The sequence below is a fragment of the Dunckerocampus dactyliophorus genome, chromosome 2 (genome assembly GCF_027744805.1).
Source record: "Dunckerocampus dactyliophorus isolate RoL2022-P2 chromosome 2, RoL_Ddac_1.1, whole genome shotgun sequence".
Classification (NCBI taxonomy): Eukaryota; Metazoa; Chordata; class Actinopteri; order Syngnathiformes; family Syngnathidae; genus Dunckerocampus; species Dunckerocampus dactyliophorus.
This window is the reverse complement of record NC_072820.1, coordinates 38,073,693-38,144,368: the sequence shown is the minus strand read 5'-3', so window position 1 is coordinate 38,144,368 and position 70,676 is coordinate 38,073,693. Positions and strand designations below refer to the sequence as shown.

Below are 70,676 nucleotides of genomic sequence, written 5' to 3'. Positions count from 1 at the left end.
AAGTCATAAAACAAACAAACAATCATAAAATCATTCCCACGTGACTGTGTTTTCTTCCGGCTGCGTGTGGGGGAAGCCCCCATTCCCATACCCCTCCTTTCCTAACGACCCCCCCTCCACCCCCACCACCCCCAAGACATCCTCCGGCCTTATCTGGGTGTGTCTCAGCATGTGTGACTGGGGCCCCCAATACCGCCCCCGCCGGCCTGTCTGTGTGTCAGGTTGTGTCTCAAACATGTAGTTTTCTCATTGAAACAATACAAGTAATACTGCTAAAACAGTCAAAACATTGCATCCTGAGCTCACACGTCCCCATTCAAACCATTTCAATCAGCCAATTGCAAAGACAGTCAAAACACTGAAAAGACTTTTTTTCCACATTCTCATTGAAACAATAGAAATAATACTGCTAAAACAGTCAAAACATTACAACCTTAGCTCACACGTCCCCATTCAAACCATTTAAATCCGCCATTTGCAAAGACAGTCAAAACACTGATCAAAACAACAGTCAAAACACTGAAAACACTTTTTTTTACCATAGTCTCATTGAAACAATAGAAATAATACTACTAAAACATTCAACACATTGCATCCTTAGCTCACACGTCCCCATTCAAACCATTTCAATCAGCCAATTGCAAAGACAGTCAAAACACTGATCAAAACAACAGTCAAAACACTGAAAACACTTTTTACCATAGTCTCATTGAAACAATAGAAATAATACTGCTAAAACATTCAACACATTGCATCCTTAGATACCAGTCTTTCTACTACAGCTATTTTGTTAAAAATTATATTTTCTTAAAAAATATCATGATTACCTGTCAGCCGTCCATCCACCAGCCTTGTTTCTTCAATAGCAAAGTACAAATGACCCATCTAGGCCACTCCCTCCTACATCTAGAACACTCCCCCCAACCGGCCGATAAAGGTCATGGGCTGAGGAGGTGGGGGTAAAGGAAGGAGGCGTGACTTTGTTATTTACTTTAGAACGTGAGTAATATCTTAAAGGGCGTTGATGGGCGTGGCGAACGTGTTGGGGGTGTGGAAATGTGTGAGATGTCTTATATAACGAGGGGTGTTTGAGTCAAACTATGAGTGATTGTTCGAAAAAAAATGGCGGTGTTCAGGAAAAAGAGTCTGCATCTTGACGGGGGACGCCTGGTGGTTTGTGAGTTTAGAGGCATGGGAGTAGTCCCCTTTGTGGATATATACAGTCATGAATATATGGAACCAGAGGTTACGCAGCTGAGAATCTATTCTACTGAATTTGAAAAACTGAAGAGCTCCATTCAAGATTTCATCGTTTACATGCAACATGTGCACGACCAAGGGGATGTAGGACTTACGAGAATGTTGCCAAGTGTAGCGGTGAGAACGGATTCGCTACTGCGTGAAGAGGGTGGATCTTTTCTCGTCGATTGTTCGAGATCACACATCTGGCTGCTGGTCAGATATGCCACCTCTGCTGCTAATACTGCCAGACCAAGGACAGTTCTGGAGAAAGAGCGGGATTTCCCAATTCACCTGGCGTTCAAGGCGGTAGACTTCCCAAAGCTGGCTGATCTCTTGAAAGAAATTAGTTTGTTTTTCACTCAAGACAGTGTGAAGCGGAGGCATGCCCTGCTGGGGAAGAGGTTAACCACTCGAGCTGAAGACAGTGTTGGAAGACAGAAGATGACTAGTGATAAGAGGCGAATAAATCCGATCACCGTTTTTGACAGAGAACTGGAGGTTGATGGTTTGGTCGGAAGAGGGCCTGTTTGTGAATTAGAGACTGATTCCGTGTGATTCTATCACACATGCTGGGCTCCACCTTCTACAAAGACCTACCAGAGCCCAGCCTACCAGTACCGCCTCCCACAACCATCGTCTCTTTGGGCGAGAGGCCTACAATATCCTGCAGACTGTGTACGGATTTTATCAAGCCTAGAATTAACATCCCTGCGTGCTTTTCTCGATGTAAATGTTGATCATTCAGTTTTATATCAAGGTTTAATGCTTATTAAGTAAATAAAATATACATTTGAATGTGGTGTTGTGTATTTTTTTTTTTTGCCTCTCCCACCCCCCTGATCGTGTGTGCGTGCGTGCGTGCGTGCGTGCGTGTGTGTGTTAAAGTGTTACTTTTATTTATTTATTTCCAAACACAGTACCGGTATACTGCAAGTACCCAAATACAAGAATGTACTATATTTTATTTATTTATTTATTTCAAACGCAGTACCAGTATACTGCAAGTACCCAAATACAAGAATGTACTATATTTTATTTATTTATTTATTTCAAACGCAGTACCAGTATACTGCAAGTACCCAAATACAAGAATGTACTATATTTTATTTATTTATTTATTTCAAACGCAGTACCAGTATACTGCAAGTACCCAAATACAAGAATGTACTATATTTTATTTATTTATTTATTTCAAACGCAGTACCAGTATACTGCAAGTACCCAAATACAAGAATGTACTATATTTTATTTATTTATTTATTTCAAACGCAGTACCAGTATACTGCAAGTACCCAAATACAAGAATGTACTATATTCTATTGATTTATTTATTTCAAACGCAGTACCAGTATACAGCAAGTACCCAAATACAAGAATGTACTATATTTTATTTATTTATTTTGAAACGCATCAGTCTTTGCCCCCCTTACCTAGTCTTTGTGAAGCTTTGATCAACAGGGCTCCTCTTGGAACTTCTTCTCCTGGCTTGTTTGTCATGAATGAACACCCTGACTCGGGTCCATTTGGTGTGACTTCTCTCGGGAGTCCATCCTGGCCGCATCTCCATTTGGTCTGCTTTCTTATGTTAAAATGTTTTGCATCTCAGCATGATGTATTGGACTTGTAGAGCTTTCCTCACACAGCCATGCTATCCCCGCAGTGTCTTATCTTTTAATCAGCACGCTAGTGTTATGAAGGACTAAAGGAAGGTAGACTTGCAACCCTTTGGGCTCTTTTAATAAAAATAAAAAGTCTAGAACATACTGTATAAAGGTGATCTAAAACAATAGATAGTGACTTTGTTAGGTATGTGTCCTTCTGAAAGCCTTTCCTACAAAGGAGTGTCTTGATTGAAAAGTGTGAATGTTGGTCATTAGCAAACCTGATTGTCCTGATGCGTACATTTGACATTACAGGGCCAATTCCTCCCCCTACAGTGGATGCAAATACTGTACATACTGTATGTTGGCTAACAGAAAGACACGCATATACTGTTTACATATGACCAATATTATATTTATTATCACTATGTATATATTGTTAGAGGTTGTTATTATTGTTATTCATTGTCTAGTTGTCCAGATATGATGTTTTGTTTGAGTTCTATTTATTATTTTCATTGTGTCCTTTTTAATCACAGTTAATTAGTACATATGTGTACTATTCATTTTGACTTCTCTTTTACTTCTTTCTTCATTTTTTCTTTTTATTACAGTTACAACACGGCGTTCAAGGGGTTGGTAATGACACAATATATGCATGCTACCCGTGCATTCTGTATGAAATCCTACAGAAGTACTGATATGATGCTACTTCAGTTACACATTTGACGAATACATCACTAGCAGCAACTTTAAAGGTTCTTTCAGTTAGATATGCGTATGTGCCTGATAGGACAGGATGCTCCATTTGTTGTATAATGTATAATCATGTCATTCTCTCAGCAGGGGTCGTAAGCACAATACGCTTTTTTATTTATTTAATTTCCAAACACATCGCCAGTATACTGTAAGCATTCAAATACTAAAGCAGAGACATTATTTGATTAAAAAAACAAACCAACAAACATGCCCTGACTTGTCTCCAGGACATGGGGGGCCTCAGGAGGCAGGCTATGCTTCCTCAATCTCCACCCCCTTTCGACAGATACCCGAAAAACCATCCGCTGTACTCACAACATTCTACTGTCATCTGGAACTTGATTGAGAGAAGGAGACTCTTTTTCCCCCAACCCTTATTTAATTCAACATGGCGCAGCAGAGGTCTTCAGGTAATATTCACCCTTTACTGATGACCACAAACCCATCATCCATCATTGGAGAACATTCCTATCATAAGAAAGTCCTATGTAAAACACTATTGTCTAAACATTGACTAATATTTGTTTTTAAAGGGTGTTCATTAGATATAGAATATCATGTGTAGATATATATGTACTGTATGATATAGATTTCCTTTTCATCTCTGACATTATCTTCAAATATGCTTGATACTACTGTGTTGCCGGGCAAATTCGTAAGACTACTGGTAAACAACAGATGCATTACCCATAGCAAAACATACTTTCTCATCAATACAGTTAATCTTGTTGTTTGTTTTATTTCTAATGTCATTATTTTCTTTATAATCATACAGGAATCATCAAGGATCCACACAATAAGACGGCTGAATGCACCAACCTCGACAATGTCCCTACAACTTGGGGTTATGCCGACAATGAATCGACCTACGTGCCCGTTTATCGGCACGACGACGTAACCCCGTCTGAAGACGTTGGAAGGGCGACAAGATTCACTGCAAACATCATCACCCTCTTCCAAACCTTACTGAAAAAATGTTTGAATCAGGTAGCGTGGGAAATAGCACGATCTGAATGCAACGGCTGCATCATAGAACATCCAAGCCAGTTGCAGCATTCCTGTCTCAATGAACGAGGAAGAGTCATTTACATCAACCACTACAGCAGGGTAGTTGACAGCGTTTTCCGTCCTACCCTGACAACCGCACTTCAGCAGCTGTCATGTGTAGAACCAGGATACGTTGTTATAAGTACAGAGAGACTTCTTGGTGCTGCCGAAGTAATACTACACGACCTGATGGAGAAAGCATGCTTTGGTCGCACTCAGGACGACGATGAGGAGCAAGGAAACGAGCCCTCACCTAGAAAAATATCCATGGCTTTCTTGACATGGTTACACTAAAAACCATGTGTCTTCTTTTGTTTTTATTAACTTTTATATCTCTTTTATACAAAAATGTACATTTTTATATGTAGGATTTACCTCACTTATGTACTTCAAATGACAAATTTATTCCTTTGTTTTATCCTGTCACGGTTAGGTACTGCAATGGGGGGCGCTACTGCTCCAACAGCCTGTTTCCCGCCCCCACTTCCTGCTCAGCCATGGCTGCTAATTGTCCATTGTTTTTCCGAGACTGCGTACACGCGTGCGTTCCTGTGCTTTCCCCTTTTGTTTCTTTTTTTCCTGGCTCAAACAACAATTGTTAAGTATATAGATTTTTTCTGCGTGTTTGCGTGTGTACAGTTTTCGCTGGTTGGTGTTCTTATATTTTTGGGTGAAAAAGCATCATTTACATCCAAGGATGGAGACCACCTTTAATCGTCAATAAAAGAGTTCTTTAAAAACTATGCCTCTATTTCCTCATTCGCTTTTCAATAAGCACAATCTTCCAACAACACGTCTTCATTGCATTATGAACACGAACATTTGTAGAGTGACGACGAGCGTCGGACAGTACAGTGACATAAAAGGCTTTGCAGAAGTATGAAAGAAAGTGTGAAACTAACGTTTGCCTTCCTTACTGTGTTACCAGTGCTAACCAGGCTACATAGAAAATCAATACAAATAAGTAATTACATGTCTCAATCAAAAACTATGACATACAACTGCAGAATGAACTTGATCGGTACGTGAAATCATTTGCTGCTCAAATCTGAACGTAAAGAATGAGAAGTGCTGTGTGTCACCTTATCCACAGAGATGAATACATCAACTGTTGGCAACTTGGATTGCATAAAAAAAGAAAAGTTTAAAAACCTTGTCACTGTTTTCTGACCCATTATTAAAATGTAATGTGCACTTTTTTATTATGTACTGCTTTTTAGGATGTGTGAGTCCTGCTTTCAGTGCATCACAATTATTGAAATTCACTGACCTGCTACAACTACTATCCAAACTACCCTCTACTACTACAATATTTTTTTCTCAATGGCGAAATAAGAGGGAACAATTGTACTTGAAATATTTGCATGCAAAAACAACACAAAACCTTGTGTGACACAATAATACCACTGATGTACCTTTATTTATCATATTTAAATGTTTATAATGTCTTTTCAATAGTTGTAGAGTAATTGCACCTTTTAAGTCTTCATCAAAATTATTCCATAGATCCGTACCTCTCCGTGTGACACATTGACTCTTAAGGGTTGTACGTGTACACTGTACTTTCAGACTTTGTGTTCACCTTAAGCTATATTTCTCATTTCTATTGGCAGACAATTGTTGGATGTTACTGTGGGGCTGGTTCTTTTTAGTTTTGTATATTACTAACAACGTTTTTAATTTCAAGTCCTCAGTTTTAAAGTGTTAAATTTTAAGAACAGTGCGTTGGTACGGTCAGTATAACTGACATTGTGCACAACTTGTCACGGGGTGGCATACAGCACTTCTCATTCTTTACGTTCAGATTTGAGCAGCAAATGATTTCACGTACCGATCAAGTTCATTCTGCAGTTGTATGTCATAGTTTTTGATTGAGACATGTAATTACTTATTTGTATTGATTTTCTATGTAGCCTGGTTAGCACTGGTAACACAGTAAGGAAGGCAAACGTTAGTTTCACACTTTCTTTCATACTTCTGCAAAGCCTTTTATGTCACTGTACTGTCCGACGCTCGTCGTCACTCTACAAATGTTCGTGTTCATAATGCAATGAAGACGTGTTGTTGGAAGATTGTGCTTATTGAAAAGCGAATGAGGAAATAGAGGCATAGTTTTTAAAGAACTCTTTTATTGACGATTAAAGGTGGTCTCCATCCTTGGATGTAAATGATGCTTTTTCACCCAAAAATATAAGAACACCAACCAGCGAAAACTGTACACACGCAAACACGCAGAAAAAATCTATATACTTAACAATTGTTGTTTGAGCCAGGAAAAAAAGAAACAAAAGGGGAAAGCACAGGAACGCACGCGTGTACGCAGTCTCGGAAAAACAATGGACAATTAGCAGCCATGGCTGAGCAGGAAGTGGGGGCGGGAAACAGGCTGTTGGAGCAGTAGCGCCCCCCATTGCAGTACCTAACCGTGACAGGATAAAACAAAGGAATAAATTTGTCATTTGAAGTACATAAGTGAGGTAAATCCTACATATAAAAATGTACATTTTTGTATAAAAGAGATATAAAAGTTAATAAAAACAAAAGAAGACACATGGTTTTTAGTGTAACCATGTCAAGAAAGCCATGGATATTTTTCTAGGTGAGGGCTCGTTTCCTTGCTCCTCATCGTCGTCCTGAGTGCGACCAAAGCATGCTTTCTCCATCAGGTCGTGTAGTATTACTTCGGCAGCACCAAGAAGTCTCTCTGTACTTATAACAACGTATCCTGGTTCTACACATGACAGCTGCTGAAGTGCGGTTGTCAGGGTAGGACGGAAAACGCTGTCAACTACCCTGCTGTAGTGGTTGATGTAAATGACTCTTCCTCGTTCATTGAGACAGGAATGCTGCAACTGGCTTGGATGTTCTATGATGCAGCCGTTGCATTCAGATCGTGCTATTTCCCACGCTACCTGATTCAAACATTTTTTCAGTAAGGTTTGGAAGAGGGTGATGATGTTTGCAGTGAATCTTGTCGCCCTTCCAACGTCTTCAGACGGGGTTACGTCGTCGTGCCGATAAACGGGCACGTAGGTCGATTCATTGTCGGCATAACCCCAAGTTGTAGGGACATTGTCGAGGTTGGTGCATTCAGCCGTCTTATTGTGTGGATCCTTGATGATTCCTGTATGATTATAAAGAAAATAATGACATTAGAAATAAAACAAACAACAAGATTAACTGTATTGATGAGAAAGTATGTTTTGCTATGGGTAATGCATCTGTTGTTTACCAGTAGTCTTACGAATTTGCCCGGCAACACAGTAGTATCAAGCATATTTGAAGATAATGTCAGAGATGAAAAGGAAATCTATATCATACAGTACATATATATCTACACATGATATTCTATATCTAATGAACACCCTTTAAAAACAAATATTAGTCAATGTTTAGACAATAGTGTTTTACATAGGACTTTCTTATGATAGGAATGTTCTCCAATGATGGATGATGGGTTTGTGGTCATCAGTAAAGGGTGAATATTACCTGAAGACCTCTGCTGCGCCATGTTGAATTAAATAAGGGTTGGGGGAAAAAGAGTCTCCTTCTCTCAATCAAGTTCCAGATGACAGTAGAATGTTGTGAGTACAGCGGATGGTTTTTCGGGTATCTGTCGAAAGGGGGTGGAGATTGAGGAAGCATAGCCTGCCTCCTGAGGCCCCCCATGTCCTGGAGACAAGTCAGGGCATGTTTGTTGGTTTGTTTTTTTAATCAAATAATGTCTCTGCTTTAGTATTTGAATGCTTACAGTATACTGGCGATGTGTTTGGAAATTAAATAAATAAAAAAGCGTATTGTGCTTACGACCCCTGCTGAGAGAATGACATGATTATACATTATACAACAAATGGAGCATCCTGTCCTATCAGGCACATACGCATATCTAACTGAAAGAACCTTTAAAGTTGCTGCTAGTGATGTATTCGTCAAATGTGTAACTGAAGTAGCATCATATCAGTACTTCTGTAGGATTTCATACAGAATGCACGGGTAGCATGCATATATTGTGTCATTACCAACCCCTTGAACGCCGTGTTGTAACTGTAATAAAAAGAAAAAATGAAGAAAGAAGTAAAAGAGAAGTCAAAATGAATAGTACACATATGTACTAATTAACTGTGATTAAAAAGGACACAATGAAAATAATAAATAGAACTCAAACAAAACATCATATCTGGACAACTAGACAATGAATAACAATAATAACAACCTCTAACAATATATACATAGTGATAATAAATATAATATTGGTCATATGTAAACAGTATATGCGTGTCTTTCTGTTAGCCAACATACAGTATGTACAGTATTTGCATCCACTGTAGGGGGAGGAATTGGCCCTGTAATGTCAAATGTACGCATCAGGACAATCAGGTTTGCTAATGACCAACATTCACACTTTTCAATCAAGACACTCCTTTGTAGGAAAGGCTTTCAGAAGGACACATACCTAACAAAGTCACTATCTATTGTTTTAGATCACCTTTATACAGTATGTTCTAGACTTTTTATTTTTATTAAAAGAGCCCAAAGGGTTGCAAGTCTACCTTCCTTTAGTCCTTCATAACACTAGCGTGCTGATTAAAAGATAAGACACTGCGGGGATAGCATGGCTGTGTGAGGAAAGCTCTACAAGTCCAATACATCATGCTGAGATGCAAAACATTTTAACATAAGAAAGCAGACCAAATGGAGATGCGGCCAGGATGGACTCCCGAGAGAAGTCACACCAAATGGACCCGAGTCAGGGTGTTCATTCATGACAAACAAGCCAGGAGAAGAAGTTCCAAGAGGAGCCCTGTTGATCAAAGCTTCACAAAGACTAGGTAAGGGGGGCAAAGACTGATGCGTTTCAAAATAAATAAATAAAATATAGTACATTCTTGTATTTGGGTACTTGCTGTATACTGGTACTGCGTTTGAAATAAATAAATCAATAGAATATAGTACATTCTTGTATTTGGGTACTTGCAGTATACTGGTACTGCGTTTGAAATAAATAAATAAATAAAATATAGTACATTCTTGTATTTGGGTACTTGCAGTATACTGGTACTGCGTTTGAAATAAATAAATAAATAAAATATAGTACATTCTTGTATTTGGGTACTTGCAGTATACTGGTACTGCGTTTGAAATAAATAAATAAATAAAATATAGTACATTCTTGTATTTGGGTACTTGCAGTATACTGGTACTGCGTTTGAAATAAATAAATAAATAAAATATAGTACATTCTTGTATTTGGGTACTTGCAGTATACTGGTACTGCGTTTGAAATAAATAAATAAATAAAATATAGTACATTCTTGTATTTGGGTACTTGCAGTATACCGGTACTGTGTTTGGAAATAAATAAATAAAAGTAACACTTTAACACACACACGCACGCACGCACGCACGCACGCACACACGATCAGGGGGGTGGGAGAGGCAAAAAAAAAAAATACACAACACCACATTCAAATGTATATTTTATTTACTTAATAAGCATTAAACCTTGATATAAAACTGAATGATCAACATTTACATCGAGAAAAGCACGCAGGGATGTTAATTCTAGGCTTGATAAAATCCGTACACAGTCTGCAGGATATTGTAGGCCTCTCGCCCAAAGAGACGATGGTTGTGGGAGGCGGTACTGGTAGGCTGGGCTCTGGTAGGTCTTTGTAGAAGGTGGAGCCCAGCATGTGTGATAGAATCACACGGAATCAGTCTCTAATTCACAAACAGGCCCTCTTCCGACCAAACCATCAACCTCCAGTTCTCTGTCAAAAACGGTGATCGGATTTATTCGCCTCTTATCACTAGTCATCTTCTGTCTTCCAACACTGTCTTCAGCTCGAGTGGTTAACCTCTTCCCCAGCAGGGCATGCCTCCGCTTCACACTGTCTTGAGTGAAAAACAAACTAATTTCTTTCAAGAGATCAGCCAGCTTTGGGAAGTCTACCGCCTTGAACGCCAGGTGAATTGGGAAATCCCGCTCTTTCTCCAGAACTGTCCTTGGTCTGGCAGTATTAGCAGCAGAGGTGGCATATCTGACCAGCAGCCAGATGTGTGATCTCGAACAATCGACGAGAAAAGATCCACCCTCTTCACGCAGTAGCGAATCCGTTCTCACCGCTACACTTGGCAACATTCTCGTAAGTCCTACATCCCCTTGGTCGTGCACATGTTGCATGTAAACGATGAAATCTTGAATGGAGCTCTTCAGTTTTTCAAATTCAGTAGAATAGATTCTCAGCTGCGTAACCTCTGGTTCCATATATTCATGACTGTATATATCCACAAAGGGGACTACTCCCATGCCTCTAAACTCACAAACCACCAGGCGTCCCCCGTCAAGATGCAGACTCTTTTTCCTGAACACCGCCATTTTTTTTCGAACAATCACTCATAGTTTGACTCAAACACCCCTCGTTATATAAGACATCTCACACATTTCCACACCCCCAACACGTTCGCCACGCCCATCAACGCCCTTTAAGATATTACTCACGTTCTAAAGTAAATAACAAAGTCACGCCTCCTTCCTTTACCCCCACCTCCTCAGCCCATGACCTTTATCGGCCGGTTGGGGGGAGTGTTCTAGATGTAGGAGGGAGTGGCCTAGATGGGTCATTTGTACTTTGCTATTGAAGAAACAAGGCTGGTGGATGGACGGCTGACAGGTAATCATGATATTTTTTAAGAAAATATAATTTTTAACAAAATAGCTGTAGTAGAAAGACTGGTATCTAAGGATGCAATGTGTTGAATGTTTTAGCAGTATTATTTCTATTGTTTCAATGAGACTATGGTAAAAAGTGTTTTCAGTGTTTTGACTGTTGTTTTGATCAGTGTTTTGACTGTCTTTGCAATTGGCTGATTGAAATGGTTTGAATGGGGACGTGTGAGCTAAGGATGCAATGTGTTGAATGTTTTAGTAGTATTATTTCTATTGTTTCAATGAGACTATGGTAAAAAAAAGTGTTTTCAGTGTTTTGACTGTTGTTTTGATCAGTGTTTTGACTGTCTTTGCAAATGGCGGATTTAAATGGTTTGAATGGGGACGTGTGAGCTAAGGATGCAATGTGTTGAATGTTTTAGTAGTATTATTTCTATTGTTTCAATGAGACTATGGTAAAAAAAAAGTGTTTTCAGTGTTTTGACTGTTGTTTTGATCAGTGTTTTGACTGTCTTTGCAAATGGCGGATTTAAATGGTTTGAATGGGGACGTGTGAGCTAAGGTTGTAATGTTTTGACTGTTTTAGCAGTATTATTTCTATTGTTTCAATGAGAATGTGGAAAAAAAGTCTTTTCAGTGTTTTGACTGTCTTTGCAATTGGCTGATTGAAATGGTTTGAATGGGGACGTGTGAGCTCAGGATGCAATGTTTTGACTGTTTTAGCAGTATTACTTGTATTGTTTCAATGAGAAAACTACATGTTTGAGACACAACCTGACACACAGACAGGCCGGCGGGGGCGGTATTGGGGGCCCCAGTCACACATGCTGAGACACACCCAGATAAGGCCGGAGGATGTCTTGGGGGTGGTGGGGGTGGAGGGGGGGTCGTTAGGAAAGGAGGGGTATGGGAATGGGGGCTTCCCCCACACGCAGCCGGAAGAAAACACAGTCACGTGGGAATGATTTTATGATTGTTTGTTTGTTTTATGACTTCCGCATGTCCGCTTCCTGATGCTTTGACCCCTGACACATAGGTGTGAAAACGCTTTGATGTTTTATGGCTTCCAGATGTCCGTTTATGACTTCCGCATGTCCGCTTCCTGATGCTTTGATGTTTTATTATTTTATTGTTTTATTGCTTTATTGGTATGCCATAAACTTTTATTGTTTTATTGGTCTGCCATAAACTTTTATTGATCCCTGACACATAGGTGTGAAAACACTTTGATGTTTTATTGTTTTATTGCTTTATTGTTTTATTGTTTTATTGCCATATCATAAACTTTTATTGTTTTATTGCCATGTCATAAACTTTTATGACAGGGTGCCATAAATCAATCAAGACATGCCATAAATACCTTTTTGACACAAAGTGGATTTTATTACTCTCTAATATGCAATATACAGTGGTGTGAAAAAGTGTTTACCTCCTTCCTTCATCCTTCAAAATGAAGTTTTTAAATGAAGCTTTTTAATATTAAGGGAGAAAAAGAATCCAAACCTACATGGCACTGTGTGAAAAAGTGATTTTCCCACCAAACCTAATAACTGGTTCGGCCACCCTTAGCACAACTACAATCAAGAGTTTGCGATAACTTGCAATGAGTCTCTTACAGCGCTGTGGAGGAATTTTGGCCCACTCATCTTTGCAGAATTGTTGTAATTCAGCCACATTAGAGGGTTTTCCAACATGAAGCGCCTTTTTAGGGTCAAGCCACAGCATCTCAATAGGATTCAGGTCAGGACTTTGACTAGGCCACTCCAAAGTCTTCATTTGTTTTTCTTCAGCCATTCAGAGGTGGACTTGCTGGTGTGTTTTGGATCATTGTCCTGCTGCAGAAGCCAAGTTGGTTTCAGCTTGAGGTCACGAACAGATGGCCGGACATTCTCCTTCAGGATTTTTTGGCAGACAGCAGAATTCATGGTTCCATTTATCACAGCAAGTCATCCAGGTCCTGAACCAGCAAAACAGCCCCAGACCATCACACTACCAAAACCATATTTCACTGAAATGTGGTGTTACTTTAACACCAGATGTAATGGGACACACACCTTCCAAAAAGTTCAACCACAGAGTATTTTCCCAAAGGTCTTGGGGATCATCAAGATGTTTTGTGGCAAAATTGAGACAAGCCTTAATGTTCTTTTTGTTCAGCAGTGGTTTTCATCTTAGAACTCTGCCATACAGGCCCTTTTTGCCCAGTGTATATAGTCAACTGAAATAGCATGTTCCCCTACTATGAACAAGACAGGTTAGTCTTAATAAATTCATAAATAATAATCCAATTAAATCATAATTTCTATGTGGCCCAAACGTCCATATCCCTGGACTAATACAATCAATAAGCATGAAGGAAACAGATGAGAAGCATTAAAGTAAGACGTCTTATCCTCCCCTTGCATAACTAGTGCTTTCATTGAAAATTGCATATTTACAATCTAAAGGCGAAACGTGGAAATGATTCCACGCCGCAGACATATTGAGCTGGCTATGTGGAGCACGTCCTCACTCGCATGCTGGTATCATTATCGACAGAAAAAACTATACCAATATGAACTGATATGTCATTTTGATATTATCAGACATCCCTAATTTGTAGTGTCATAATCAACAAGCGGAGCTCTGTGGTATACAGTATATTGTTGTCATCTTAAACCGTACATTCATTGTTATACAGTACATGCATTGTTTTGAAACACTGTTGCCTGTTTTGGAATGACACAATGTATAGAACACGTCAAAGGTTTGGATACACCTTCCCATTCAATAGCTTGAGCAAGTGTCTCCAAACTTTTGACTAGTACTGTACAAGTAACCATGACTTTTTCAATCACCAGCCACTTCATGAGGAATACCTGCTCAGTCAGTGGACATGTAAACCCCCTCTAAAATGGCACATTGATAATACAATCAAAAGGTTATATAACATGTCCAGTGACAATATTGACGGCGGTTTGAGTTGGTGTTCTACACATGTGTAGACTTAAAAAAAAAAACAGATTCAAATTGATTTAGAAGACCAACTGACCCTACAGGTTAAGTCAGGGTCACCTAAAGCAGTAGAACACTGTGACCTCAATCAGAGCTTTCCATGTATTCCACTTGATTTAACTGAGCAATGTTCATGAGTTGTATTGTACAAATGACATATTTACACAAGTTACCTGACTACATTTCCAAATATGAGGCTTTTGCGTCAGAGAGACGTCCATAAAATCAACACTAGTGATGTCGTTCTCCGATGATGACATGATGGTGTTGGAATCAAACATCAGCCTGTTGATTGCTTCCTGGTGGATGTTGGGAATGTGACGATAAGAGACCATTGTTTGCTGCTCGCCAGTGTCCTGATGATCACATGGATGAATGCAAGGCTTTCAAGTGACATAATAATGGACTTGTCACTAGGAAATGTACTTTTAAGTACAGCTTACTTTTAGGGAGATCCTCTGGGGGCTCTTATCTTTCTTTTGTGGGGCCCTAAATAGACCTTTAGACGGATCCACAAACCACATCAGGTGCCTTCCTCCGTTTTCATCAACCATTAGCAATAGAGGGGGACACTCTGGGTTCTTGGAGGACAACCACATATGAGTCTTCTACATAAATGGGCCAATTTGAAAAAGCATCATCTCAGGAGGAGAAATACTTGAACATCATGGCTGTAACAAAGTGCACTGAGAGCCCTACAGAACCCTTGGAGGAAAATGCATGATGAATATGTTGTAATGAGTTGTGTTCATTACTTTCGGATTGCAACTTTGCCAAACAGCTGGATCTCCTCAGTATTACAATTTGTAGCAACATTGACAAAGTGTAAGTCCCTGCAGTTGGTTGATATGGCAACCTTGCGGACATTGTTCATGTCGACAGCATCACTAGTCCAACTGTGGCATCTCCAGTAAGCTGAGGATGAAAATGAAAGGTGCTTGTGTTCCACTTTTTCCATGTTTAGCCATGATACCACTCACCTCTGGAGTTTTGAGGATTTGTAGGCTGCTGGATCACTGCGGCACAGCAATGATATGTAAATGGAACATGTTCATTCAACTCTTAAAAAGTCCTTAAAATATTCAACTCTTAAAAAGTCCTTAAAATATCCTTATTAGGCTTCCCCAAAATTGCTGTAAAAAAATTATGTATTAGTATTTTTTTCCACTTGTGAACACAATTGCAACTACTTCAGCCTGCTACTTGATTACTACTAATACCAATACTACTACCTATAAAGGCCAGAATGTTTATACAATGCCAATATTTTGTATTAAAAAACACACACACTTTTTTACACACACATCATTATCCAACATCAATACAGACATGCACATACTGCATATCATTAAGAAAAGAATAAAGGTTGCGTAATTTTGCTGCATGCTATGGGAAACAATAGTGCCATCTGGTGGACAAATATTAAAAATAATCAAAAGCCTGAGTCCAAATTTAAATTGTAACATAAAGGGTTGCATTAGTGTTTTATAAGATAAATGTTGGGTCAAAATGACATTTCCGACGATTTTCCATAAGACATTGTTGCATTCTTTGCAACTTTGCCATTTCATGCTAATTTAAGGAACAGAGATGACAATTCTAATTTGGAATGGATGAATATCATCTGGCAAACTCGACCTATATTCATTCAACACAGCCAAAAATTTGTTAACATTAATTAATAGCATAAAATGTCTCGAGAAAAAAATTACATTGTTATACTGTACAGCACAGGTGTCAAACACAAGGCCCGGGGGCCTTGGCCCGCCACATCATTTTATGTGGGCCGCGAAACCCTTGGAATAATGCATGTCAATCATGCACTTCACCTCTGCCCTTCTAAATGTATTTGACGTGTCATTTTGACTGAAAAATTACACTGCATGCGGTTCTTCTAAATGTCAGTGTTATCTAATCATGCAGCAGGATATTCCAAGCATTTTTCAAAAACAAATACTTGAATGTCTGCCTGTCACTATGACATTCACACTTCACTTCTCATTTCCAAGCAAGTTATCCATCAATTTGTTAGTACAAATATAATAATCTAATGCATGGGCAACTGTGTAATAATATTATGACGTTATATTAATATCTAGATTCATATATACTGACAGTTACAAGTTGCCCTCTGATGTTGCCACTGCGATGTGGCCCTCAATGAAAATGAGTTTGACACCCCTGCTGTACAGTGTAGTTTAATGGAACCAAGAAAGTCGTCTTGCCACCCCCAAGTGTTGAAATACGGCAACACACCCTCATTTTTGTCCTGACATTCCAGCAGGAATGTCTGCAATATGGGATCTTAATGAATGGTGGGAGTTGGTGATAAGTGGTGGCTGGAAGGAGAATAAGTGTTCCTCAGCCCCAGGAATTCATTGTGTGGCCTCGTTGCCCCTGAAGACCATCGCCAGTAACAATTAGTCACAGGTGTGAGCATTGTGTGTCACGCTTCGCAGGACAGGAGCGTGTACTTCCTGTCCTGCGCCATTATTCTGGCAAGCGATGCTTCCGGGGTGGCGGAAGGAACTGCCGCTCCACGCCTGGTGGCAGCACAGCTGCGGTCAATACTAATCAGTGACAGTTAAAAGACCAGCGCCGTCGGATGCGCGGCGCTGGTTCATTGTTATTGTCATTTTCGTCGTTGACTTTCCAGTGCTGTCACCGACCTGTGTATATTTTGTATTATTTTTCCCCACAGAGTTGTTCCTCTGTCACTTTTAGTTTTTTCTTGTCTTGTGCAATAAAATTACTTTTATTTTTGCACTTCGCCGCCTTCTCTCTGCACCCTGGGGGTCAACCTTCCGACAGCGCTGGACTTCAGGACGCATGCCTGTCCTTTTACATTATGCACACTTTTCACACACATGCCAATGGAACCATAACAGGCTCTGAACGTTAAAAGGTTATACTTGACAGTTTAGATACTTACAAGCAAAATGAACTTACCAAGACTTCCTGTGTGGTACCTCTTCCTCATAAAGCACCCATAGATTGTTCTTACATCTCAAGATATTTATGATAATTATATGTTCATTTGCTGGTTGACTCTTAAACCACTCAAAGCATAAACAACTCTTCCTCTATTCCTTTCAAGCACTTCCAAAAGCCTCTTGTCTCCAAGAGTGGGAAAGGATGTCTAACTACGTAGATGGATCAACAAACCATCCATCAAGCGCTCTACTCTACTGAAGGAAGACCAACATTTCATTGTGTAGTTTCCATAATATATGCAAGTTTACTGGGAGTAACAGAGAATCCCTCCAGTGTGTTAATCATTTAAGGAGGCCAACTTACTTGAAGCTGAGATTGGTAATGTTTGCTGGAGCTGCCAACAGTCATTTTGGAATCCAGTGAAAGCTTTTTTCACCTTTATATCCAAAAACATGCATGTTAGGTTAATTGGAGACTCTAAATTGTCCATAGGTATGAATGTGAGTGTGAATGGTTGTTTGTCTATATGTGCCCTGCCATTGGCTGGCGACCAGTCCAGGGTGTACCCCGCCTGTCGCCCGAAGTCAGCTGGGATAGGCCCCAGCATGCCCCCTAAAGAGGAGAAGCGGGATAGAAAATGGATGGATGGATGGATTTTCATTTTTAGAATTACATTACATAACATCACCTGCTGTGGCCTTCTAAGTACTTCATTGTAACAACCATGGGATGTTTTTTGCAATACTGTACTTACAATTTTTCAAATTTTATGAGCTAATGAATTTGTTTTTTTTTTTGCTGTATAGCTCTGATGATGAAAATGATTAAGAAATTAAATACATTCTTGAAATAATCTAATTTATTAAGATGCACTTGTATATACTGTATATAGTATTTCCTGTATATTCAACCAAATTCCAACAGATTTTACAGGATTTTACAACAACAAAAACAGTTTTTGGAATCTTTTTAATGAATGTCTTTATTATACTTGCAGAATTAAATTGCTGCGACCAGAATGGGAGTTATTTTTTTAATTGTTCGTTCAAAACATCTGGAAACAAAATTGGATTAGATGTATACATTTAAATATAATAACAAATTAAGAAATCAATTATCCACGTAGCAGTCGCTTTGCTTCTATCAGTCACGTGACCAGCCAGGTGGCCCCAGGTGCATAATTATTTACCTGCTTGGCGGTAAAACAGCCGTTAACAAGATATTTGGCTTGTCTTGGTACTGACACGACGATGGAAGGTAAAATACAGCTTAAGAAAGTCCATCACGTCCACATTTACAAGAAGCTTTTGATAATCATGCCTAAATAATAAAAGTTTCTCGTCGTGTATGTTCCGTAAAGCCACTGGGTGGCGCTGAAGTAAAACGTTTGACTTCACAGTGAAGGTTTGCTGTTCATCTGTTGTTTGGTGGTGTAGAAAGTAGTCTTCAAAGTTCATTTGAAAGCTTCCTAGCTGTGTATTTTCTGTGTTAAATTGAACCTGGTGTCATCGCCTCGCAGGGTGGCAGCAGCTGCCAACTATGTACTGTAGTTCCCCACTCAGGATAATTACACACCCGTGATCCGCCCTCATTTCCACTTCTCTGCGCTGGCTGGAAATACATTTTTGCCTGTTACTGACGCTTCTCTGAGGATGCCAGCGTTGATTACTTTTCTTTCGGAGTGACATTTTCACTATTCGCTTCATCCAGTTGTGTTTTTTTTTAACTGGATCATCATGTTGCGTGTTGTTGTGGAATCAGCTACTGGTTTGCCGAAAAAGAAGGTTGGAAGTCCTGATCCAATCACCACAGTACTTTTTAGGGGTAAGAGTCGTTGTTTGGCAAAATGTTCCCAAGTTTGGCTATAATTAAAGTGTAATTTGATAGGTCTATCTGCAAAGACATTTTAATACTTAATCTTTTTCTTTTTATCTTTTGTTTTACATTATTTTAAGAAGTAAAAGTTGGAAAGTGATGGATGTCAGTTCAGTCTCGGGACACAAATCCCTGAAGATTGTCCCAACATTTCCCAGATGGATTCCAGATAGGAAAAACAAAGTAATGTTGGAATGACACCCATTATAAATAGCTCAAAGGTCAAATAATGAGACATCAGAGGCAAAATAGCCTCATCTGTCACCTATGGCTTGCAGGTGTGGCAGATTCTCTTGCTTTTCTTTTCTTTTGCCTCCCCTTATAAGGAAACAACTGCAGCTGACTTTTTGCATTCGAAATATTGAGCCAAAAGGCATTAATGCATATAATTACTCCTGGTAACTTGCTTTCTTGTTCTGAAATTAGCATCACGTGTCTATTTCCCTTTCAGATGAAAAGCAGAAAACAAAAGCTATCGACAGTGAAGTCAATCCTGTATGGAATGAGGTACTGTAAATACACAACACATGCACTACATCAATTTCACATTATTGTGTCAACCCAAAAAAATAAAATAGTTGTTTTATAGAATGTAATACAATATAATTAGATCAAATGTATTTTTGATATCAATATCACTTTTGACATGTATTGCAAAGTAATTTAGACTAAATTGATTCTTGCTATTACTCAAGTATAAGGGATGGTCACTACTGTACCACTGCTGCATAGCCCAGCGGTCGTCAATCGTCGATTTGTCTCCTGTTAAAAAATTTTTAAAAAGTCTGGAGCCGCAACACATTACACACCTTATAAACTTTTAAAAGTTGTAATTTTTTTATTTTTACATTTTATATGCTCCAGCAACAAAATTCAACAGAAGTGCATCATGCATATGTAGGCCTACTCCTAATTTAAACACTTAACTATGCCTTTTGAGTGGTTCCTGTATTTTTGTCAAATTAAAACAAAACATAGCCAACTTTTGTCATGATCTGTTTACTTGCGTGACAGTTTATGTTGTCCTTTTTATGCCTTACTTCCTGTTTTCATGCGCTTATTTTGTACTACTTCCTGCTTTTCCCAGTTCTGTGTTCTCCTGCTGTGTGTTCATCACCCACACCTGTTTTCAATCTTAGTTCCACTTCTATTTAGTTCAGGTGCGTGTTTTGTCCTTTGTTGGACCATTGATTGTTAGTTGTTTGTCATTGAACTGCTCCTCTGTTGGATTCCTGCCACTACATAGTAGCCTTAAATTATTAAAAATACTTTTTACCTGCACTTCGGTCCTCATCTCTCGCATACCGGGGTCGTTGCCACAACGCCGCAAGCCAGAACATGACAACTTTAACCAAAAAAAGGCCCATCAGTGTTCACATATTATCTGCATATCGGCGTTTTGCTCAATATCATTTACGCCTGCGCTGAATTAAAGTCATGAATTTGCGTAGTTGTGATGTTTGTTGCCATTCCGTTGGTCCTGTCCTTGACTGTTTTTACAGAGAGAGGCATTCTTTCATTTTCGGAATAATTTCCTATTTGTTTTTTAACCGAGCGAATAGATGCTCTGATATATTTGTGAACAATTTGTTTATGTATTCTTAGTCTGTGAATGGCTTCACCCTCCTTGTTTTTTTCAGAAGCGACTAGAGAAAAATGTAGGAAGTTGGAGACTTTTCTGATATTTGGAGACTTAAATGTGAAACCACGTATTGTTCTGCGGTTGCTGCGGAGAGGTCCGCCCCACACTAAAGCAGTCACAAGCGGTCAGTGCACAGTCAGCTCCCGCGGCACACTACCTGTCTCTCCCGGAGTCACTACCTTGGCGATTAGCATGTCACAGGCTCTTGTTAATTACAGTTTTAAAAGGCTAAATATAGCAATTCTTAATGGATTACATGGAAAAAAAATATTGCAAGAAATAATAAATGTAATGCGTAACATGCCGGATTAAGCAACAAAACAGATGCGTATATGCCTTACATGCCATACTTTGCACACCCATGCTTTAGATTCTGTATTACTTACTTACTGTTTTCTCCTAATTTCTAGGAGACTAGATACAATTAAACAACCCAAACCTAAGAAGATACAAAACAGTGGTTTAAGTACCGGATGCATATGTGCCCTTCATGTTGTCTTGCAGGTGCTTGAGTTTAACTTGAATGGAGCTGCTCTGGAAGCCAACTCCCACCTTGATGTCATTGTGAAAGACTCTGAGACCTTTGGGAAAGATAAGTAAGTGGTGTGAACACCCCACCACAAAGATTTACCTACCTAAGGGTTTTGTGTAAGAGGAGGGACATTGTGACGGAACATTTTTTTTCACGTCACGGAATTCCCTGTCAACTGACTCAAAAGAATACAGCTCAAATGTCAAGCTAAAATAAGCAGAAAATAATGGGTTGTGTATTAATTGTACTGCTGGCTCTGCCCCCTCACACCCGACTTGCCATGCCGAGACTTGCCGGCCTGTGTGGGATGACTGATCCTGATTGGGCAACAATGGATGGATGAATTGCTATCTGTGCTCTCTCAGTCAGTGAGGACAGGGCAGCTTCTCTCTTGTTCAGTCATGCCTCAGCAGTACTCTGCTGGAGCGCTCTTGCAAGATCTACAGTTTTCTGCAAAACACCTCAGGGTTCTAGTTCAAAATGCAGAATCGCATATGGAACTAATTCAGAGCAACCACAAAGAATGTTTCCTCTGCCTCACTAATTACTGCCATCCAAGTTTGGACTTGGATCAGAACTTCTGAACATGTTTCATTCTTCTATACCTTCCATGTGCTTTACCAAACTAAAAATTCCCCCTGTTCCTGCGACTGTCACAACTGAGGGAGGAGCTTTTCCAAATGTCTGTGTCCAACATATGAGTCCACGTTGAGCAAAGTTTTCCACTGGCTTGTCTGACACACTCCCTAAAGATCCACGCTGTCAGAGCACAGGACTTTTCCCCTCTCTTGAGTAGTTTTCCAGACTCTGTTTTTGGGCTTAGTCCGTATTGCTACGACAACCAGAAAATGAGAGGGGAAGGCACCAATCAGTGTCCTCATGACTGATTAGATTATTCAATTGGAAGCATCACCACACTGATCCCATCATAAGATTTATCAGATTCCTACACTGACCTTAACATGACTGATTAGCATTAAACTGCATTAATCTGAACTACATAGATCATCTCTATTAGTTTCCAAGTGTGTTTTGAGTAATTGAAAGAGTACGACCTCAATGACTCATCTATTCTTTTGGCTAAACATGCTCAAAGCAACAATGTTAGCATTTAGCCAGTGATGCTCACTATTGTAGTTGTCTTGAACATACACAGAATTGAAGCATCGTGCATTTTGGACATACTGTATAAAACCAAGGGATAAATGACACAATATGATTATATTAATCACATGATCACATTATGTAGTCATTAATTTGGGGGGTTGGCCTGGGTTTTTCCAAGTGTGAAGACTGAAGACTTCGGGGGAGGTGAAAAATAAAGAAAAACAATCTTTACAAAACAACAACAACAACAAAAAAAACAGTTAAACTAACTTTGGCTTTGTTTATGGGCAAAATTAGTCTGGGGTGAGCAGAAAACCCCACAAAGTATGTTCTAGAAAATGTGTCGGGGGGTAGCCCCCAACCATATTATGTTCTTTGAGGGGAGGCCCTGATTCAGGCGCTTGAGTGAAGTCGTCAGTGTTAATGGTTGGTTGAAGAGAGGAAGGACTTTTGGACTTTCACTACTCCTCTTATTTGCCCATCTGATACACTACACAGACAAAAGTCTTGGTTTACTACATGAATGAATCAACAGTTCAACCTCTTAGTTCCCCCTGAGTTCTTCATCTTTTGGACATTTGTATGCTTCCAACTTTGTGGGAACAGTTTGGGTAAGGCCCTGGTTTGGTGTGGAAGATTTTGACTGCTCTCAAAGCCATAAAACACCTTTTGAGATGAACTACTGGTCTAACATGTTATTTTAATTTCATTCATTTTCAGTCGCTGTAAGTGTATATTGATGTGTTTTAAATGTGTCTATACATCTACATTGTACATACAAAGTCAAACACACACAGTCGAATTGGCTGAGTTTATTATTAGCATTCTTTTGTGTGGTTTACATCTAATCTCAAAATGCTTCCACTCATTGGAGATCATCAGACCAGTGTAATTTCATACTTAGGTTAGCAAAACAGTACTACATTGTGATGTCATTTCTCTAAGAGCAACAGAGAAGTAGAAGATGGGTGTTGAAAGGATAGAGTGAAAGGCTTCTTGTCACATTTCTTCTCTTAAGAATTAGTTTAGCCCTTAGCTTTCTAACAGTTCCATACAGAGGAACCTTTCCCAGTTGATACAGTATCTTGACTTTCTGTGGAAAAGTGGTTCACCTTTGTTGAGAGTCTGTTGGTGCAATGCACGCACATCTTTGGACACTGTCACATCTGCGCAAACATACCAGGCTTGTCGAGTCACCGGAGGACATACAAGTCAGTCTCCCTCTCGATGATGGCCACAGATTCCTGCCAAAACAATAACATTCTATCCTCCCCAGTCGATCTAGTCTTGCTATTTGTTTGGCCACATAAAATGACTGTGCAGGCGTCTAAATTACTCTTGCAGTGTATATTTTGAGGTAAATTAGTGGACATTATCTTCCACTTTGCGTTGTCAGACTTGTCTAGTATTCGCTGTTCATTTTATGTTCTTGTTTTCCATTAATGAGCTGTTAGATGAATTTGTGTTGTCGTTGGCAACCCAGGATGGCAGTCATAACTCTTTTTGTGCAATTTAATGGTCACTGATATGAATCTCTGCTCCAGATAGAATTATTGCTGTAATTGTTATCTTAACCCTTGCACACCCACACACATTCCAGCACTTTTTAAATATCAGTTTAATTCATGAGGTGTCTTAGACTGTTAACAGCTAGATGACATAACACGGATAAATCATTAACAATGTTCTACCAACTCCAATTGAATTTTAAATTTCATGGTTTATCAATTGTCTCCCCTATCTAAGATGAAGTTTGGCTTTATATATATATATATATATATATATACAAGTCATTTTGCTATCCCTATGAAACTAGTAAACTTCTCCTGGGGCTGTTGAAATAGCCAATTAAAAGTAGTAAACGTTGTTTACTCGCTGCTTTTGTAGAGGTTACCTTCTGTAGCAGCAGCTTGTTGGCTTCCGGAGTGCGTGTTGTTTGCCTGAACAGGCAGGGCTTGTTAGTGCTGGGTGGTGACCTTCATTGTGCCCCTTTTTTTGTTAATATGACGTCTTTGAGCACACACAACAGCACTTTATGACTGTGGGGCCCGAACAACTACCAGTAATATGTTGGCTAGCCTCACTGGCAGCCAGCTGGTGTTGACTTTTTAAACAGAAAATCAGCACTGAGGTGTTGCACAGCAGCAAATATGCATTTCTGTTGCTTACTGTTGGTTTTGTTGGTAGATTCCTAGGCTCAACAAGAATCCCTTTGAGAGATCTTGCCTCAGGTCAGCTTAGATCACTGCCATCCAAAAATGTTTCGCTGGTTGATGAGAATGGCCACAATATTGGTGTAAGTACTTTTTGTACGTGTAGGTTTATTTCTAACTACACTTCTAGAACATAAAACATATTGATCATTTCCTTTCAGGCCACCATAAACCTTGTCATTGGCTATGATCCTCCAGCCAGTGCTATCCTAAATTCAAATGAATCACACGATGGGGATTCCACGGTAGAGCCTGGTATGTAGATCTAAATTGTAACCTGTCAGCAGCCAAATGTGTTTAACCTATGGCCATCGTCTCTTCATGTTACTCAGGTGGAGGTGGAGAGCAAGGTGACCAGGTGGCACCTGACGGTGCTCTGAGTGGTTCTGTTAGGAGCCCCTTGTCTCCAGGCCATTCTTCTAGCCTCGGCCAGCGGTTTACGAGGGCACAGAATCGACACCGGCTTGTCAACAAACCTCAGGACTTTCAGGTAAAAACCATAAAAAATTATGTCTACAACTGACCTACAAACTATTGTTGTTTGGTTGTGAATGGAGCTTCTGAAGATACTGGCAGCTTTTTTATCACTGCCTTCCCTGCATGTGTGCACCAGGCCTGTTTGGTTGCTCTATGTGAGAATGCAGTAAGGTTTAATGTCAAGTGTGTTAGTGAAAGATCTGTGTACCGTTGGTCACATGTTCTTACACAGCTTCACACTCTTCAGTCCCATGATCATTCCAACTTACTCATTCACACTGGCTACTCATGTCATGTCTTTCAGATTCGCGTCCGGCTCATAGAGGCCCGTCAGTTGCCTGGCAACAACATTAAGCCAGTGGTGAAGGTCCAAGTGTGTGGCCAGACCCACAGGACACGGATCAAGAGGGGAAACAACGTTTTCTTTGATGAGGTGCTGACAACATTTTTCTCTTTCCTCTTCACGTGATGTCGGCATTATTTAACACTTTTTTTTCTTTTAAACAGATGTTCTTCTACAACGTCCACATGCTTCCATCTGACCTGTTTGAACAGAATATCAGCTTCCGGGTACGTATGGTACGGTTGCCTAGCAACAATGCCAAAAAAAAGCTAATTGATCCGTGTCCACCACTATCAGAAACAGAGCCATACGTGACGTTAAATGAGGATTTGATATTACTGTATATGGCGCATGTAATATAAATCCAGGTCAACAATTAGAAATACCTTGGAGCAGGAGATGAAAATGCAGGAAGCTATAGCTCAAATGAGGGAAGATCTAAGAGGCCTACAGATACAGATACAGATTGGAAATGTACAATCACAGAATAATAGCCTCAAGAAGAGCCTCTCTGGGAATTGGAGCACTGCGCAATGATACCAAGGAACTACAGGATGATATCAAGGTACTGCAAGATGATAATGCTGCCTCGCGCGCTGCTCTTAAGGAGGTTAAAAACCCTATAGAGGAAAATAGAGCACTATGCAATGATATCAAGGTAATACAGGATGATATCAAGCTACTATTAGATGATAATGCTACCTTGCACGCCACTCTTGAAGAGAATGAAGCAAAGGAAAAAAAATCATTGAGCAAATGAAAAATACAGTTGAAGAGATGGATCACAATGCACAAGCAAACAATGTGATCCTCATAGGGCTACGAATTATACCCAGGTCAAATGCCGGGGCAGTACAGAACAGAGGAGAACCAGTTGAAAGGAATGTTGCTTCAACGAAGCAACAAATTGCCAATTTTCTACAATCAAAGGAGGTGGATGTCGATTGATGCTGAGAAAGGCATGAATTCTGTGCTGGAAGAACATGAAGTAAAGTACATCAACAGGAACAATAAGAGTGTAGGGAATGATAAATTATTTCTTGATCTACAAATCTTAACTGTACTGTAACACATCAGACATCCTGATCATTTACTTACTTTTTTTTCGTATTACGTAAATAGTACGTGTTGAATACACGAAGTGAGCAAATGTATTAGCAGTTGATGCGAAACGGAGAGGGGGTAGAATTAAATAAGATGTGCTTCTTCTTACTCCTTTTCGGACATGTGGAATTGTGAATTGTAACATCAAGTATTCCAGTGTAACCTGTATGCATGTTTGAACTAAGTTAAACCATACCATACCTGTCCCCTGTTGTGTCACACCATGCATAACCAAATGAGTTCCAATACAAGGTAATAATCCTCAGTTTGACATATTATCTTTATCAGTGTGGTTCTGCTAAGTAAATTCTAATGTTGGATATTATTAAGAAATGTTAGTCTATCTCATTGTGTGTCAGGTGAGTCTTATTAGTTGTGAACTGTTTATCTGCTCTTTACAGGTGTATAATTCTTACTCGCTCAGAGCCGACAGTCTCATGGGAGAATTTAAGGTACCATTTGTCCATCTATGTCCATGTTTTGTTGCAATGTTAGTATTCAGACTCATCTCTCCTGGTTTTCTCATCATAGCTTGACGTTGGCTATGTGTATGATGAAGCAGGTAAGCTTGTGACACACCACACATTTTTGCCTAGAGATTGCCATTTGCCTAGAGGTTGACACTCTTGTGGAAGTCGAAATGCTATCATATACACTAAGAGGACACTTAAGTACGAAGAGATCCCATTACAAGAGTTGTATTAAAACACATTTGGCTTTACAAAGATTATAATGAAAAGTTTGCATTGTACATGTTAATTTAATAATAGAATTTTGGTCTTTTGCAGTTTTGTTGAACTGAACTCCATTAGAGTACAGATGATACCTTCCTCTCTTATGTCGCTAAACATGGTAACCAAAATGTACTTAATGTTGCCAGAAAGAGAGTGTAGTAATATTGTACATACTGTATGTGGTAAAATGAAACAGAAGGTTCCAACCATGCATTCTTCCAGATGATGCTGTTTAATTTAGAAATTCTGTATGGATCCCCCTGTAGGCCACTGTGTTATGAGGAAGTGGCTGCTCTTAAATGACCCTGATGACTCCAGCTCTGGGGCGAAAGGGTACCTCAAAGTCAGCCTCTTTGTGGTGGGGATCGGGGATGAGCCACCAGTAAGAAATGCAAAGCCCATACAAAGTTTCAAGGCCTCTTGTAAATGTTCCATTTCTCTTGTGTAAATATGTTGTTCTCTGCCCCCATCGTAACACAGGCAGAGAAGAGGGAGTCCAATGACGACCAGGATGACATTGAAAGCAACTTGTTGCTTCCAGCTGGTGTCACGCTGCGATGGGCCACACTATCACTGAAAGTGTTTAGAGCTGAAGACATTCCCCAGAGTAAGACACCTTGCAGAATCCAGAAAGTATCATCATGAATCCCCACTCCTCTCAAAAAGTGGGACTTGTAAATCATCCTCAATTTTAGTGGATGACGCATTCATCCAGTCGCTGAAGGAGGTTTTTGGAGCAGATCAAAACAAGAAGAACCTGGTGGATCCCTTTATCGAGGCTCGTTTTGCCGGCAAAAAGGTTCCCAATCCCTAATCATTCCAATAGCTACATAATTCCCATAAATGCTCAAATTAATGTCTTAATGGTGTGAAAGTCAAGCATGTCGCATTTGCGGTACTGTTGTTCACAATGAACTCATTAGTGGTATTAATGCTGACTGAGCAGTTTGCTCCTCACCCCATTACAACATTTGTCCTGTTGCTACTGCATTATGCAATATACTTTTTCATAAATTACTACCTGGTGAAAGAGAATTGTCGTTCCCTTTGCTTTGAATCATTATTAAAGTTGAAGAATTAAGTTGTTACAGTTCACATTTTTTGAAATAACAGCCTCTCCAATTATAATTTGCCCTTTAGATAAATATAATTAGAGCATTTTTGTTAAACTTTGATTTCTTGTGCGTGTTTGCAGCTATGTACTCAAATCGTCGAGAAGAATGCAAACCCCGAGTGGAACCAAGTGTTGAACCTCCAAGTCAAGGTGATTAATGTTATGACTTCATTGCGGTCACCTTGCACCAAAGTAACAAACGCCTTGACAAAATGTTTGAGGTGTTCATTGTTTTTTCTGTTCTAGTTTCCTTCCATGTGTGAACGTGTTAAACTGACCGTCTTTGATTGGTAAGTCACACTTGATGGTAAATGTAATGGGGGGGGACTTGTTCGTACACTGAAACGTTTATGCAATGTGGTCAGCTTTAGTGTGGGGGTGAGTGCGCTCTCCATCACCAGCCATATGAGAATTATGTGGCCTGTGAGTCAGACTGCGCTGGCCCCTCCCTTCCCCACAATAACAAACACTGGGATCCTGTTGGCACTGGCTTCCTGCTGGTTTTCATCATGATGTACTTCTGCGCGAACAATTCCTCTGATAACGCAGGTCCAGGAAGGCAGGGGCGGGAAGTAGGCACATGACGAAGTGTTGACTTGATTTGATCACTTGATTTGCTTTTAAAACTTCCCGAAAGCCTTTGCTGATAATATTTACACATGAACAAAAAGTGGCTGTTTTTCTGTTCCATGTGCACTCACTGACCACATAATACACCTGCACAATTCAACAGCGGTATCATGAAACAACACTTGCAAGTGCTGTTTTGGCTGCTGAATGTGGACGCATAGGACTGTAATGCATTGTGGGATTTGCACGTGATATCACAGTTGTGATGTGGATGTGTGCAATGAATGTGAATTACTGTATGTGTGACTGCAGGGACCGCGTGACTGGGAATGATGCTGTTGGTACCACATACCTGAACCTGGCTAAAATAGCCTCCTCTGGGGGAGAGATAGAAGGTATATGTATACACCAAAAACTAATACAGGTGGTCCTCGGGTTATGAACCAGTTCCATTCCTAGACTGTGTAAGTCGGCACTAATATTTAAATTATAGCTAAATTAATTCTTAAGTCACTGTGCATAGAACACATGAAGGACAGTAATAAAAATATGAAATACAAGAATTTAATGAAACCATTATAAAAAGGGAACTCATTTTATCCATGTGGTTGTCCTACCTTCTTAAAATATTGTCCTCTGCTAGTCTGGAAGAATAAACACCTCTTCTCCTCCCAGATCTCCTTTTAACAGTGTACAGAATCCATGACCCCTCTAGCATTCATTAGCATTCAATAATCTTTATCCTTTTATGATTGTGACAGTCGAGTGGTTGAGAGCAATAGAGCGGCCAATATTAGTGGGTGTTTATTTTTATTACTATATCTATGGTGATGGCTTTCCTTTTCTTTGGCTACTGCTTGGGAGACATAATGAAGTGCAAAATGTTAACTCCTAAGCAGTATTATCCTTCCTCAGTGTATTTGCGCAGGCACACGCAGCATTCTTCCGCCACGCACGCTCTAAGTAGTTCTTGACGAGTCTCGTACTTTACGGATCAAAGTTGTTTCTCTTTTTATTAATTCACGGGAGTTTGTTAGCACAAAACGTCATAACACGGAACATCGCAAACTGAGAATCACCTGTACTGGAACTTTCATCTCACCTGGATATTGATCACTTTCTGTACTGACTACTAACTGGTGCCTTAAATTGTCATGTGTCTCCTGGTATAGAGGAACATGCAGGAAATGGGGAAATGTCGTCATTTGAAGGTTCACCTGTGCTCTCAGTTGCTGTGTTGCATGTGTGCTATAAAGTATAAATAATATTCTGCATGCTAAGCTGCTAATTCTATGTTGCATCTAAAGTTGTGTGTGCTCCGTTTTGTGTTACTTCTGATTGCAGTGTCAAACATGAACGTTTTAAAATCATTACTGTGTCTTCCACTTGCTTGGAGCGTGTCCTCCAACCACCGCTGCCTGCTCAAGAGCCGCACAACATACTAACAAAGAAGCTTTCAACCACGCTTCATGAATTACAAGTCTAAGTTGTGCTTCCTTCTGCATGTAGCTGAGACCGGACAGTCAGAGGTTGGGTTCCTGCCTGTCTTTGGACCATGTTACATCAACCTCTATGGCAGCCCCCGAGAGTTCACTGGACTGCCAGATCCTTACAGAGACCTCAATTATGGAAAGGTAATGGTGACAAACTGACTGTTTTCATAAGTTATGACACTATTCTGTCCTCACATGACCCTTCATTAACACAAACCCACTGATGTAGCTCAATAAGGTATTAATTTACATGTGTTGTTTGACCAGGGTGAAGGAGTGTCCTACAGGGGTAGGATCCTGGTGGAGATGTCCACTAAGCTGGAGGGCAAAGTTGATAAAGCAGTAGACAGCATCACGAGTGACGACATCCTGGTGACACAGGTAAATGCATTCTTTCTAGCTTGAAGCCATAAAACAAAGTCAACACCGGGTGTAAATTATTTCCTCTTCATTCTGCTGTTTCCTCTCCTATATCAGAAGTACCAGAGGAGAAGGAAATACTGTCTCTGTGCAGTTTTCCACAGTGCCTCCATGATACAGGAACCAGGTGAACCAATCCAGTTTGAGGTTAGCATCGGTAACTATGGCAACAAACTAGACACCACCTGCAAACCACTGGCATCCACCACTCAGTATAGCTGTGCTGTGTTTGATGGTGAGTGGTCCACAATATTTACAGGCTAATACACTGCTGCTGCATATAAATGTGTTATGATTCTAGGTAATCACTATTATTACCTGCCATGGGCGGGAACCAAGCCTGTGGTCGTAGTCACCTCATTCTGGGAGGACATCAGCCACCGTATGGACACCATCAATATTATCCTCTACATCTCTCACCACTTGGTAATGCTGAATTATCTTTAAAAAAAAAAATGTCGGTGTGATGGGAGCTCGCCAACTTTTTTGCATCTTTGTTGCAGCAAACTAACCTGGAGGCCTTTAAAACTGCTGTCTCAGCTAAAGCACCTGACAACCAGCTTGCTGCTGTGTGGGTGAAGTTGCTCAGTCAGCTAATTGAAGACTTAGAAAAGTAAGTGACAGATTAAACCACCTATTTAAATGGATAATTTTGCATACAGGGATCTCTGTGTTGTAGCTAATAAAATATATTGCAAGTCCACTTTATCTCCTTTCTCCAGTTTCCCAACACCTGAGCTGGAGGGCCACTCCAACCTGACATCACTGGACATCCAGCTTAAGAAGCTGCGGGACAGTGGCTTGGACGGCATCAAGGCAGCAGCCGGACGCATGAGAGAGGAGGCCCGAGACATTGCTGACACTTTGGCCGACATTGAGTCGTGGGCGGACAAGCTGAGAATGCTTGCCGAAGAGGTAAAAACTGATGCTGTATGCCTGATGCTTCATTGAAGATTAGAAGCTTCACTACATTGTATTATTTTTCTCCAGCCCCAGAACAGCATGCCTGATGTGATCATCTGGATGCTCCGGGGCGAAAAGAGGGTGGCTTACAGCCGCATACCGGCGCACCAAATCCTTTACTCCACATACAGTGAGCAGGCCTGTGGGCAACACTGTGGCAAAACCCAAACTATCTTTTTAAAGGTAAAGATTGATTAAGTCATATTACTAGACTATTAGAGAAGCATATGTTTCCTGTCCATCCATGTCTAAGCGAGCTGTCGTGTTCCTCTCAGTACCCCATGGACAAGAACAGGGGCTTGAAGGTGCCTGTTGAAATAAGAGTCAACATGTGGCTGGGCCTGTCTGCTCATGAGAAGAAGTTCAATTCCTTCTCTGAGGGAACATTCAGTGTGTTTGCAGAGCTGGCAAGTTGCCCCAAATTAAGTTCGGAACCATGATTATGTTTCCTGTAGATGCACTTTAAACTGAGCACCAGTGTATTTTGTTTTGCAGTATGAGAACCAAGCCAGTGTGTTTGGAAAGTGGGGAACCACAGGATTGGTGGGGCGCCATAAATTCTCCGATGTAACAGGCAAACTGAAACTGAAAAAAGAATACTTCATGCCCCCTCAAGGATGGGAGTGGGAGTCTGACTGGTTTATTGACCCAGAGAAAGCGTGAGTAGAACTCCAGACGACTAAACCAATTGGCATTTGCCCTCCCCAAAAGAGGTTACTGGTATTAAAGTCCTCTTGGTTTGGTTATTTATAACATGCATTTTCTCGGCTGTGCAGCGGATGTGAGGCTGTCGCTTGTGTTTACATTCCTCTCGTGCCACAGAGCATGATTTAATGAGAAAATGCCAGGTCCTAACAGTGAGCTGGAGGGGTTCGTAACCCCTCTCTGGACAACACCCACCCTGACCCTATTTACAGAACATATTTTTGCATATTTACTGCACATTTTACAGCAAATAACCCTCAAGCTGTAACTGAAGACGACGACTACTGCATATTTACATGTTTTATTGCTTTTTGTTGACTTTTCTGATGTGGCAAACTTTCAAAATTTACTCACAAAGGAACTTAATTTGTGTTAAGATTCTGGTTTTAGTTACTCCCACTATGTAGTCTTAAGTACTCGAGTAATGTTTCTTCCTATGGCTGCTTTGTCCTGTTAAGCAGTGTCACACCGCAGTGGTGTTGGTAGCTAATAATGATGCTCCATATTGGCTTTCTGACTGGTTTTTCATATACCGATATAGCTCTTCACTTAAACTAATGTCAGGTCACATCTTGTGTACACATCTCGTACAAACACATTATGCTTCTTTTACTGTGACGCCACTGAATGCATTTCACAAACACTGTTTGTGCAAAATAAGACAAATACTGCAATATGCAATGTAAGTTATAACATGTTCTGTCAACAAGCAAAACAGGTTAGTGGCAACTATACAGTTTGGAATGCTGCACATTTCTATGTGGCACAAACCTCTGTGTTAGCACAAAGTAAAGTGCAAAGTATGAAACTCTGGATTAATATTGATATGATATTGGTCGGTCAATATTATCGGACATCCCCAGTAGCTGACATAACTTTTTGTGTTGAAGTCTCTTAACGGAGGCGGATGCAGGACACACAGAATTCATGGATGAGGTTTTCCAAAATGAGACCCGCTTCCCTGGTGGAGAGTGGAAGGCCGCCTCTGAGCCCTTCACCGACGTGGTAGGAACAACATGCGTGCATGCAAATAGACTGGGAAGCTGTAAAGCGCACACCCAAATATATGCAGCAGGTATTTTGTCTCTCAGAATGGAGAGAAGAGCCGCAATCCAGGAGAATTTGATTGTCCTCCTGGTTGGACCTGGGAGGATGCGTGGACAGTTGACGACAACAGAGCCGTGGATGATCAAGGTACTTGGTACTTGAGAGACAGAGAGAACTTTGGTCTGATGTGCAAAAAAAAAAAAAAAAGCTAAAAATGTGTGTTTTCCACAGGTTGGGAATATGGCGTGACCATTCCTCCAGATGATAAGCCTAGGTCCTGGGTCCCTGCAGAGAAGGTGTACCATGTCCACCGCAGGAGAAGGGTTGTTCGACCTCGCAAAAGAGCCGCACTTCCTGCAGGTGCAACCGTGGAGGTCAGCATCTCATCTGTATCCTTCTGATATCCAGTGTTAAAGACAAATAATACAACAATGTGTCCTGCTGTGCACAGAGACGGGACCAAGGAGATCCAGAGGGATGGGAATTCTCCTCACTGATCGGCTGGAAGTTCCACAGAAAAGAGCGATCATCAGATACGTTTCGCCGGAGGCGGTGGAGGAGAAAGATGGCACCGGAAGACCGCTTAGGAGCATCTGCCATCTTCAAATTGGAGGGTGCACTTGTGGGTAGAAATGTATTTTGTTTTATCCATCATCACACTTTACACATGGTTTACATATCCATCGTTGTTAAAGAAAATAATCTATGACAAATAATAAGCTGGTTGAGAGTATGTATATTTACTTAAGTATTAAAGTTAAACAGTTTCCCTCAGCAGTCTAAACTCAGTTGTATGTTGATTTACTTTTCAGGGTGTTGATACGGAGGAGAAAGAGAGAAGCTCCAAGGGCGATGTCACCAAGATGTTTGGTGCTAACACACCCACTGTGTCCTGCTCTTTTGACAGTGAGTAATGGCTCTATTAGTGTAGGTATAAATATAGATGATGACTACCCACATGTCCATGTTCATTCTTTTTCCTCAGGGTCATATATGTATCACCTGCGTGTTTTCATCTATCAGGCACGAAATCTGACATCTATGGACAAAGACAGTTTTTCTGGTATGAGTGGTAAAAACTTTTCGCAGGGCAAGTATGAGAATACACAAACTTTTTTTTTTTTTTCCCTCCACAGATCCCTATGCCCACATCTCCTTCTTGCATTTAAGTAAGACAACAGAGAAGCTGCAAGCAACTCTGAACCCAACCTGGGACCAAACCTTGATTTTTAACAGTGTGGAGATTTACGGAGACCCACAGGCTCTTTCTCAGCACCCCCCAAATGTTGTCTTTGAGTTCTATGACCATGACCAAGTGGTAAAGCAAGATGGAATACACTTTAAAAATCAAATCTAATAAAATGTTGCCCTGACAAGATCAACCTGTTCAGGGCAAGGACGAGCTGCTGGGTCGCAGTGTTTGCTCTCCACTGGTGAAGTTAAATCCTGGCATGGATCAGACACCTAAACTGCTGTGGCACCCCATCATGCAGAAGGGGCGTGAGGAAGGGGAGGCACTGGTGGCTGCCGAGCTCATCCTCAAAGATAAGGTTTGCATCCAAAGAAATGTTCTCTCTATGGAGGCCTATAGGAAGGACCTTTTTAAATATACCTTTTTAATATTGTACCGTCTTGATTTCTACAGTCAGGAGAGTCAGATCTCCCTCTGGTTCCCCCAAAGAGAGCAGAGAACCTCTACATGGTTCCACAGGGCATCCGGCCTGTTGTGCAGCTCACCGCTGTGGAGGTAATTTTGTCTCTGAAGTTGCCTGCTTCACAACCTGAGCAGAAAGTCTTAAAAAGCCACGTGTGTGTGTGTGTGTGTGTGTGTGTGCAGATTCTAGCATGGGGTCTGAGGAACATGAAGCCTTACCAGCTGGCCACAGTGTCCTCACCCAGCCTGGTGGTGGAGTGCGGGGGACAGAGGGTAGAATCTGCAGTCATCAGGAACATGAGGAAGAGTCCCAACTTCCCCAGCTCTGTCCTCTTCATCAAAGTGGTAATTTTGAGTACACCTTTGCTCGTTTGGACACTGCCACAGAGTGTGCATGATAAAATTTGCCTATCTTGGTTCATTTTGGGTTTCCTCTCAACCTCCTGTCCTTTAGCTTCTGCCAAAGGATGAGATGTACACACCTCCCATTGTGCTGAAGGTGATTGATCACCGTCCGTTTGGCAGGAAACCGGTGGTGGGCCAGTGCACCATCACATCTCTGGAGCAGTTCCGCTGTGACCCATACATTATCACAGCAGAGGGAGCCATGTCTTCCAAAAGTAAGGACACAAAATAACTGGAATTTGACTGACCACTGTGGGAGAATCTCATATTGTCCTCCTGCAGTGGCCCTCATGGCAGCATCTCCTTCCAAACATGTCTCCATCAACATGGAAGAAACTAGACCATTGCTGGAAGCTCAGGTAAGCTTCATTAGAATTTGTCTTATAATGCAACCCACTGGAATCTTTGACTAAGAAGTACATAATTTGACTTGTGAAGTCAAATTTGACAGTTGGTATCACTCTGGCTTGCAGTTCATGTGCAGCATGTCAGCTGCTGTCAACAAAATGACTTCCCCTACATCTTCCTTTGTATGTACAGTATGGTTACCACTTATTGTTGTCGCTCTGTCTCGCAGCTGGGCACTGCCACTGACACAAACCACAGCTGTTTAAGAATGTCACAATTCTATTAATGTATGCATTATTTCAAACTGTTCTTTGAATAATCTGTTCTCTAATGAGCACATGACTTTAATGCTGCTTTTCACAGCAGGGGCGCAACAAAACCCGGATTACATTCTATTCAAATTTGTATCAGACGCACAGCCAATCCAAACAACCAAACTGCCTATGAATAGATGATTTTAGTAACTTATTAAAAGAATATATTAACTTTACAAAATTGGCACATTTAACACCAAGTGGGGCAACCAGGCGTTGTGATACAAATGTGCTGTACTAGGTCCCCCTAGTGGCTGGGGACCCTCAATAAAAAAAAAAAAATTTTAATGTTCCGCCTTCGCTGAACAGAGTTTCGTCTTTCTGATCGCAGCTCATTTGTCTTGCCAATAATTGTTGCGCAAAGCATTTTTAATATTATGATGATGAAATTTATTACTTTTTCCTCTTCTTCTGGTTTCATTTGCGTTTACATTGCGCGGCTCTTGTGCACAGCATGCAGAGAAGGTAAGGGTTAAGTCATTTTAGAATGCACAGAATTACAGTAAGCAGTTGTAGTGATAGGAAGTAAGTGTTCCATTTTACATGACAGGAAACGCAAACTGTGGATTGGTGGAGTAAATTCTACGTTTCAGTGGGAGACCAAGAAAGAAGTGGCCCTTATCTCAAGAAAGGATATGACACCCTCAAAGTAAGACACTCTTCATCACATGTATTGTAATACACTAGTTGTAATAAACGAAATATGGCTGTTTCGAGTATTTTGCTTACATTTTTTAAATATTAAACTATTAGCAACATTTCTGTTTTGGCGCCCTACATACAACAATAATAAAGACTGATTTGTTAACTAATACCTAAACTGTATCAGTATTACAATTCTGGATTGTATTTTCAGGTGTACAACTGCGAACTGGAGGATGTCCCAGAATTCAAAGGGCTGACAGACTTCTGCAGCACCTTCAAACTGCAGCGTGGCAAGAATGACGACGGCGATGACGACCCCAGTGTGGTCGGCGAGTTCAAGGTACTCGGACACAAATTAGACCAGATTAAATAATTGGATGCCACCTGACAATGTACTGTATGTGCCTGCAGGGCTCATTTAAGGTGTACCCCCTGCCAGATGACCCAGGTGTCACCTCTCCTCCTCGTCAATTCCGAGAGCTGCCCGATAGTGGGCCTCAGGAATGTCTGGTCAGGATTTATGTGGTTCAGGCCATTGATCTTCAGCCCAAAGACAATAACGGCAGAGTGAGGATGAATCTTGGTTTGCAGCAATATACAGTATACTGTAATCACACTTTTCTAATGTGGCCCACTCAACAATTTGTGTTAATCTTCTCCCCTTCCCTTAGTGTGACCCATACATGAAGATATCACTGGGAAAGAACACAATTGATGACCGGGATCATTACCTCCCCAATACCACCAACCCTGTGTTTGGAAGGTACCTGATCCAAATGAGTAAACATGTTTCCTTTGATAAAGGCAGAATGTCTGACAACTTTCACTTTTTTGTTTCAGGATGTTCGAGATGACAGGCTTCCTGCCCCAGGACAAGGACCTGAAAATCTCTGTGTACGACCATGACCTTCTGAGTCGTGACGAGAAGGTCGGGGAGACGGTGATTGACCTGGAGAACCGCTTCCTGTCACGATACAACTCCTACTGCGGCCTGCCACAAACCTACTGCACGTAAGGCTAACCTGTTTCTCCCCCCCCCCCCCCCCCCCCCCCCCCCCCCCCCCCCCCCAAAAAATGCCCTGATTTTATATTGGTACTCTGTTTTCTGTGACAGTTCTGGAATTAACCAGTGGCGGGATCAGCTGAAGCCATCTGAGATCTTGGAGAACCTGGCTCGTCTGAAAGGCCTATCCAAACCCAGGACCGAGGACAACGGCAATTCGCTCACCTTTAATGGCAAAGAATACACACTGGCTCAGTTTGGTAAGATCATGGCTTGAATGGAATCAATGTCGCTGCAGGACAACACAACTTCCCTTTTTTTCCTCGTTCCAGAGGACAAGAAAGAGATCCACCAGCACTTGGGTCCAGCCCATGAGCGTCTCTGTCTGCATGTCCTCCGCACACAGGGACTGGTACCTGAGCATGTAGAGACCAGGACACTTTATAGCAGCTTTCAGCCTAACTTGTCCCAGGTTTGAAGTCAAGACTCTCATACACACTCACCTGTCCCCATTGCCTTGACATTGTTCATTGGTTTAACAGGGAAGACTTCAACTGTGGGTTGATGTGTTCCCAAAAAGCATGGGTGTGCCCGGACCCCCCTTTGACATCACACCACGCAAGCCCAAGAAGTAAGTGTCGATGAAACGTCCTCATTTTTGGTTCACCAACAATGTGGACATTATTCTTTTTTTTCTTTCTTCAGACATTTCCTGCGTGCTGTCATCTGGAACACAACGGATGTCACTCTGGATGAGACAAGCATCACCGGAGAGCACATGAGCGACATTTACGTTAAAGGGTACAACTGAAAATTCAACCTACGATACTTTGCTGATGGCAAACGGTTGGCAGAAGGGTCAAAAGTTGTAATGAAATCTAGCGTAATCCAATTAAATTTAACATAACAAATCCCTTTGAATATAATCTTCATGTAATTGGTTGTGCTTAGAATCTTATTACATTTTCTTCCCTTGGGTCCAGAGTGCAAATGGTTTGAGCTTTTTAAATCAAATAATTTTTGATGCTGCAACTTGACTTGTCAGCAGTTTGATGTGATGTTTATGTGTTCCAGATGGATGCCAGGCATGGAGGGGGACAAGCAGAGGACAGACGTCCACTACAGGTCTTTAGATGGCGATGGCAACTTCAACTGGAGGTTTGTCTTTGACTTTGACTACCTGCCCGCTGAACAACTCTGCCTTGTCTCAAAGAAGGTGAGCCCCTCTTGACCATCGTTTACCTGACTACATGAATATATGAATAAATCACATATGGAAAAAAACAGGTATGTGCTAAAGTCATCAATGTTCAATCGTCAAACAGGAACACTTTTGGAGTCTGGACAAAACAGAGTTCAGGATCCCCCCCAAGCTGATTGTCCAGATATGGGACAATGACAAATTCTCCCTCGATGATTATCTTGGTAAGACATGCTTAACTTTCTAAAGTTATACTATTACAATCATTTAGTTACCATAAATTCCGGACTTTTGAGCACACCTGAATGTAAGCCGCACCCACCAAATTTAAAGAGGAAAAAAATGTATTATTTTTATAGGCCGCACTTGTCTGTAAGCCCTAAGAGTCCATGTTTATAAAATTTGATATTTACACAAAGACACACTACAAAACTTGCAATCCTAACTACACTGTAACTCGGAACTGTAAGCATCATGGGAACTGTAGTTGTTTTCGCCATAAATGAGCTAAATCATTGTTTGCAGGGTTCAAAGCGTGTGAGGGGAAAAAAGTAGCGGTTTATACGGTAACTATTTTTCATGTTGTTGCTGTGATTCCAGGAACGCTAGAGTTGGATTTGCACAACTTGGTTCCCCCTGCGAAGACTCCAGAGAAGTGTTCATTGTCCATGATGGACAACATGGAAATGGAAGCTCCACAAAAGATGGAAGCTGCCAAGTCTCTGTTTGCACAGCAGTCAGTGAGGGGCTGGTGGCCCTGTGCTATTGAGCGGGATGGAAAGAAGGCCTTGGGGGTGAAAATATATATTTTTTTCTCTTCATAAATAATAATGTTACTCAAAAGACATGCACATTTAATTTTAGCTTATATTTGTATTGGAACCTGACTGTTTTGTTCCACAACTTTTATAATATGTACAGTATCTTAAAACAATTGAGAATACATTGTGTAATACATTGTGTTCATCTATAAGTGTACATTTCCAGTTTGTGCCTTCAAGAAGGTTCTTGGATTTTGCAATATAGTCAGCGGTCTTGGTTGCTTGTGTTTTATTCGTGTTATACATTCCATAGGGTAAAGTAGAGATGACTTTGGAAATTGTAAGCGAAGTAGATGTGGATGAGAAACCTGCAGGAAAAGGCAGGGATGAACCCAACATGAACCCTAAACTGGACCCTCCCAAGTAGGAGCCCACCAAACAAACACACACCTTATTTGCGAAAATAAACCATTCCAATGGAGTCACACATCTTCTCTATGACCAACAGGCGCCCTGAAACATCATTCTTTTGGTTCACCAACCCTTGTAAGACCATGAAGTTCATCGTTTGGCGACGGTTCAGGTGCCTTTTCATTGGACTCCTCATTCTCGTCATTGTGCTCCTCTTCCTTGCCATCCTGTTGTACTCTCTACCGGTAAGCGTCGTTTGTGCGGAATAGCTCTATACATAAAATTGAACATTTTTCCTTGACAACTTTATGCTTGACGTTCCATGTATATATTTTGTTTTACTTTTTTCAGAACTACATCTCAATGAAGATCGTGAAGCCTCTATGAGTCAATCTGTAAAGAACAAAGGAAATGCTCGTAACTGCCAAACAATCTTACAGTTTTTAATCCTGTGTAGTTTTGTTTTTAGGCTGGGAATGGGAAGCTTGCGTGTTTGCACTAGTTTAGCATATTCTACCACCCACTACCACATGTAAATTTAAAGAATCACTATATGGGCTGTGGTTACCTAAGTGATCATGATTAAAAGCACAGCACTGACAGATTTGGGATGCAGGTAAGAAATAACAAAATGAATGTATAAAAATCTATTTTAATTAAAACTACCATCAAGCTATTTTTTTTACATTAAAAACACAGCACACAAGGGATTGGCTTGTACATATGAGCTAAACAAATTATGTATTTTAAGTGTATTGTTTCCCTTTTTAAAATTAAAAAAAGAATTGAACATTAATTGGATTTATTCTTCCTGTGTGGTCTGATGATTGCAGTGTTGTTGAAGAAGAGCTTCCACCTCCCCTCTTCGTGCTAGGCTGTTAGCTTTGCCTTGGAAACGACCATTTTTTCCTGCTCCTTTCCCTTGCAGAAGCTCTAATAACCTGGAGGGTTTGACCAAATTTGATGTTACGTAGCTCCTGAATATAGAAAGACTATTACTAGCAGGGGTGAGTAACGTACCGTGGTCCCATCTGTGTGACTTGTTCACTGGGTCCAGCCAGCAGAAACAAACCAGGCCCCTTTTCCTCTCCCACAGTCAGAAAAACCAAAACTTCCTGAGAAGAACCACAAAAGTGATTACTAAAAATCATCAAATAGCAGTTATGAAGTTGATAGTCTTACCTGAGTGTTTATTTCATTGGCAATGATATTCATGAAGTCACTGTCCCCTTCTTTTCTGGAAGTCAGGGAGACCATTTAGTTCAACTGTAATGACAATGTAATGCTTTGGTGAATGTGAAGAGGCCTCTTACTTGTGCAAGCTGAAGAAGTTCCCTCTCTGGGGGTCATTCTTAAAGTTGTGAGCGATGAGGCTCGCCATGTCTCGAAGTAGGTTCAAGTTAGTCTAACAAAACATATTTCACAAAGCTCAGCGCAACCCAACTAAAAAAAAACTGCTAAAATGTTGCCTCACTTTATGCAGAAGCTTCACAGATTTCTGCAACTTGTCCACAGCCTCGACATGCTCATCGGGTCCAGTTCTGTTGACCAAAATATTACACTTAGTAAAGGTATCTACTGACACAAATGGTACTTTGCAGCTTACTTCAGAAGAGCTACCAACGCGCGCCCGGTGTTGTAGCTTTTCTCTGCATATTTCAGCACCCTGTTTCCTGCCAGGAAAATTAGGTTGGTTTTGTTTTTCTTTCCTTTCTCTGTCCCCAGCAGCTTGATTACCTTTAAAAAATAATGTGAGAAGTGTTCGAAACATTTGATGTAAGGTTAACAAGGTCTAAAATTTAATGTTGTAGTCGGGGCGTTTGTTTACCGAAAGTGCAACAAGGACGGGCAATTGAGAAAGGCTGTTATTTCTGACATTTTAAAACTTAACTTAAATTTAACTTAATTTTGAGCACATGAGAAAGTGGAAAGGATAGCTCTTTCACCACATTGCCATTTAACAAATACATTACACAACACAGCAGGAACAGAACCAGTGTTGCAATACTGGTAAGATGCACCCTGCTCATCCAGACTTGATACTGCTGAGTTCATTTTTGACAATAGTACAAGTGTAAGATGCATGACTTTCACACCAACAGCTCAGTGGCACAAGCAACCTTTTAAAGCACATGCTGAGGTAGCTAGAACTGCTGAATGCTGACCACTCATAATTCAGATGCAGACACTGCCATCTTGTGGAATTAAAACCTATATCTACGAAAATCAGAATCTAAATGTCAATGTTTGCTAATTAGAGACTCCAGCGGTTATTTGCTTTTTGTAGACTACACACTCAGCCACTACAGGAGACTGGTTAACTGAATAGATGTTAATTGAAGCATGTACACTATTATTGTATTCAACTTTATGTTTGCATTAATGGTTGGCAACACAGTAGTTTTTATGTTGATATAAGCTCAGTGGACACTTCATTAGGTACTACCTGTAAGTGACTGAGGTTTGACACGTGGGTTCCACAACACATGTTTGTGTCCACACCCTCAATATCGATAATCCGAATTGGCCATGTGTGGTCATCTGGCAGCCCTCGACTCCTCACCTGCAGAAATCCAATACAACAGCTGTGTTAAAAATGTGTTATCATGGTTATAGTTTCACTGCATCATAATGAGGTGATTGTACGTACATTACACATTAGATTGTGTACCTAATGTTCTAGCATTATCTACCACTTAGACACACCTTTTCCACCTCAGGGCTGTCCATAGAAAGAAGCTTAACACCGACTGGGATGTGAGCTCTGATCTTCTCATTCACAGCATCCTCCAGGGCTTGTAACTGGGCAGGTTTTACAGACAGGGTGTCCAGTTCAATGGTGCTTCTGTGACGCCCCAGCTCCCTGACAACAAAGATGGGTAAGAACACATTAGAAGTTAACATGAATGCTCATTTACCGTCATCATCATGCAAAACGAATTGAGGTTGACAAAAATTGTAAACAACCATTGAAGTGAAATAGGCTGTTCCTCTGACCAAAGCTTTAAGACCATAGCTAAAAAAAAAAAAACGAAACACCCCCCTAAAACAGATATCAAATGTTCAAAAAAGGACTTAGTAATGAGTAGCTGCGGCATTCTTGTAAATCTCATCAAACATTGGTTTGGGCATGCTTGATGCCAGTGTTTACAGGAGGAATGTGGAAATGTTGCTCCAGGTGGTGAAGATGGCTTCATGGAGGGCATCTACTGTCTGGAACGTCACTTGCCATCCATCCCCAAATGTTCTCAATTGGATTTAGATCAGGGGAACACGCAGGATGGTCCAAAAGAGTGAGTTTATTACTCTGGAAGAAGTCCTTTGTCAGGCGGGCATTGTAAACTGCAGCGTTGTCCTGTACAAAAACCTAATCGTTACCACACAGACGAGGGCCTTCAGTCATAAGGGATGCCCATGCAACATCTCCACGTAGTCAGATACTGTTTCACACCCCTGCACAACCTGAAGCTCCATCGTTTCAGTGGAAAAAAAAGCACCCCAGATCATGATGGCACCCCCTCCACTGTGCTGTGTATAAAATATCTCAGGTGGGATCTCCTTGTCATGCCAGTAAATGTTGGAAACCATAAGGACTGTCAAGATTCAATTTTTTCCCCTCATCAAAGAATAAAACTTTTTCCCACCTATCAAATGTTTCGTCCTCTTGTGCAAATTCCAAATGTGCAATTCTGTGGTGCTAAAGACATCTCTCGCAGGTGCCATCTAATGAGTTACTAAATTGCACTCACAGCACCAGTCACAACCTTCATTTGGGCCGAGGATCGTCCCGTGTCTTGACGGACAGCCAATCAGATTCTCCGGCTCAGGGCCGGTGACATTTTTTTGGGTCTACCACTCGACTTTTTTGTTCTGTAACCCTCAGGATCTTTGAAGAAGTTTAAGTTGACTGTTTTACTGCGTCCAACCTCAGCAATTGTGTGCTGTGACAGGCCTTCCTTATGCAGCTCAACAATCTGACTGCGTTCAAAGAGAGAAAGCCTTTGCCCTCAAGAGACCATAACAGTGTGAATACCTGACAGTGAATTACATTGAATCCACATTTTTGCCAAGATTTTGGCTCGTAACGGCTGTGGTCTTCAACTTTTGATCAGCTAATGAACAGCCTATTTCAGTTTAATACTTGATTGTAATAAATTGCTTCCTCAAAAATGTTTTGTCTCACTCCCATTTCTCTTTGCATTTTGAAGCTTTACTTAGACGTCCTTAAGATCGAACAGTGCAAAATGTAAATTATTGTGATTTTTCAACTGCTCCTAAAATTTTGATCAGGAGTGTATATGTGCATATACCAAGATGTGGTCTTGTATCCAAACATCGTGTCAGCCAAAGCTGTGATCAAATGTTGACCTAAGGGCACAAAACATTAATTCGGTGTAAATATAAGCCATGAAAGACTCACAAAAAACAAAACCACTCACCTGAGTGTTGTTGCATGTGGTCAAACCTCCTATCCCAGTCCACCTTCACTTGTACCTGAAGACCTACCTCCAACGGCGACCCCACAAAGTGAGCCGCATCTTGGCCCTGCCTCGTTACCCTCAAAACAGGGACGTCCCCGATCAACCCGTGGTCATCTGGCTGATGAAGAGTATAGAGTCAGTATAGACTCCCTACATATAATTTGGCATTCGTATCTTCCAAGAGAACCCCTACCTGACCACCTCCCTCAGGAAATAAGATGGTGTCTTGAAGCTTCACAGTGAAGCCCTGGACTGTTTCTTTTTTTCCATTAATGTCTTGTTTGAGCTCCGCAGGACAACAGGAAGCCACTGTTGTGACAAACTAAAGAGAAGGTCATCACACTAAAATGTGTACGTGTTATACATTATGCACTGCCTTAATCATGAGCACTATGACTTAAGACGTTTGTGTTGCTCTTATGCCCCTAGTGTCTATAAACAGCAAAGGAGACATTCACACAATGCTCAAGACGGCAACTTTGATGTTTTTTTTTTGTTTGTTTTAAAAAAAACAATCACTTTAAATTATATGACAGCCGTTAGCAACCATGCTAACCAGTCATGCAGAGGAAACGTTAGCGTTTTCTTGCCCTAAAGCATTTATATATAATCCAAGACGTGTTCATACCTCTTTCATATAGCAGTCTCGCTGACACTGGAAAGTCATATTGCGCTATTTTTTTGTTTTGAAAAACTCAATTGTTCAGACACAAGGCACCGTATAGCTTGCGTTGCTAGTCAGCAGCTGACATTTTAGTACGGATAGCAAGAAAGCCAAACTTAGCAAAAGCGACTTTTTGATATTGTACCATACAACCAAAAAAGTGGAAGGAAATTACGCGTCAATGTAAATTAGATGAAAATAAACCACATATATATAACCTATATAGAAGCAATAAGCGGGCAGGTTGAAGTACTGTACTACAGATGGTGCGTTCCCTGACTTGCACCAGAAGTTGGAAAAACTGCAGCTGATTAGAAGTTATTCTGAGGAAGCTGTAACAAGGTAGAGAACGCTCGTTTTTATTTAATAAATAACCACACAGGGGGAATTAAATCGTATTTATAAAAAACACAAACATCAAAAAACAGTACTGTCTTCTGTATCTCTGAACAACAGAGGAGAGGGGTGGTGGTGATGTTCAGCCTCAGTCAGACTGTGGGACAAAAGAATTGTGGTCAACGTCAGTAATGAAATAAAATGTATTAAAATGCACGATGTACATCTTAGCACCAAACTAGACTTACATCACTAAGATCCCCCATGTCTGGTGTTGCTCCCTTATTACTGCTGGCCATCTCTTGGATCATCTGACAGAAAACAAGAATATGGAGTCTTTTTAACACACAAAACCAGATCTTTTGAGAAACACTGGCCAAGTGACTTTGCTTACGTCCACGTATTTTTCATACTCCTCCCTTCCCTCATCTTCTTCATGCTCCCAATCCCTCCAGTTGTCAAAGTCAACAGCAATCCAACTGGGCTGCACAACGAAGCACATGTTTTGCATGCGAGCTTTACTGCAAATGCAAAAATATATAATACCAGTACATTTAAAATAAAGACCTTTGCTGGATCCTTCTGAAGACGAGGCCACGCATAATCCGGCTTTATCTTCCTGAGCAAAACATTGATGGTGCGGTCATACACTCTTTCTCTGGAATCCTTTACGAGAAACATCAACAGCAGGTTGAAATACCACAAACACTGTTTGAATGCAACATGTGTTACAATATTTTTGTGTATGCTTCATACATGGATTTGGACTTTGTCATAAAAGTGCAGCTCGTTGTAGAATACATCATCTGTGTCGTTCTTGCAGCTGTTAAAAACACAGTATTAACAATATAAACGGTGTTATTTATTGCAAATGTAAGAAGTAAATATTTTTTCCAACTCACCACAAGATCATTTTGTCGGTTTGGATGTCAACTTGGACATTTTTTGGTTTTTGAACCCTGAAGTTAATGGTGACATATTTTTTCCTATCAAACCACACCGCGTGTGCAGGCTGGCTGATGGAGCAAAAATAAAACAAAACTATATTACATATAGAAAATATAAAATATAGATTTGATGTATATAATCAAAACATAATCCTCACTTACCTCTCCTCTGGTCTAACAATGTTGGGCTTGTTCATTGCAAAGTTTAGACTACAACAGAAACAACTGTAGTGTGTGTTGCTCACATGTATGACTGCCTAAATGCAGTGGAAAGGCCTTGTAAGCTATTTATAGTACAGCTGGGAGACGTTGGTATCAGCTGCTGGGGGGTGACCGACACTCCCCTCAACTGCCCTTTATGGTCAGGCAGTGGACCTTTCGAGAAAATGGAAAGCAAAAGGAAAAATACCTCAGTTCCTTGTGCTGTTCTTCCTACATATTTGTGGGTACATACATTTTCTTTTACTTCAGCCAAGGAGGCCAGAAAGTTCACAACATTTGGAGGGTGACTCAAATAAGTACAATTGGTGACTATCGATTATAATATAGATCAACGCTTTTCCCACTTTTTCCACATCAGAGAATGTGAGTGCCATTTTGATATTTTAAAATCTGTAAAATAAGCGAGAAAAAATACAATTTTTTCCCATTTTTGCTATTTTCTTTATGATTTTTAAATTTTATAATGTGCCGTGGGGAGCACTTTGGACACCCTGACACAGATCATTTCTTTAATTTTGTTCAACTGTTTTGGACATCGTAATCTAGCAATACAACCCCCATCCAGTAGGTGATGAGACTGTTATTTTGATATAGTCACCGACAGGGAAGCTAATGCAAACGAGGAAGACGCAAAGCAGTCGGTTGTGGTATATTGCCCCCTCCTGGCCGGGTAATGCTTGCAATGTCCGTATGAGGCGCCACATCCAGCCTACACTATTTGCATGTAACTTCCATCTGGACCAGTTTATTTGATCCGCTTGGTTTAAACATAAGAATATCGAGTATTTTCAGTTTCTGAACGAATCCTCTTATAACTCAAGATGCCTCGCAGACGGCAGGTAAGAATAATTTGTGCTAGCAACAATGCCAATGACGTTAGCTTGCTTAGGTTAGCGTTAGCAACCGTGTTCCACTTGTGGGTACAATGTTCCACGTCATAATTCTGCATTTTCTTTTACAATTGCCTTTATAGACAATCGTTGGACTTTTCAGACTGGATAACATATGCAGTAGTTAATTTTATTAACGACTTAGGCGAGGATGAGACTAGTCGAAACTTGTTGGTGACATGTAAAGCATTCCCTTTTAAAAAGAGCAGTTTTTTGGTTAACAAATACATGTCGAACCAACGGAATGACCCACAATAGTTGATAGTTGGAAAGAATATGTACTCAGGTGGCGGTAGGAAAGCGATTGAGAAGGCGTAACATCTAAACTTACTAATGCAGTTTGGTGCGGTTGTAAAGCTAACTTGCTAAGCTAATTACACTAGCTTATTCGTCTTGTGCACCCAATTATGTGCTAAATAACCGCATATGTAATCTGGGTGTATCTGATAGTCTTGACTGGGGTTATTTTGGGGAAAAATAAGTTAAATTTTGCTGGTAGTTTTTCAGTTGGTGATGTAGCATAAGCTAAACGGTTAACGGCTTGCTAACCGGCCTGTCTTTGAAAGATGAATAGGAAGGTGTTGAGGAAGTCGCACTAAACCTTGCTATGTGGCATAACCCCCATTTGCAAGTCATAGAGAGAATACATCAACAGTGTTTCAACGTGTTGCTTGAGGAATCAGTGAAAAGTGGCTTATGCTTTTGTTTGTTTGCCCCCTTAGAGACATATGGCAGGGAGTGGATCTGATGGAACGGAAGATTCAGACTCCTCTGCTGAAAGAGAGCAAACCAATAGTTCTGAAAGTGACGGCAACCGGCCCAAGAGACAGCGCCTCACCAGAGCCTCCACTCGTCTGAGCCAGAGTTCTCACGGTTTGTGAACATCCACTGGAACATGGCTATAGTGTTCTCCTTTCAACCGTTAAGTAAATAAGTACAAAAAAAGAGTTGTCTACTTTTCCACAGACACATCCGACTTGAAGCAGACTGCCGATCATGATGAATCCCCGCCATTGACACCCACAGGAAATGCGCCATCCTCCGAGTCTGAGCTGGATATCTCCAGCCCCAATGCCTCTCACGATGAGGGCCAGGCCAAAGATCAGGCCAACAGGGACTCTGATAAGGACCTCTCCCACCGACCCAAACGTCGTCGATGCCATGAGACTTACAACTTTAACATGAAATGCCCCACCCCTGGGTGTAATTCACTTGGTAAAACACCCCTTATGCTTAGACCAGATTGCTTCCGAAACTGTCAAAAGATATTTTATTGTAGTATGAATGATTTCTATGACATTGCTTTTAAACAGGCCACCTCACAGGAAAACATGAACGTCATTTTGCTGTGTCAGGATGTCCTCTCTATCACAACCTTTCTGCAGATGAATGCAAGGTGAGAACATTTTTTAGTCTCCGATGGGCTATATTATGGTCGCCAGTGACCTTGCGTTTGTAGTTATTTCAGGGGAGGTTTCTATTAATTATCATTTGTGTGCAACTGACTTTTACTAGGTGAAAGCTGTCAGCCGTGAGAAGCAAGAAGACGAGCTAAAGATGCAGGAAGAGAGCAATTCCCGACATGCAACACGTCATCAGGTCTGCTTTGAGGAGAATAATAGTCGCTGAAATTATGTTGGATCTGTATCTGTAAACTGTAATTAGATTAATGTGTTTGTTTTTTTTTGTTTTTTTTTTTTGTCTTCAAGACACCAACATCGAAGCAGAGCAGATACAAAGAGCAAGTGGCTGAAATGAGGAAAGGGAGAAACTCTGGCCTGCAGAAGGAGCAGAAAGAAAAGCACATGGTACTACACTGGCTCCCCTCCTCCTCCAGCTGCTGATACATATGTGCTGTCAATCTTGTTTCTCATCCCGTCTGATCCGCAGGAGCATCGGCAGACTCACGGCAACACTAGAGAGCCTCTGCTGGAGAACATCACCAGCGACTACGACCTGGAGCTTTTTAGGAAAGCCCAGGCTCGTGCCTCTGAAGACCTGGTAAGAGCCTGTGTCTACCCTCCACATGTTTCAGAATAGAATTAGGCATGATGATTCCAATTAGACATTTGTGACAATAATGCTTGTATCACCAATGTTGTGTCACCTTATTTTGAAGCATTGGTGGCACAGTAGAGGCACGGCTTGGCAGAAGCCAGCAGAGGGTGCTAGTAATTCAGGGTCGCAAAGACGCAGAACATCCATTTCCGTGGATTTATTTCTGGAAATTTTCCATGGGAAGTACCAGTAATTTAATTAGGGTAAAGGTAGGCCTGTCATAATAATCAAATCAATTAACCACATGATAAATACAAACAAACTCGATAATTTTGCTGGCCTCGATTTATTGACACATGCATGCGTGTTTGATTTCCTCCTTTCTCGCTCTACCAAACACGTCATCGTAACGAGGAGGAACATTTGTGTAGGGAAGTATTTGCCCGGGCGACCGCTCAAACGTGGCGGCATGTCATCACAAACACTAACCTCCCTCCCGAACTAAACATGTTGATACAGCGGCCTGAAACACCAACAAGAGTTGGTGGAAAAGCTCCTCTTACAGAACGTGAATGGAAGCACGGGCATTATAATTGTTGAGGATTTTGTAGAAATGTTTGCAGTGGCTGACATCCCATTAGAAAAGTTGGCTAAGCTACACCCGCTTCTGAATTATTGGGCAAAATTGCATCAAGGAAATGCATATGCAAATGAGCTGATGTCTGCATTGACGCACGATGTGAACTTCAGAGCATTTCCGTGTTCTGTTTTTTGTCAATATTCAGACAATAAGAAAGTGACACTGATTACAAATCAAATATTGTGATTGCTTGTGATTTTTATTGAAGTGCAAGTTTTGCCAAAAGAGACTAAAAGTCCATTTTGTTTTCATTGTTTTTTTTTTCTTTTTTTGTTTAATTTATAATGTTTTGTTTAATTTATTTTATTTAAAAACGCTTGGCATTCAATTGCAATGTTATATATTCTTGAGAAATTAAAGTTTATTGCTTTTGATTATTATGCCATACAGTGTCTTTACATTAATGAAAAAATTGTCTCAAAATAATGTTGACAATAATATTGTTTATCGGCAATCATTTGTAGGCCAATTATCCTCCAGTAATAATATAATATTGTTACAGGCCTAGGTAAAAGATGTTTTCAAAATGTCTTGTATTCATTTTAATGTCCATATTGATTTATTGTATATTTTGTGTTAAACTTTGATATGATAGACCACACGCGCACACACACACACACACACACACACACATTTATTTAACTCCTGAATTTTTTTTTTTTTTTGTACTTTTGCTAATGCATTGGAATGTGTTTAGCCTTGAGCTAGGTTCAGCTGCCTTCCATGGGAGCGGCTTTGTTTCGGTCTATGCAAGACTTTCATTCATTGACTGTGGTAAAACACACTTTAATATACTTTATTCCACTGGAAAGGTGTATAAATAATGGATATTATCAATTAATTATTTAATATCAATAAATAATACATTTTACAGGTTTATTGTTGATGGACATTTGTTAATGGACATTCCTTGTTTTTAATTCCAGCATTAACCTGCCAGAGGACTGTCATTAATGTGATAACCCAGCAGTGACAATGTGTTTACTTCCTGTCTTCCACCCTCCTGTAGGAGAAGCTGCGCATCCAGGGTCAGATCACAGAGGGCAGCAACATGATCAAGACAATCCTGTTTGGCCGCTATGAGCTGGACACCTGGTACCACTCGCCCTATCCCGAGGAGTACGCCCGCCTGGGTCGCCTTTATGTGTGTGAATTCTGCCTCAAGTACATGAAAAGCCAGACCATCCTCAGGCGACACATGGTGAGCACATTATTCACTATCAGGCTGAAGTACTGATTGTATTGTGTTTTTATTAGTATGCATGTTTTTTTCTTTTTTGGTCAGGCCAAGTGTGTGTGGAAGCATCCTCCAGGAGATGAAGTGTACAGGAAAGGCACCATATCTGTGTTTGAAGTTGACGGCAAGAAAAACAAGGTGGGCAATAAGGTTAATAGAATAATTGCAGTGTTTCACTGATAAATTGCTGACATAAAGCAAACAAACACAATATACAGAGTGAATAAAATACTTGGTCCCCTTCAGATCTACTGTCAGAATCTGTGTTTACTGGCCAAGCTCTTCCTGGACCACAAGACGTTGTACTATGACGTGGAGCCTTTTTTGTTTTATGTCATGACTGAGGCCGACAACACAGGGTGCCATTTAGTGGGATACTTTTCCAAGGTAAACACACACAGATCTTAGTCCTATAATGTTGATGTCTACATACAAAAGAATCTTATGTTTCTACTTTTTTTTGTTTTTGTTTCAAGGAGAAGAATTCCTTCCTCAACTACAATGTTTCTTGCATTCTGACCATGCCACAATACATGAGGCAGGGCTTTGGCAAGATGCTCATTGACTTCAGTATGTATCTCAATAATTGTCTAGTTAGTCCAAGAGTATCATCTCTGGCAATCCTGTACTTTTTCCCTTTTAGGCTACCTGCTGTCTAAAGTGGAGGAGAAGGTGGGATCCCCAGAGAGGCCCCTGTCGGACCTCGGCCTCATCAGCTATCGCAGCTACTGGAAGGAAGTGTTACTGCGATACATGCACAACTTCCAAGGGAAAGAGATCTCCATCAAAGGTTTGGCACACAACCCAAATGCAACTTTTACAGTTTAAGCGATAAAACACAGCACATACTTACTTACATGAAATGCCTTTGGGGCAAGGCTTATTAAAGCGTCAACAAAGCAAACATGCAAAACAATTTGTGCCGTTTACTTGATGCACAGAGATTAGTCAGGAAACCGCCGTCAATCCCGTGGACATTGTGAGCACGCTGCAGTCTCTTCAGATGCTCAAATACTGGAAGGGGAAGCACTTGGTGTTGAAGCGACAGGTGAGATCATCCTCCTGGTTTGTTTTTACATTTATCCCTTTGCTTGTAGCGTGTGTGTTTTTGTGTAGTCAAGGCCCCCAGTGTTTGTGTTAATGCTAAAGCATGTCATGATGACATAGAAATTGCATGCTAACATACAGTAGAAGATGCATCTTATCTCACTCACTGCTTTGTTGAGTCAACTAAACTAATCTACTCATTTGTACTAGCCGCGACTTTCAACAGTTCAATAATGCATGGCATTTGTGTTCAATCATTTCACCTCATGCTGTGTACATACAGTATCTGTTGGTAGCTATTTACAAAACATGGCTGTGTTCATTCATGTTCAGTAAATAGTAAATCTATATTGCCATACAAGCTGTACACTGACTACTAAAGTATATCTCAAGTTTGTCACCTGAGAAGGTATAATAAAAATGTTTGGTGAAATGTCAGGAGTGTACTCCCTTTTATCTAATCTAGCTTAGCCTCTTGATAAATCTTAGACACTTCACTTCGCTTACCAATTTCTCTCGTTCCTGCACACAGGATCTGATTGATGAATGGAAAGCAAAGGAGGTCAAGAGAGGCAACGGCAACAAAACCATTGACCCCAGCTCGCTGAAATGGACTCCTCCCAAGGGGACATAAGCACTAAGATCCTCAGGCTACTGAATAAACTCACCTCCACAGCCTCACCAGCCGCAAGTAGCCTCGACCTAACTGTCAGTATAGATTAAAGCGTCCTTTTTTGTCGTTATTTCATTTTATACTTTTTATATTTGACCCCTTTTTGTGTGTGGAGCGCCATATGTTCCAGTTAAATCAAAGGAAAATTATTTAAATTGCCTTTTTGTTAAGTTGAGTTTTGAACGTTAAACAGTAGATGACATGAATGTGCTCATACACAATACACATCTCTATATTAGGGAGCAGTGGAGATTAGCATTAGTATGATTTGAAACTGACCAGAGCAGAGGAGAATGACAATGTCAGGTCTTTGGTTGGCATATCATTGTATAGCTGGTCATTCTTTATTCTTTGCTCCATCAGTACAGGATTCTGTCCCATTCCGCTGGTAAACCTGCCAAATAATGAAATAGTATCTTTGGCTTGCTGCAAATTGAAAACATGATGATACCACTGTATTAAAAAAAAAAAAAAATGCACATAAAGTAAAATAAAACAACCTCAGGTTTTTATACCGATATAAACATGCCCTTCTTGTGTGCTTTCTCTAATGAAACGTGTCACTGTGGTCGTCGCAGTTGCCGCTGATCTGGTTACTGATTTTGTAGTACAGAAAACAAAACATTTGCCTTTTCTTTTTCAATTAAATTATTAAAAAATGCTTTTAGGGATGTGATATTTTTAGAATGAATAAATGGGTTATATTTTCAAACAGTCTAGTGTTTTTGGTATTTATGCTCACCTCTACTGGGGATTTTTCTTCTCATTAAGCCCATCTCTGCTTTGTTATCTGGGAGGAAGAAACTATGCTTTAAAATGTTGCTGAAATACAAGTTATTTCTTCCAGACCACCTTACATCAATGTAATTACAGTTACATATTCACCTTCATTCAACACACCAGCACTGCAATGATTGTAAGCTAAGAAGAGGTGGTCAAAGGTCACCTGAGCGTTTCCCCATGAGTCCGTAGAAGCGAAGTGGTTTTGATCTTTTCATGAGGGTTACAATGGGCCAGATCATCCCCCGTGATTTATCTTGCCCCTTAAGCCAGCAAAAGAAGGAAAAAATAAATCAATATACTGCATAAAGTTTGACCCCTCATTTCAGCAATACATACATACTTACCTGCCAGTCATGCAAGAACCATCGCTCCTCTTCCTCACTGTAAGAGAGCCCGTCATAGATTTGCAGCAAAGTGCAAACAAGAAGAAAAACAAGTTGGAGCTTCCATGCATCCATTTCTTCTTTGGTTCTGTAGAATACAGCTGCTTTAAAGAATTGTCGGATATGGTGCACCGTAAATACCGTCTCCCTTAGCTGGGGCTGACGGGTGCATTTATACCTCAGTGTGCACCCCATGCCGCCAAACTCCGCCCCTCTGAACATAATTACACACAAGCCTCCAAGTTCAGTCCCTCCAGCCAGTGATGAAGCATATTAGAACGTACTGCACATTTAAATTAACAGCACATTTCTGCTTTTTAAGGTCAGATGTTTAGATCTGAGTCTGTTACCTAATTTTCATTTTTATTAGTCATCTGCCCTGCCATTGATCTACAAATATCTTCTATTTGATTTTACAGAGGGCAAGCAGGCAGGACATGTGAGGTCTTGAAAGATGCTTTTATTGATTACCTCACTTGACATTGTGAACCATTTATATTATCGAATGAACATTAAGTCAAACAAAACAGCTTTATTGTGTGTACTTACGTTCTCAATGCTGTGTGCCCGGGGAGTAATCAAAATGTAAGGTTGAGTAGGCGTTTTCAAAGTGTGGCGGTCAGCCTCCCTCAGAGCACTACTGGACACAAATACTGTAGTTTGTGCACAACTAGAGGTAAGAATGACTCAGTCGGATTTGACTGTACCTGTAGGTTTGACCTTACCAAATATTATGACCTCACTACTATTACCAAACATTTAAGAATTAGCAGCGGCTCAGAAGTATAATTGTGGCTCCAAGGGGTTCATTGGAAAGCCGGTGTCTTCAATGACTGGTAAAGGGCTGGTCATCCAGCGCCATCATTTTCATAATAAAATCACAGATGGCTTTAGGTCTCAGGTGTCTCTGGCGGACTTTTTTGCACTTTTTAAACATTGCGGTGATAGGAACAAGTTCCAGGCGTTGTAGCAATGCTGGCCCAAGCTCCCCTGAGGACTTCCGGACAGTGGTTGAACCCCTTTTGTCCGATTAGTTACACAAAATAAACACAGTTAGGACACTGATAAATTATTACTTACAGCTTGCTCTTCTGACTCGTCAACACGACCAAGTAACGTTGGAAAGGCATTGGACTTCAGCAACAGTTTGAAGGATAGTCCAGCTTCGTATTGGCCCGTGTTCACAAAACAGTCCCGTGTGAAGTGCCGTTGACGGATGAGCATATTTTTCTCTTGCTGGCCTGGAATCGGCAACTCCAGCCACTTCTGCCTGATGCTTGCCTCTTTAGGCACATCTGAACTTCCTGGGAGCCATTGCTCGACATGGTAACACCGTGAACAGAGCGGGGGTGCTGGGCGTGCCAATATAAGGAAGTCCGGGTTGCATTGACGTCAATGGAACTTGGTGTTTAAAAAACAAACAAACTGTAAAACACAGCGTGCTGAGCCGTCCAAAACTGCTTTCAGGGCTCACTTCCAAATGCGCAAATGTCATTAACTGACGCGTTAGCGTCGTTTAACATGAGAATACACCATTGTAACAACATTTGTAGGTCAGAAAAGCATAATAGGTCTCCCTTTTTAAAAATGAGGTTTTTCTTGATTTTTCTACCTCGGACTTTGAAAGCTTGTTTTTAGTCCCCCCTGTACTGTTTGTGTGCATGTAGCTTCTATGTTTGCATTGAGTAGTAAAGCAAAACATATTAGTGAATTGACGTTGTCAAAATAATCTTTTGACAAGGTTTCCATTTCTTCTCTTGAGATGACTCTTATTCAACCTTTTACATGCTTTAGACTATTTCAAATGCTCAGTGTCTGTATTCCCAAAATACATCCAGAGATTTCTACAGGGGGGAGGTAATCACTTACATGTGCAGCGTGTACGCTGTCTAATAAGGACACCCATTCGAAACAAAGCTACCACACATCACATGCTTTGATCTGAGCACAGGTGCTTGGAGAAACAAGAAAAGCCGAGACAATTAAGCCTGAAAAGCAATTACAGCCGGATGGCCCCTCATGCTCGCATAGTGTAACGCACAGTTTAACAGTGGAGGGGTAAATCAAAAGGAATCAGAGGCGTGCATTTGCATATGAAATAGTGAAGCCACAAAGAGCTCCACTGGTGACAGAACACTGCAGTTCCATGTGACGCAGTCGAAGCAGGTCGTTGTAGAACATGCTTGTCTTACTGCTTTTTGATTGGTAAAGATATTTCATCGTGTTGGTAAAACAGTAGGTCCACCTTGTCTTTCTGGTGCAGGTCATATTGTCATGAAGTACCTTAGGAGGAACATACATGATACCAAAAGTTTAGACACACTTTCTCATGCTCTTGAATGGAAAGGTGTCTCCAAACTTTAAAATGTGAACATAAACAACTGACATTGGGGACAGAGAAGAAGAGAAAAGAAAACGGGGGGGGACAAAAAAAAAAAAGAGACCGGGACAACAGCAACAACAACAATTGTGACAACAAGAACAGAACAACAGAAACATACAGAACTACATCAGCAAATAAATGTCTGTGATGACTATAAAGACCCTGACAGAAAGGACAAAATAATATCAACAACCACAATGACAATGCTGCGTTGAAACAGTCACACATAATAGTAGTCATGAAATGATGAACTATGATAGTGATCACAATGACAATACTGCATTGAAACAGTCACACATAATAGTAGTCATGAAATGATTATCTATGATAGTGAACAGTGACAATAACTGTAATCCATATCATTGTAAAAAAAAATATATAATCATACTGCTGAAATCACCGTCGCTGTAATAAAACCAACAACATAACACCCTGGTTAACTCAGTGAGTACTGTGAGGAAGTACGTATGTACTGCGCGTGCATATGTACTGTACGTGTGTACAGGTATCTCTGTATGTGGAGAAGTCTTCATATATACAGTATGTCACAAAAGTGAGTACACCCCTCACATTTCTGCAAATATTTTATTATCTTTTCATGGGACACCACTGAAGAAATGAAACTTTGCTACAATGTAAAGTAGTCAGTGTACAGCTTGTATAACAGTGTAAATTTACTGTCCCCTCAAAATAACTCAATACACAGACCTTAATGTCTAAACTGCAGGCAACAAAAGTGAATACACCCCTAAGTGAAAATGTCCAAATTGGGCCCAATTAGCCATTTTCTTTCCCCAGTGTCATGTGACCCATTAGTGTTACAAGGTCTCAGGTGTGAATGGGGAGCAGGTGTGTTAAATTTGGTTTTATCACTCTTACACTCTCTCATACTGGTCACTGGAAGTTTAACATGGCACCTCATGGCAAAGAACTCTCTGAGGATCTGAAAAAAAAAATTGTTGCGCTACACGAAGATGGCTTAGGCTATAAGAAGATTGCCAACACTCTGAAACTGAGCAGCAGCACGGTGGCCAAGACCATACAGCGGTTTAACATCACAGGTTCCACTCAGAACAGGCCTCGCCATGGTCGACCAAAGAAGTTGAGTGCACGTGCCCAGCGTCATATCCAGAGGTTGTCTTTGGAAAATAGACGCCTGAGTGCTGCCAGCATTGCTGCAGAGGTTGAAGGGATGGGTGGTCAACCTGTCAGTGCTCAGACCATACGTCGCACTCTGCATCAAATTGGTCTGCATGGCTGTCATCCCAGAAAGAAGCCTCTTCTAAAGATGATGCATAAGAAAGCCCGCAAACAGTTTGCTGAAGATAAGCAGACTAAAGACATGGATTACTGGAACCATGTCCTGTGGTCTGATGAGACCAAGATAAACTTATTTGGTTCAGATGGTGTCAAGCGTGCGTGGCGGAAACCAGGTGAGGAGTACAAAGACGAGTGTGTTTTACCTACAGTCAAACATGGTGGTGGGAGTGTCATGGTCTGGGGCTGCATGAGTGCTGCCGGCACTGGGGAGCTACAGTTCATTGAGGGAACCATGAATGCCAACATGTACTGTGACATCCTGAAGCAGAGCATGATCCCCTCCCTTCGGAAACTGGGCCGCAGGGCAGTATTCCAACATGACAACGACCCCAAACACACCTCCAAGACAACCACTGCTTTGCTAAAGAAGTTAAGGGTGAATGTGATGGACTGGCCAAGCATGTCTCCGGACCTAAATCCTATTGAGCATCTGTGGGGCATCCTCAAACTGAAGGTGAAGGAGCACAAGGTCTCTAACATCCACCAGCTCCGTGATGTCGTCATGGAGGAGTGGAAGAGGATTCCAGTGGAAACCTGTGAAGCTCTGGTGAACTCCATGCCCAAGAGGGTTAAGGCAGTGCTGGAAAATAATGGTGGCCACACAAAATATTGACACTTTTGGCCCAATTTGGACATTTTCACTTGGGGTGTATTCACTTTTGTTGCCTGCAGTTTAGACATTAAGGTCTGTGTATTGAGTTATTTTGAAGGGAACAGTAAATTTACACTGTTATACAAGCTGTACACTGACTACTTTACATTGTAGCAAAGTTTCATTTCTTCAGTGTTGTCCCATGAAAAGATATAATAAAATATTTGCAGAAATGTGAAGGGTGTACTCACTTTTGTGACATATATATATATATACTGTGTGTGTATATATATATATATATATATATATATATATATATATATATATATATATATATATATATATATATATATATATATATATATATAATGTGTGTATATATATACATAATATATATATATACATAATATATAAAGGTGCAAGAATGTGTGGGCGTGTAATTGTCACAGAGAATGCATGAAAGGAAAGGGGCCCCCCTCCACCTCCCAGAGAGCCCCGCCCCGGGCCGAGCCCCCGCCGCCAGAAGGCCACCAGGCCCACAGGGGCAGGCAGCACAAAGATCAGTGCCCCAAGAGCCAGCCCAGAGAGCCCCCCCCCCCCCCCCCCCCCCCCCCCCCCGCAGAGAGGTAATCCAGCCAAAGACAGGGCGCCGGTGGGCCGGAGGACAGCCAACTCTTGAGACCAGCGAGAGATCACACCCCACAAAGGCAGACGAGTACCGGGGGCCACACACCCGGAAAGAAGCCTGCCCACGCCGGAAGCGCCAATCCACCCCCAGAGAACGGAGCCCGGGCCAGCCCCCGCCCGACCCCCGACACAGGAACGTCCCGCCCAGGGATGCAGGAGGCACACCCCACCACCCACCCGGCAGAGGCACGGGCGGCAGAGATGTATGCCCCCCCTCCCAAATAAATAACTCAAATAAATAAAAGCACACCCACATACGCACGCACATACACACTCCTACGCACGCACACACACACGCGCACACACACAGTGGTCGACTGCCCGACACACGGAAGCCTCGCTCTATCCCCTGTTGGTAACCCAAGGAGCAGCGGAGCCGGGGACTCCGGGGTCCCAGACATACAACCCAGAGAGCGCGGACCGCCAGGGAGCAGGGAGACGCCAGGCCACCCCATCCCAACGGTAGGACGCCGCCAGCAAGGCAGACAGAGGAGCTGGCAAAGAGGAAAGCGGGCAAACAGGCGAGCAGCCAGGCGAACCACCACACAGCCGACACCCGCGGGGCAGCAAACCCCGGAGAGGGAGCGGGTGTGCCGCACCCCAAGCCGCAGGGAGGCCAAGCCCCAGAGCCGAGAAGGCGAGACCAGCAGCAGACCAGCCGACGGACCCCACCAGCCACCAGTAGCCAGACCAGCCACATGCCACCAGAGCTGACGGCGCACCACTCGTGCACCGGAGCCCCACCCCGACAAGCCCGCAGACAAACCAGGGGAGGTGAAGACACAGACAACGGCCCAGCAGAGCACAAAGAGCAGCGGCGACAAATGCCCAAGCGCCCGGCAGAGCACGACCCCCCCAGCAGGCCCAGCGGACAGGTCCACGGCCCAACCCTGGCAGGCAGGCACCCCAATCCAGCCCGCCCCACCTGTGTATGTGATGAGGTGTGATTGTGTCTATTATGCAATTAAAAAATAAATAAATAAAATGAAAGAGGACAGCTGTGAAGAGCTGGTCTCTGTGTCCCTGAGGGGTGTATCTGTGTGCATGTATATGATAGAGGTGTATGTGGATGATGGCTAATGATGCAATTAAAATCGGGGGACAGCTGCCGCTCGGTGGGCACCTAACCTGACCAGCCCCCCAAACCCTAAGTGTCTACTGTGCGATTAAAATTGGGGGGCAACAGGTCAGTGGCATGGCAGGGGCAAAGGAGCCCCTGCAAGGCAACTCCCCTCCCCAACCACGCCTGACCGTAGGCCACCCCCCAAAGTCCTATATGTATGTGAAATGGTGCAGTGAAACAGGAAGGACGGGGGCCCCACACGCCCACACCCAAACGCCTCCCAAACCGAGCAGGGGGGGACCAAGGACACATGACCGACTGGCCACCCACCACAGCCCAGGCTCGGGCGAGCCACAGGCCGCAGGACACACCACAGGGCCTACCCGGCCCGCCAGGATGCCCAGTCCGGCCGACCCAACCCCCTCAACACCGGAGCCCCACCGGAGGTAGCGTCCACAGCGCCACCCCCAAACCGCCAAACACCATGAACCAGCCACACGCCCCAAGGCAGACCCGACCGCCACCAGAACAGCGGGAACCGCGCCCACGCGGCCCCCGCATACCACCACGGCCGGCAAGGGAGCACCACTACGGCGACTACAAGAGAACCGGACCCCACATAGAGCGGAGCACGGCCACACCCACGAAGCACGCAAGCCAGAGGCGCCAAGGAGGAACAGAGAAGCAAGCACTGCATGACGGGGCCCACGAGAGGAGAGACCCCCGGCCCGGCGCCCCGCCACGCCCATCCACCAACACGCCAAGGGAGAAACCCGAAGGGAGGGAGACAACCGCTTGCCAGGAAGCAGAGACTAGCCAGACACCAGCAAGTAGCAGGGACCGCCCGCCAGCCCCACCCCCAAGCCCCCCACCAAAGCCACCCCCGACCGCCCCACCCCGGAGCAAGCATCCCCCCGCCGATCCCGGCCAGCGCCACACAGAAGAACACCACGCCGCCCGCCCGCACGGCATCATTGCTAACTTATAAATTAATCTTCGGTTCATTTGCAGCAATATACAGTCAAACCTATCTTAGCGGCCACCTGCCTATAGCAGCCACTGAAAAATCCCCCGCAGCAAATTTACATGTTATAGACCCTGTGTATAGCAGTCACCTGTCCAACGCAGCCAGCGGCTCCCTTGGTCAATATCTGACTGCATATAGCGGCCAAATCACCGACTCAAGTAGAAGCTTCATGCACGAAAAAGTTTTGTTTTTCAATCAATGAAGCTGTCGTGTGTAGACTTTAATTACTGAGTCCTAGCTCAGTCACAATCATTCACAAGATCCACACAAACTGTCAGTTGTTCCACATAAAAAAGCCGTCTTCTTTTGAGCTTGCTATTTCCTGGTCAAACATGTAACTTTGAGAGCATTTGCACCAAAACATTACCGCAAAGTAGGCTGGGAACAGGACGTGCTCCCAGCGACGCTACAATAAAAAAAACATACGCTAGCATGCATGCGGCAGCGGGAGCAAAACTGAGTTCGGTTGTAGTTAATTGAAGTATTTTAGAATGTACTCACGTTATTTTTGATCAATCCTCATCCACAAATCCATCAAAGTCCTCATCTTCTGTATTCGACACAAACAAAGCCGTCTTCTTTTCCGTTCGCGACTAGTCTGTTAACTTGTCAGTGTTATTCAGCTCCGAAGCAAAGAAGGAAACTTCTCCTGTTGCTTCTGCCAACTTTATTTATTGAACGCGGCCACCAGACAGCAGCTCAGAACACACACACATCTCTCAGCATCGTCTCTCCTTCCTGCTTGCCCACAAGGCAAAGGTTAAACAAGCCCCACTACATAGCTGTCCAGCCAATGCCTGTAACAAGTGACACCGTTTATTTCCTGGTGTGCACTGGTCAATACTGTAATGCCGCTTGTTGTGGGGAAGGAGAGACTCACGTCGCCGATGCACTTGAATGGCTTTATTAACAGCGGAGAACACTGCAGGACTTTACATCCACGCCAACATAAACACACTTCCCAACTCTCTCGAAACTCACAGCTAGCACTGAGCTTAGCTCTCCTGCTCGGGACGCCCACCGTCACTTTCCGTCACTTCCTGATGAACTAAAGCTGTAATGACACTCTGCCGTATAAAAAGTAAAATATTAAAAACAAGCGTAAGACATTACTAGCACAGCTTTGTTCAGTTATTATTAAGCCTCTAGCTTCCTTTTAGTAAGTAAAAACCTTGGCTATGATTGCACTACATTGTCATGTAGACCTACAAAGTACACTTGGAAGAACAAGAGGTGAATAAATGTATTGCAACTGATGTGAAACTGATGAGGGGTAGGATTAAATAAGCTTTGCTTCTTCCTACTCCTTTTTGGACATGCAAAATTGTGAATTGTACTATGTGATGTGCTACTGTTTGACTCATGCATGTTCAGGATTAAAACCATGAACCATGATAATAACAAGCCTAGTAGTGCTGTACAACTTTTATCCGCAGTGCCCTCTACTGGTCAACATTATTATTATTTTTTCCCTTTTTTTTTTCTTTTTTTTCCCTCTACTGGTCAACATTCAAACTGGACGCCAACCTGTCTATAGAGGCCACCTGTCTATAGCGGCCACTTTTGCAGACTCCCTCTAGTGGCCGCTATAGACAAGTTTGACTGTATTTTAACAAGGACACAAAAATGCTACTGTACAGCGGAACAGCGCCAGGACGAAAATGCACGGTCACAGAAGTGAAATATGCGTGAGTGACTTAATTTCTTGTTGATCATTAAAATTTAAACGAAGGTTTGAACTTTTTTTGAGAGTGTTTAAACGAGAGAAATGTGAGAAAATGTTATTGCCCGTCTGAGAAAAGTGTATGGAAAGGGGTTTTACAGCCTTAAAACATATAATCAATGTATCAAAAAAAAATTATATTGGATTTCACTTATTGTGGGCTATTTTGGGAACCTATCCCCTGTGATAAACAAGGGGACACTAACATAATGACGAACACTGTCCAGCCAATGATAAGATCCTGTTGGTACATATTTACTCGCAGCCAATCAATTAATGAACAGCATATTACTACTCTGTTTTGCAGATTAGCCTGTAGCTAATGCTGCAGCAGGAGTTTAGAGAGCTAAATGCTGCTTGCTAACCAAACAAAGAGGCAGTACCTCATCCACTCACAGAGCCAAAGTTAAAAAAAAAAAAGTAGGGTTTTTTTATTTTTTAAACAGAAGAACACGAAACTGGGTGAGATTTTTTTTTTCAGGCTTCTAAAAAAAAAAAAAAAAAAAAAGAACATGTTGCAAAGCCAAAGTAACAAGCCCGTTTGTGTGGAGTGAATGTGTGGCGTAACTGTGCATGTCAAGTTAGGAAATTAAAGTATACCTAATTAACAATTGAAATGGTAAACAAGAAAATAAATGGAAAATGAAATGATAAACTAGGGGTTTTCCAAAGGATTCAGACAGTTAATTGTACGAGATCTGTGTATGAAATAGTTGCAAGGCTTGTGTTGTCTGATATACAATATGTCTCATATACAAAATGACAGGATGGATATTGTCAGGTTTCTCAGCTTTTGGACAGCTGCGACACTATAGTCTGCATGTCTGATGCCGCTCACAGAGGTCCAGGGACTGCTCAGGTTGTTTTTGTGTATGCTCGGATACTTGAAAAATTGGGGGGAACATTGGGTTGTACATCAGCAAATATGCACATTAACACTCAATAACATCATCAGATCTTAGCTTTATGCATTCCCACATAGTATTTTGGAGCAAATACTGTATGAGGTGAAAGGAAAAACTGTCCGTTGGCCATAAATCAACCACATGAAGATTAGGCTGTAAACTGTTGTAAACCCTTTAAGATTAACTTTAAAACGACGTGCACCAACCGTTCAACCCTTTTGCTATTCCTGTCATATAATTAACTTTCTTGGAGGTTCAACTGTGAGCATAGTATGCACTAGGGGGCAGTGTTGTCCTACAGATAGAGTCAGAGCGCCAAAAAGTTAGACAACTTTAACCTGTTGAAAACTTTAGCATCATCTCACTGGAGTCATTTTATAAAGACTCGTATATTGTGTCTGATTATGTTTATTTTCTTTTTTTCCAAATGCAAATCCTTCACCCAGCAAATATAACTAATAATAATAAAGTACTGCATGTACGAAAATAACTGAACAGTGATCAATTCAATTTTTCTCATTCACTCAAGTTCAGTGTAAAAGTAGCAGATTTACTTAATGAAAGGACAAACATGGGTCCAAAGTGGTGTCACTGTTTAATACTTTTTATGATTCTTTGAAGATGATATTCACCCGTCCAATTTTTGGAGTATTAATAAAGTAAAAATATGATAATAAATAATAGAAACATCCTTTTTGAAGTAACTCATAAGCGCAACAGATGACTAATTAGTTCAATGTTGAAGTTTGACACACCAAACTAGATCAGCCATGGTGTGATGGAGACTCTAGCATCCATACAATGGTAGGCGGTACAGCCTGGCTGACATGAACTAATAAATCATCTTAGTCGTCTTCTCTGCTACCCGAGTGCCGCCAACTCTCTTGTTCCCCGAGTTGTTTTTCTCGTTTGGTGCCCTGTGGCACTTTTCTGTGGTTTCACTCTCTCGAGAGACAAATAAAAATGTCTCTTCAGTGTTCTCTGAGAGTGAAATATTGCTTTTGCATGGAGGCTTTGACTGTGTGCCTTCAAACTGGTACCGCGGTGGTGGCTCCATTTCAGACAGACAGACAGGCCTGTGGGATCGGCATCCATGTGCCAGGATGGAAGCGTGTTCTAAATCCCATCAAACATCCAAAGAGATGTCGTGTCAGCAAACAGCACCAAATCGGCGGTCACGCTTTTTGGAGGTGATATCATAAGCAAACAGATTCACCCTCTACAAGCCTGAAGAGCAGCTCACTCTTGGCCTTAAAGTAAATCACAGTGTGTCGACTTGCGACTGCGGTCATACTCGATGAAATACTGTACATAGGCTGCCAGTGTGATTCTTTCAGTAATGTTCCACTACTGCTTTGGCATGACTCTTCATTTAAATTGCGTCATTATTTCTGGGCCTGACACAGTTACACGAGCTTCAATTGCTTCAATTTGTTCTGCAGGAAAGGTGACATTAATGTTTGTATAGCTGTTTTTTTAAGCTGTTTTTGTAAATAACCCTTACAAGCGTTGACCTGTAGATAGATACCGAAAATATGTAATTTAGAATAGCTATAGTCTCAAAGTAAATACATACTGGATACATTTACAATATCCATGCAAACATTCAAGTAGTAATTGATGAAAATGTGATCTGATGAATATATGTTTCTACTTCTTGGTCAGCAAGACTTGGCGCAAGCAGCATATCACGCATTGTCTTGACTATTAAGTTTATTTTGCATGTGTAGTACTGTTACGTTTAAACATTTTGCATCAAAGTCAACTCATTTAATGCTAATTATGAATAAAAATACCTGTAGCATATCTCCCAAAGCTATCTTTTAAATTGACACCAAAGCTATGCTACATACGTATCTCACCTGTTTGCTATTGTTTGTGCTTTTTAGCTAGCTAGCTGCTTTTGTTTGCTTTCCATGCACCACCATGTCATATATTGTTGAACTTTTCTTGTAAAAGTCAATGTTCATAAGTGAAATACATTTGTAATGGAATCCCTTCACCTCAATATGAATGGTCAATGTTTCTACCTGCAGTCTTAAACTTAGCTCATCTCTTTGTTAGGTTGCTTCCCAAAGGGCATTGGGCCATGTTATCAGTGTTCTTGTTTGCATGGCTCTTGTGGCTTTTTTTGACACTTTCAGCCCATGGCAAAGTCTACTTTGGTCAGATGTGCTTATTTTGTCCAGGAGCCAATCACCAATTCATTCCCAAAGCCTCAGAGGTTCAAAAGCCAAGTGCATAATTACTCCTTAAGTCAATCTGCAAATTTTGTGGCATCCTCGCTGCAAACAGTTGGCCTGGGATCATTTATTCATAAGCAACGGCGGCCCGTGGTATGTGTTTAAAGTCGGTAGAAATACTACTTACTGGTCTTGGAAGAGAAAATCGCATTAGAATCAGAGATTTGCTCAATTATGGGATTGCGGTTTGCGTACATTTAGCTTGGTACTAGTCATTTAATTTGCTCAACCTTTATGGGTATGATTGTGTTTTTGTGGTGTGCAACAGGCCACACAACCAGAATTGTGTCACAGCTCTGGACCCTCACGGTTTCACCCAGATTTTTGCGGACCCCCTCAAGCAGCTGTTTTAAATGTGTGTGGATGTGACACATTAAAAAACAGACATGTCAAAGTCTGTCTCTTAATAACAGTTCTTTTGTCACCCGACTTTTTATGAGTCTCCTTTTAGTGTGCATCGTCCTTTCTCACTGCTTCTTTTCTTTTTCCATTTTTCCTTTCTGTCGTCGTCTTCTCTCCTTCCTTCTGTCATCCTCTCTGTATACTCGCTCCTCCTTCTCCTCCTCTTTTCCCTGCTGTATTTGCAGGCAGCTTTAGTGCCAGACACCCTGAGGCAGCGGTAGCGCCAGCGAGTCTTCCCACCTCTGTTTTTGTGGTGGGAGATGACATGTCAAAGCTTTGAAGGGCAGGAGGGAGGGAGGAACTGGAAGAGGAGGGAAGGAGGGGAGGGAGCACATCACTCGACGCAGAGGCGAGCGAGGCACTCGGAGAGAATGTCATGTGGCCTGCAGTCCGCCTCAGATATATTCTTTCTCCGGCTGTCTATGTGGGCAGGCAGGAATGGCGACAGGAAGCAACACCAACCCCCACCCCCACCCCACCCCACCCGTTTCCCCCTACCCACACCCTCCCTCTCTTCCTCCCTTTCCTTCATCCACTCCCCTCTTGTCACCCACCATCCACCTTCCCGCCCCCTCTGTTCGAAAACGTGGGCCCGTTTTGGCGTACGTGAATTTCCTCCATAATATTTTTTCTGCTCACCCACAGGCGTGCCTCTGTGTCATAACTCATTTTGTGTGCTGAGGTGTATCGAGGTGTGTTGAGGCGTAAACGGAGGGAGTAGCAGACAAAACATGTTGGATTTCACATCCTAAGGCGTTACTGTAGCCTCTCATGCAAAAGGACAGAAAAACAAAATGTGCAGTAAGAATCAATCAAGAATAATCTTTCAGGCACATACAATTGTGGTCAGAAGTGTACATACAGTACACAGATTTCATTACATAATACATGTAAAGAATTACTAGGTTTTTTTTTCTTGTTTGCTTTTTGTACATGTTGTTATTGGTCCATCAAATGAGTGCTGAATGATCACGATTGGGACATTAATATAGGGCTTGGCGTTGTCCAGTTAAGACATTCTATAACAGGTGTCTTCAATGGGTAGCTCACCACCTGATTTTGAATAGCTCACCAAAGGGTCACAGAATATTTGCTTCAAGTCTTAATATTTTTATAACTGTTCCTTTCAGACATTGTCATTGTTAATGACACATAATTCCCACAAAATGCAGGATAAAGGCAATGACCCCACTTGTTGGAGACACCTCTTGCAGAACATTCAGCACCACTTAGTCAGAAAATAATGTTTACCTTATGGGCATCAGAGGAAATGCCAAATAAATGAAATCTCTTCCACCCAATTCTTGTTTTTAAAAATACTTGAATATTTATGTTGTATAATCATTCCGTCCTGGAAAAGTAATGTTTTCAAAACAGTCATCAAGGCCCCAAAATTAATCATATTCATACCCATGATGAGTGCATGTAAACCTCTAATCAGAACATCTTACAAAGGTAAATTGCTTTATCGTCAACATTGGGTTTTTTTTAGCATTAACATTCACAGTCCTCCGCTGAAACATAGTCATCTACTTTCACTTGGTGTTTGAAATGTGCGTTGCAGATATATTCTGAGCAGTCGGGTTCTGGCTCTTGCCTGGGTTATACCTCTGCGTAGTCACTACCCTGTTCCCTTTGACGTTGTCTCTTCATTGAAGTTGAGCGTGTGACGTGCATTACTCTCCCAAAACAGTGCCGGTGTTGTCTGGTTGTGTCGACGACCATTTATCTTGTTAACTGCCTTTGTCGTGAGCGAGCAGTGGCAATTAGAGAGAGATAGGAAGTGTTATTGGAACTGGAACTAATCCATGTGTTACTACTGTCACTTTTATTGTAATTGTTGATCTGAAATTGGAGAAGGAGTTGGTGCGCCCTCTGAATGAGTTGTACACAGAGGAAACATACTAAACGTATTTTTTGGTGGTGCAAGGGGGTGGAGTGAGCCGGCATAGTGTATGCACGTGCCTCCTCGCTTTAGCATAAACCATGCTTTAGTTTGAGCACGTAAAACGTTTTTTACATGAGAAAAGGAGTTTAGTGGTTTGACAACAAGTTTAATAATGTTTTTTTTGGAAAATGGAATTGTTGCCGGCTTAGCTTAGTGTATGTACTATACAGTATATGTAGGTAACGACTACAACAATAGTAATGTACAACAGTGGGGAACTGCCACAGTTTATAATGCTTCCCCCAGCAAAGTGTACATTAACTTCACCCCTACTGGGTACATTAGAGTTACAGTACATATGCCAAAGTGTAAACACAGGGATGTGTGACCTGGGGGGCCATTTCCTCAGCATTTTCTAAAAATAAAATGTATGATTGAGATATTGCATTAGCATTTATTGACCTACATTAGATTGGTTTTAGCGTCTTTAGCGTGCAAAATGTATCAAAGTGGCCCCCCGCATCCTGAAATTTTTCAGGATGCATCCCCTCGGTGGAAAGTCATTTCTTTCCCTCTGGGTGGACACCCCCAGGTCTTCTCAGTTCTTCTGGTGGAACATTGGGGAAGAACTTTACAAGTTCTTCAGGCCTGATAGAGTTTTGGACTTGGGCAATTTCATCAAGGCCATAGCATTGCGGTGCATACATACTTGTCCCTCAGGACATCTTGAGTCGCAGTTTGAGCCTGTATTTCTTTGTTTCTACTGTTGTGACGATGCCCCCTACACCATGCATGGCGATTGTCACATTGTAGCCTTTTAATCCTAGTCGGTGGGCAGCTTTGTGGGTGATGTAGTTTGTCTCACTCAAGATCGACAAATCCATAGAGATGCTAGTGGACAAAGGTTATTCTAAAGACCCTTTAGGATGAAACCCTGTAGGAAGAGCAGTTGGTTTACATGCATGTAATGACATTGCCTACTACTGGTGTGGCATGCTAATTACAGTGCTTTCAGTGCCAAACGAACCCTAAGCTTTTACTCATTGGAAAACTACAATGCGTTTTTTACTGGTTAGCAGGACTTGGCATATGCACAGGCTTGTAGTTTGGGGTTACCCGTGCGCTAATTTGAGTATCAGAGCAGTGGGGATTTGTACTGTGGCAGACAGGATGGGATCACACAGCCATGATCAAACATCCTCATCCTCAGATATGCTCTGTTTCATGTATGGCCTTTGTTGGTGTACAAGCGCTCCCAGTGATTTCTCCGAGTCAAGTAAATAAAATGAAAGGATCATAGAGGGCTTTTACTGTGGGCATTAAAAACGGAATTTTCCATTGACTTTGATATAAGTATCAGAAGGCACAATCCCGGTTGTTCTTATATGTGGCTCCTTTAGTTTGTTTGTTTGTAAACTTATCTGGACAAAACAGAAAGTGTGTCATTTCACAAGTGCATTTTTCCACATTGTACCTGATGACACACCTTACCATTTTTCAGTTATCCTTCACTTGGAGCCGGAAAGACCAGCTATTGCCGTCTTTAATAATTTGCCAACTCTCACAAATACAATCACCATTCACTTACCTCCTATCTAACTAAACAAGGTAATTAAAATACTTGAGATGCTCTCTGTGTGATGCAGTGCTGTTGTTAACCAGCTATTAATAACTTTATGGAAACTGAACATTCTGATCTTTTTGTTCAATTATTGATGCAGATCCTGTATTGGATATTATTGAATTGTTTATGTGAATTGAAACATTATGCCAGTTTGATATTTCCAACTAATTGTCAGTGTCAGAAAAGTGAC

General features: G+C 41.5%; 4 protein-coding genes across 9 annotated transcripts; 2 read left to right on the top strand and 2 right to left on the bottom strand.

Moving 5' to 3' along the window:
• Positions 1-18,685: 18,685 nt before the first annotated feature.
• On the top strand, positions 18,686-41,263 carry LOC129176609 (myoferlin-like). 4 transcript variants are annotated; one of them, XM_054766829.1, is made up of 54 exons: positions 18,686-19,071; positions 19,574-19,629; positions 21,269-21,360; positions 24,591-24,699; positions 24,778-24,871; positions 24,949-25,106; positions 25,398-25,526; positions 25,601-25,663; positions 26,942-26,992; positions 27,072-27,102; positions 27,541-27,656; positions 27,755-27,881; positions 27,970-28,073; positions 28,470-28,538; positions 28,635-28,678; positions 29,271-29,353; positions 30,131-30,169; positions 30,468-30,592; positions 30,719-30,832; positions 30,929-31,106; positions 31,173-31,297; positions 31,375-31,484; positions 31,594-31,786; positions 31,862-32,017; positions 32,110-32,241; positions 32,330-32,493; positions 33,430-33,544; positions 33,631-33,733; positions 33,818-33,960; positions 34,038-34,208; positions 34,399-34,492; positions 34,572-34,649; positions 34,723-34,904; positions 34,978-35,136; positions 35,232-35,333; positions 35,424-35,585; positions 35,695-35,860; positions 35,928-36,004; positions 36,761-36,772; positions 36,858-36,956; positions 37,164-37,292; positions 37,364-37,519; positions 37,624-37,715; positions 37,793-37,963; positions 38,067-38,215; positions 38,288-38,427; positions 38,498-38,586; positions 38,661-38,756; positions 39,030-39,171; positions 39,281-39,380; positions 39,757-39,950; positions 40,231-40,340; positions 40,426-40,573; positions 40,680-41,263. In XM_054766829.1, the coding sequence occupies exons 1-54, from the start codon at positions 18,984-18,986 to the stop codon at positions 40,713-40,715; spliced, it is 6,165 nt and encodes a 2,054-aa protein (XP_054622804.1). In that variant the 5' UTR covers positions 18,686-18,983; the 3' UTR covers positions 40,716-41,263. The 4 variants fall into 4 exon arrangements, with proteins under 4 accessions (XP_054622804.1, XP_054622806.1, XP_054622805.1 ...); XM_054766831.1 differs by lacking the exon at positions 30,131-30,169; XM_054766830.1 differs by lacking the exon at positions 36,761-36,772 and having other exon boundaries at positions 40,680-41,262.
• aarsd1 (alanyl-tRNA synthetase domain containing 1) lies at positions 38,036-45,714 on the bottom strand. 3 transcript variants are annotated; one of them, XR_008569482.1, is made up of 13 exons: positions 45,438-45,713; positions 45,003-45,131; positions 44,768-44,927; positions 44,639-44,696; positions 43,035-43,191; positions 42,775-42,891; positions 41,935-42,065; positions 41,803-41,869; positions 41,642-41,733; positions 41,511-41,565; positions 41,349-41,443; positions 38,459-38,681; positions 38,036-38,371 (listed from the first exon to the last, which is right to left on the bottom strand). XR_008569482.1 is itself a non-coding variant. In XM_054766833.1 (12 exons), the coding sequence occupies exons 1-12, from the start codon at positions 45,474-45,476 to the stop codon at positions 41,131-41,133; spliced, it is 1,239 nt and encodes a 412-aa protein (XP_054622808.1). In that variant the 5' UTR covers positions 45,477-45,712; the 3' UTR covers positions 39,738-41,130. The 3 variants fall into 3 exon arrangements, 2 of the variants coding, with proteins under 2 accessions (XP_054622808.1, XP_054622809.1); XM_054766833.1 differs by lacking the exons at positions 38,036-38,371; positions 38,459-38,681 and adding an exon at positions 39,738-41,269 and having other exon boundaries at positions 45,438-45,712; XM_054766834.1 differs by lacking the exons at positions 38,036-38,371; positions 38,459-38,681 and adding an exon at positions 39,742-40,721 and having other exon boundaries at positions 45,438-45,714.
• Positions 45,715-45,824: 110 nt separating this feature from the next.
• ptges3l (prostaglandin E synthase 3 like) lies at positions 45,825-47,020 on the bottom strand. The gene is made up of 7 exons (XM_054766835.1): positions 46,919-47,020; positions 46,712-46,825; positions 46,566-46,632; positions 46,377-46,475; positions 46,204-46,293; positions 46,058-46,120; positions 45,825-45,966 (listed from the first exon to the last, which is right to left on the bottom strand). Exons 1-7 carry the CDS (start codon positions 46,951-46,953, stop codon positions 45,958-45,960), a joined length of 477 nt encoding a protein of 158 aa, XP_054622810.1. The 5' UTR covers positions 46,954-47,020; the 3' UTR covers positions 45,825-45,957.
• A 610-nt stretch (positions 47,021-47,630) lies between these two features.
• kat7b (K(lysine) acetyltransferase 7b) lies at positions 47,631-54,145 on the top strand. Its single transcript, XM_054768784.1, has 14 exons — positions 47,631-47,817; positions 48,591-48,741; positions 48,835-49,083; positions 49,182-49,264; positions 49,384-49,467; positions 49,578-49,676; positions 49,759-49,869; positions 51,516-51,707; positions 51,792-51,881; positions 51,990-52,130; positions 52,220-52,313; positions 52,387-52,533; positions 52,685-52,791; positions 53,323-54,145. Exons 1-14 carry the CDS (start codon positions 47,800-47,802, stop codon positions 53,422-53,424), a joined length of 1,668 nt encoding a protein of 555 aa, XP_054624759.1. The 5' UTR covers positions 47,631-47,799; the 3' UTR covers positions 53,425-54,145.
• The last annotated feature ends 16,531 nt before the right edge of the window (positions 54,146-70,676 follow it).

Bases quoted from the DNA above. Each gene is read 5' to 3' on its own strand.
- LOC129176609 (XM_054766829.1), top strand. From the start codon at position 18,984: ATGTTGCGTGTTGTTGTGGAATCAGCTACTGGTTTGCCGAAAAAGAAG. The intron at 34,905-34,977 runs GTAAAGCAAGAT...CAACCTGTTCAG, and splicing joins TCTATGACCATGACCAAGTG to GGCAAGGACGAGCTGCTGGG. The intron at 38,428-38,497 runs GTTTGAAGTCAA...TTGGTTTAACAG, and splicing joins TTCAGCCTAACTTGTCCCAG to GGAAGACTTCAACTGTGGGT.
- aarsd1 (XM_054766833.1), bottom strand. From the start codon at position 45,476: ATGACTTTCCAGTGTCAGCGAGACTGCTATATGAAAGAG. The intron at 44,928-45,002 runs GTAGGGGTTCTC...ACTCTTCATCAG, and splicing joins TTCCTGAGGGAGGTGGTCAG to CCAGATGACCACGGGTTGAT. The intron at 42,066-42,774 runs GTAGTACCTAAT...TATTTTTTAAAG, and splicing joins CAAACCTCAGTCACTTACAG to GTAATCAAGCTGCTGGGGAC.
- ptges3l (XM_054766835.1), bottom strand. From the start codon at position 46,953: ATGAACAAGCCCAACATTGTTAGACCAGAGGAGAG. The intron at 46,826-46,918 runs GTAAGTGAGGAT...TTGCTCCATCAG, and splicing joins ATTGTTAGACCAGAGGAGAG to CCAGCCTGCACACGCGGTGT. The intron at 46,294-46,376 runs GTCTTTATTTTA...TTCGTTGTGCAG, and splicing joins TTCAGAAGGATCCAGCAAAG to CCCAGTTGGATTGCTGTTGA.
- kat7b (XM_054768784.1), top strand. The intron at 49,265-49,383 runs GTGAGAACATTT...GACTTTTACTAG, and splicing joins TTTCTGCAGATGAATGCAAG to GTGAAAGCTGTCAGCCGTGA. The intron at 49,468-49,577 runs GTCTGCTTTGAG...TTTGTCTTCAAG, and splicing joins GACATGCAACACGTCATCAG to ACACCAACATCGAAGCAGAG.